Source organism: Suncus etruscus, chromosome 9 (assembly GCF_024139225.1).
Source record: "Suncus etruscus isolate mSunEtr1 chromosome 9, mSunEtr1.pri.cur, whole genome shotgun sequence".
In the NCBI taxonomy this organism is placed as follows: Eukaryota; Metazoa; Chordata; class Mammalia; order Eulipotyphla; family Soricidae; genus Suncus; species Suncus etruscus.
In genome coordinates this window covers 85,750,394-85,811,341 of record NC_064856.1, presented here as the reverse complement: position 1 = coordinate 85,811,341, position 60,948 = coordinate 85,750,394, and the positions used below count along the sequence as shown (strand labels likewise).

The 60,948-nt window shown below is 39.6% G+C and overlaps 1 protein-coding gene and 1 non-coding gene across 2 annotated transcripts; both read right to left on the bottom strand.

Annotated features, from left to right (window-relative positions):
* Positions 1 to 3,660: 3,660 nt before the first annotated feature.
* On the bottom strand, positions 3,661 to 5,933 carry FJX1 (four-jointed box kinase 1). Its single transcript, XM_049779694.1, has one exon. The coding sequence runs from the start codon at positions 5,884 to 5,886 to the stop codon at positions 4,597 to 4,599; it is 1,290 nt and encodes a 429-aa protein (XP_049635651.1). The 5' UTR covers positions 5,887 to 5,933; the 3' UTR covers positions 3,661 to 4,596.
* Positions 5,934 to 30,107: 24,174 nt separating this feature from the next.
* LOC126019819 (U6 spliceosomal RNA) lies at positions 30,108 to 30,214 on the bottom strand. Its single transcript, XR_007499440.1, has one exon. It is a non-coding gene; the product is annotated as a U6 spliceosomal RNA (small nuclear RNA).
* Between the last annotated feature and the right edge of the window lie 30,734 nt (positions 30,215 to 60,948).

Genomic DNA, 60,948 nt, shown 5'->3' with positions numbered 1-60,948 from the left:
CTTATGCAGCCAGCCCTGCCTCACCTTGACTTTGCCTCCTGCGGCCCCCAGGTAAATTGACTTTGAGACCCCTGATGTAAAGGAAGTGTCTTATGGTGAATTCTAGTCAGAATTTCTGGGTCTTTTTTTTTTTTTTGGTTTTTGTGTCACACCCGGCAGCACTCAGGAGCTACTCCTGGCTCTAAGCTCAGAAATCGCCCCTGGCAGGCACGGGGGACCATATGGGATGCCGGGATTCGAACCACCATCCTTTTGCATGCAAGGCAAATACCTTACCTCCATGCTATCTCTCCAGCCCTGAAAGTGGTCAATAGGTAAAACACCTGGGACAGGAAAAAGTAAATGATGTTCTCAAATTATGCATGAGTGTCTTGACATCCAATAAATAGCTTTCGAGTTTTACTGTTTAAAGCATGCTTAGCTATGGTTGCCAATTCCTGCCCTGAGGTTTCCACACCACTCCTAGTATTATACTCTTTTCTGCAGCAATTTCCCACCAACCCACCTTCCCCCCTGCAACTTTACACCACCAGGAACCAGTGATTCTGTAGAATGGGACAGGTGAATGGGAACAAATAAAGTCCAGGCTTGACTATTGGGTAGCTTAGAAGATGTAAAATTCTGTGGAACTTATGAGCCACATGAGAAGCAGAATAGCAGGCAATTTATGAAAAAGAGGATGCATGAAACCATTCTTACAGAGGGCATTCCCCCAGAGGAGACAACCAGTTTCCATAACTCTTCCCAGACTTATGCACTTTAGCTTCTGTTTCTGAGTTAAAATAGAAGCTTATAGAAAATACTGTATAACTGAGGCCAGAACAATAGTATAGTAGATAGAGTGCTTGCTTTGCCCACAGTCAACCTGTGTTCAATGCTCAGTATCCCATATGTATCCCATATCCATCTGGTCCCCCAAGCACCAAGAATAATTCTTGAGTGCAGAGACGGAATTTGATAGCAGGAATCATGTCTGGGACTCAAATGTCAAACACTTTCATTACATTTACTTTGTCATGCACTGTTTTGAGACTATTACAAATATCTACTCATTTAATCTACATAATCAACTTCTAGGTCATAGTGAACTCTCTTAGCCATGGATGAAGGCAAAGAGTTGAAAAGTGCTGAAAGGTGTTAAAATAATGTCTTTCCTCCTGATCTGAAGACAGCAGGGTGAGTCTTCTTAATAGAGTCTAGAACTATGTCATTGACAAAGCGAATTAATCAACAGTCAAATCCAGGGAGAAAAGGTCAACTTTCTACTTTCTCTTTGGCAGAAAGAGAGGATTGTTCTTCTTGCAAAGATTTATCATTATTTGATGCTTTCCAGAAGTGGTGATAGATTTGCCATGAGCCATTTATTTTTTTTTTAATTTCCCTCATATATTTGCTGTCTTGTTCTCTTGGTGCAGGGAGCCTCGTTTGATCCAGAAACCACCTATGTGGAGATCAAACTTGTGCCCCTTCCCTAATAATTTAGTATTTTGAATAGTGCTAGTAGGGTGTCCTTAAAATCTTGCTGCATTTATTATCATCCTCCATTCTGACCTTGGAAGAAACTAAGCTTTGGCTTTGATGTGGAAAAGTAGTAGTTTACCAAAGAGTGGGAGTATTTTTAAAAGATGAATCAGACACGAGGCTCTGAAGTACTGTTCATGTGCCCTTATGTTTCAGGTGTTAACACTTAAATCCCATAAAACTCTGATCGAATCACCATTTCCAAGAGGAGGGGATGAAGTGAAATGACTTGCTGAGAGCAAAGAGGTGAGGGATAGAATTCAAAATATAGTCTGCATGTAGAACCCATTACTCCTTCTACATCATGTTGCGGCTTGAAAGTCCTCCCCACCCCCTCTTAATCTGAAAAATGATTTGGCCCTAGAAGTATTCACTGACCTTGACAAAACTTTAATTGATCTTTCCATACCACCACCTACAGATTATCCACAAGGAATGACAACAGTTAAAACCCCTTCTCTGTAATTAAGTCTTGGTTCCCTTAACAACTCCACCATGTAATTAAACTTACTTCTCCAACAGTCAGATATGGTTCACTAAAGAATCTGAGAAGAGACATTTAAATTATGCTTAGTTTCTTGCTCCTAGTAACTATGGTCAAGTCTGGGCCTGGAAAGGAAGTTTAGGAGGAATGTGGAGAATGCTGTTGGCCCAGAATTCATTAGGACCGAAGCTATAAGGGAGATGTGGTGTATTTCCTGCACTGTGAAACTGTGAAAATTCTAACTGACCTCAGCTTATCGTTGTATTCCTGAAACACGTTGGGGAAAAAATGTAGGTTGCTGAATATTTAGCCTTTTCTTGGAGTAGCCTCTGCTGACTTCGGCACCAATTCCTTTAGTTATTAATCATCAGAAATGGAAAATGCTTCTTTTTGAAAGGTGTAATTATCAGAGGTCTCACATGAGCCATGCCTTGGGGAAAATAAAAGGCATATTTGCTATTATCAGTACATTCGGCGACTATACTCTAAAAAATCTTTGGCTTATACCACAAATCATTTATGAACTCTATTTTTTTTTAGTTGAGATAAAATGTGGCTTATCACAAGGTACTGAAGACATACACATGGTGTGAAATAGTTAACAACTGTGCTATAATGAAGTGGAAAGGGAGCTCACAGGGACTTAATATCTTCATGAGTTTATAAAACCCTAGGTTTACAAACGCAAGTCAATAAAAGATGATTAAAGTAACGAAGTTGCTCTGAGTAAAAGGTTATTAAATAAAAATAAAATAATAGACACGACGCTTGGCTTTAGGAAGCAAACAAAATGCCAAGATAAAAACATCAACAGGATGTCAAATAAAAGTAAACCCACTTTCTCTCCCATATCTCATTGGTCCAAAATGAGTTTAAGAAAACCCATAACCACTTTCTATATTGGACGTCTCCAAGAAGCAGACGTCCAAATACCATAGATAAAGAAAGTGCACATTTTCTTGGTCTCATAATTAAGCTGCTGAGATGACCATACAATTAGTAGCCAAGAAAAGTAAACAAATAACTAAGATCAAAACAGTAAAATCTGGAGAAAATTGCTACATGAGTCCAGATGTTGTAGATTATGATTTCCTGGATGCAGTGGAATTTATGTCAAGGAGATTAAAGGGTAGAATTAATTTATGAATCGCTCTACCTGTTTTCGAGATGTGCTCATTTTATTATCTGCACATCCCAGTGTTATAATGATGACGTGAAAATAGGGAACACGTGACCACTGTAGTGAAATTTAAAGGGGTGCATTTATCATATTTTACCCTGAACATCTGGTTTTATCATAGCTGCTAAATGATTAATATAGGAATATATAACAATGAAATTCTTTTATATCAAAGTTATATTTTCCAGGCAATACTTTTCCTTCTGTCTCTCCACCTTCCTCCACGTTTAATGCTGACCTCAGAAATTTCTAGCAATGTGTTTCTTTCAAGTGAGCAGAATAGGGAATCGTTTTTCTGGCCTTTGTTTGGATTCTGTAAGTCCCATAGTCAGAGCTCTGTGTGTGTGTGTGTGCGCCTATACACACACATGTGTGCCCTTTGTTTTAAAAGAACACCTGCAAGAGAGAAATCCTAGAGCTTATTTTAAAGCAGCTAGGGCATCTGAGACCTCAGTTAAAATCACAGGAATTAAAATTCTAAATTTTAAACTCCCTTTTATTGAAATATAAGTTTGTTTAGTATATTTACACCACACTTTATGCACATATATACATAAAAGGCAAATTTTGTCAAATAAAAAAAGTTTTCCTTAATACAAAATTAAAATAAAAACAAAGTAAAGTGCTTGAAACTTAATAATTTTTTTTTCTTCAGGTGCACATCATCACTGGCAACATTTTGGTCGATCTGGAGCGGGGAAGAAGAAATTCATTCTTTGATTCAGTGCACTGAGCCCGCCTTGCCATTGATACCTAATGGCAAGAGGGAAGGAACAAGTCAGACATAAATCCTCAAGGTCTGAGGGCTCCAGGGTTGCGGAGGTCCAGGGGGTTCATTGTCATATCGGGAGCCCTCCACCCCCCAGCTCTCTTTCACAGTGATCTCACCATCGCGGAGCTGGAACAAAGGGAGAACACAGAAAGAGGGTTCCACCAGCTTACTGTCACAATCCTGTTCCGGGGCCACCGGTGCTGCGATTGGAGCTCCAATAGAAGTTTTCCTTTTTCGGAAAGGAGCCTAAGGACGCCGTGAAAACGGGGGTGCATTTCCCACTGAGAAAGCCACCTGGGCGGGGGGGAGAGCAAACTCCGTTTTAGCCTGTTCCATCCATCCAAACTCAGTGCAGCAGGCACAGGGCAGAATCCTTTCATAGACTGGGTGGAGGGAATGTTAACACTTTCGCCTCGGAGGGTGTGGGAGAGACAGTCCTCCTAAGAAATCCCTCCCGTTTTGGGGCGGGGGGGGGGCGTTGCAGGAAGGGGGTGAAACTGAAGTTTCAGCAGCCTTCCACGTTCAGACTCCACTGGCTGGGCGTTGGCGCCTTGGTCCGGCCCATCCTCCACCGTGCAGTCCCTAACCTGAGTCTCTGTCTAAATTCTCTCTCTCCTTCCCATTTTTTGGGGAGGGAGGCTAAGTGCCGGGTCGGCGTCCGTACTTGGCCTTACAGTGCCAGATGTGCTTGGCGAGGAAGTCGAGGCGCCGCTGCAGCAGCTGAGCGTGGGGATCGGCCAGCGCGGCCAGCTCGGGGAAGCGCGGCTCGTGGCGCTCGTAGAGTCCCCGCAACCGAGCTGCCGCGTCCTGGCCCCGGTGCAATTCCAGCACGCGCCGCGCCGTCCGCTCCCGGAACACGCACACCGACTGCAACAGCGGCTCGTTGTACTTGTCCCACATGCCCGCCACCCGGTAGCCGTGCACCAAGCCGGCCTCGTTGTCGAGAAAAACCAGCGCCCCGCCGGGGCCCCGGTGCAGGTTGCTGGTGGCGCGTTGCATGACGCGCGGGTCCCACTGCAGGCTGAAGAGGTTGCTGACCAGCCGGTCGAAGTTGGCCGTCAGGTAGTCGAAGAGGATCAGGTCGCTCCATTGCACCAGGTCCACCAGCTCCGCCCGGCTCCGGTTGGCCAGCTCGCCCCCCGAGGCTCGCAGGGGGCGCAGGTGGCCGTCCTCGGAGCGCCAGGGCGCGGGCACCACCACGTCCGTGAGGTTGGGCAGCCAGCGGGTCAGGCTCACCGCGCTGCCCTCGGCCCAGTGCGCGGCGTGCAGCTCCTCCCGCACCCGCGCCCACTGCGCGCCGCGAGCGTCCACCCGGGCCAGCGCCAGGGGCGGCACGTGGCGCTGGAGGCCGAGCAGCCGCGCCAGGTAGTAGGACAGGGCCTCGCCCTGGATCTGCTCCGGGTTGATGCCGTAGCGCACGCAGGCGCGGGTGCCGTCGGCGAAGCGGGCCAGCCGGTTGGAACTGCGCCCGCAGCCCCCGCGCTCCAGGGCCACCACCCGGGCGCCGCGCACCGCCTCCAGCCACGCCGCCGCCTGCGCCTCGGTGAAGCCCCGGGGCACCTGCTCCTCCAAGTCGCGGCTCCAGAAGACGCCCCCGGGCACCGCCTCCGAGCCGGGCTGGCCCGCTGGCACGTGCCGCCGGTGCCCACCGGGGCGCTCCCGGGGCGGGCCGTCGGCGCTGGCCGCCAAGGTGAGCAGCGCCCGGAAAGTTTTTAGGGAGCCTGCTCCGGCGTCCCGTTCCCGGCGCGGCGGCCCAGGGAAGCGAGGCGCGGGCTCTGGGGCGCCGATCCCGGCTAGCAAACGCCGCCCCGGTGGGTGCTCGGTCCGCGGCGGCAGGAGTCCGCCCCAGAGCGCCAGCAGCGAGCTCAGCGCCAGCAGCCAGAGCCCCGCGGTGGTGATGGTGGCGGCGCCGCGCATCCTCCTGCCCATGCTGCTTCTCCTCCGGCCGCGCCCGCTGCCGGTGCCACCGCCGCCCGCCCGCCCTCCGCTGCTTTTCAAGCCGAGCCCGGGCTCCCGGGTCCCGGCGGCGGCGGCTGCGAGGCGGGCTCGGCTGCTGTGGCCCGTGCTAGTGGGCTCCGGTTGTCCCGGTGCTTCGGCCCCATAGCGTGGCCGCAGGGGCGCAGCGGGGCTCTCCGGCCCCGGCGCTGGGAACTCGCCTCGCCGCCGCTTCCCAGCTGCTTTTGTATTTCGCTGGTGAGACCCTCGGGCGGGCGCGATTCACAGGCGCCGGGACCACGTGGGAGCAACTGGGGGGACCCCCCCTCCCCGCCTCGCCGCCGCTCCCCGCCCCCCACTCCTCCGCCCCCTTCCCCTCCTCCTCTTCCCGTTAAAGCGGCGGCGGCGAAGGCGGCTCCTTCCGAGCGCGCGTGCGAGAGGCGGCTGGCTCCACGCTCGGTCCTTTTTTTCCTGGGCTCTGGGGGTGCCGGAGAAGCTCTCGGGGCGGCGCAGAGTTGGGGGGCCCCTGGGGTGGGAGGGGCGCGCCCCTGGCCCAGGCTGGTGCGGTTCCCGAGTCTCTCTCTTTTTTGCACCCCGGCAGTGCCCGGCAAACTTCAGACGAACCCCTGGAGCTCAGTGCGGGGGGTGCTGATGGCTGGCGAGGTGGAGGGCGGGTCCCTTTGCCCTCTCCCTTTCCGACAGCATGATTCATCCACCCGGGTTTATATAAATCGCCCCCGGCACCTCTCTTTGAGTCCAAGGGAAAAGGACACTTGTGTAGTAAAGCACTTTTCAGGACACCCTCTTTTCCCCTGCGCTCCCACTCCCCAAGCTCACTTTTATTTTTATTTATTTATTTTTTTTGAGGTGGGTCGCCTGCTGCCTGCCTGCCTTCTTCAGGAATTAAAGATCGCGGTGCCAGCAAAAGACAGAGGCCAGTTCCCAATCATTTCTTCATCTATTGTACAAAGCAGCTATCTTCTTTTGGTTCTGGTCACAGAGTAAGAAGTTCCAAAGAGCTGGGGCCCTCTCGGAGTTTTACAGCTCTAAAAAGGCGTCTGTTCGAGAACCAGTACCCCAAGGTCCATCTAGGGTCCACAGAGCTGTGTCAGGGACGAATTTGCTAAAGAAAAAAAAATGCGATTTACTCCTGAGGAAATGGAGCCACAGAGAAGAGATGGAGCATATGCACAAGACCCCACAGGTTGTAAGTGGGGAATCCAGGGCTCAAAGTGGCCTCCTGGCAGCATGCCCTCCCTTTCCCCTCCACCAAGAAAGTTCAAAATTAAAAACAAAAATAAAAACCCCAAAATGGCCTGCATTCTCTTTCTCTTTACTTGGTCATTTAGCCAATCACTTTACCCAAAATGTAATTTTCAAGCCAACAAAAGAAAGCAACAAAACCTGTATTTCAATACTGCATTGACTTTTGGTTTAAGAGAAAAAGAAATGGTTGGGGGAGAGGTGGAGGAGCAAACGAAACCCAATACAAACAAACTAAACCACAGCTTCCTTTTTTTAGGTTCACTAGGAAAGCTCTTGCATAAGAATGAATGCTTTGGTGGGGAGGCCCGAGAGACACAGCAGGTAATGGGTTTACATTGTGTTCAACTGGCCCTCAATTCTAGCACCAGGTGGGCTGATTCCAGAGCACAAAGCCAGGAGCATCAACTGAATGTACACTAAAACTAAAAAAAGAATTATCAGGGGCCAGAGCTATAGGACAGTGGGTAGGGGACTTGCTTTGCTCCTGGCTTACAGGGGTTTAATCTTGCTGTAACCCATATATAACCCTCCCCCCTGAGCCCTCCCAGAGTGACCCCTGAGCACAAAGCCAGCCAGGAGTAAGTCCTGAAAATCACTGAGTGTGGCCAAAACATAAAATAATAATAAGAAAAAAGGATACGTTCTTTTTTTCCTTCTCTGTATCCTCTATGTTCCAGGCCCAAACTCCCATTCCCAGGCCTTTGGGGCGTGATAGAGCCCATTCTCTGAAAGGCCTGAGTTTGATTTCTTTCCTTATATGGGCATTTTTTCTTTCATTCCCTCTTCGGTAATTAGCTCATCAACTGGCACTGATTATGTTTTATTCATGGAAGAAAGAGGGTTCTAGAGTTATGGGTGTACAGGTACCCTCATGTCTGTTGTTGAGTGGATGTGTTTGAAGATCTCATCTGGGAGATTCCAACACTCAGTCGGTCCTCAAACGTTTCCAGATTGGCCGCTGTGACGGTTCTTTGTTGCATCTGTTCCATACTACACGGTGGTTAGCCTGCCTTTTTAATAGATCTTATCTGATGATGAGATTACTACTGCTCCCATATGGATACATCAGAACCTATTAATTCATTAAAAGGCACTCTCTTTCAGCTCTGCAATGCCTAGCCCTCATTTCCCCCCTTCCCTTCAAAGGGGTGGGTTAGAATATGTCTTATAAACATTTGATTTATCTCACTACTTAGCATAGTAGATCTCACAAAATAGGTGCTCAATACATTGAATTTTTTTTTTTTTTGGTTCCCTGATTTAATTTTTGAGATTCTATGGGGCATGGAGGGTAAACTATAAGCAACATCGCCACCTTGTGGCAATAAGTGGAATACCATTTAATTAGAAGGGAAAAAATTAACAGGATGATTAATTGACTGTTAAATTCTGAGGCTATTACATAGCTACTACGACCCACACCATGTCCTAGGTGCAGTGGAAATCCTTCTAAAGTAGACTTTTGGACTGTTAACAAAGCCTGCAAAGAACTGGAGAGATCTTTCACTGTAAATTCCACCAGGAGATCTGTCTTTCCTGTTGGTTTATGACTGCCTGGCATAATAATGCCTTGTATTTAGTGGGCATTCAGTGAAAATGTGCTGAATAAGCCATTGGAATGCTAAAAAGGTCAAGCTCTGCAAGTCAAGTCGTTTGTATCAATTCACACACATCCCCAACACCTTATATTACTAAAGGCAGCATTTCCGTTCATTTTAAATGAAAAAAAAAAAAAGTGAAGATTCTGTACGAGGGAGGAGGAAGCACATGGTTTTCACTCTGGGACAGCCTCTGTCAAACTGTGACACCTCCAAATGCAAGAATCTTCCAGCTCTATCGCTGGTATTAATGAAGAAGCCAAGTGTTAAAGAAGTCAGCTGAGCCATTTCATTTCCAAAGCTCTTTCTTTCTCAAATTCCCTGGGAGCCTGAGCAGACCAGAGGCCAGAGCAGGATGCACTCACAGAAACTTGCACAGATTTTCTGAAATGCACAATTAGGGGGCTGAAGAGAGTTTAATGAGCCAAGTATGTGTAAAGCATGTGGAAAGACAAGGCTCAATTCCTGGAACCACACGGTCTTCTGAGCACTGTTCAGAGCACTCTTTGAGCACAGAGCCCGGAGTTACACAGGGTCTACCTCTCCCCCTGAAAAAGAAAAAGAAATGCAAAATTCTAGATAAGCACAGAAAAAAAAATGGACTCAAACGAGGGTGCAGCTTTAAAGTGATATTTGAAGCAAGAGAGTTAGTGCAGGGGTTGTTGGATGTAGGCTGACCCAGGTTCAATTCCCTGTAATGCATGATCCCCTATATGTCACCATCACTGACCAGAGAGCGCTATGAGGTGTGGCCCACTCCCACCAGCAAAAAATATTAATATGTGATTATATAAGGCAGTGTTTTAAGATGATCCTTGATTTTTCTGTTATATGAAACTGTTCCTAATCTCCTTGGAGAGGGGGTCCTGCTTCAATACCTCTTCTATGATAAAATATGATAGGATAGTTCATCGTTGTGTAATCTAAGTTTCTCCAGCCCTAGGACATGGAAGGGTCTGTTCATATATCCCTACATAGGAATCTATTTTCACCTTGAATATTTTTTATCTTTTGTGACTTCTTGTGAGAAAAATGTTTAAGTTACCCAGAATGTATTGGATACGTTCTGCATACAATTCCTCAGAGCTACCTGAGACTCAATTTTCAATTGCTTTAAACATTTTTCCACAACAGTGTTTGAAGAATCCTATAATAGGGCCACCTAGGAAGGAAAGAGGAGGTGGAGTTGAAATTAATGTTGCGGATAGATAAGTAGGGATGGGGAGGCTGGTAATATACTTTTGGGAAATAATAAAACATTAGCAGAGATTGCCTAGTCCTGAAGCAGCCCAAAGACCTGATGGCCACATCCCTTTGAAATATTAATACTAAACTCTTTGCCGAGGAGAAACTGAGGCACCACCCAGCTGATAAATCCAAGGCCCCACCCAGAAAAGGGTGGATCTCTCAGAATAGGTGAAGCTGCAAAAGAATCATCAGATTATGAAGAGACCATCAACTGTACAAGGGATATAGAGACAGACCATCAGTAGTCCTATGACACTGCCCACATTAATTCTGATGTATGTAAAATTTCAGGAAAAAAAAACACCTTTGGATGGATTGTAATCTGAGTGACCCCATAAATCACTGGGGCTTGCTCTTCAAGTGTAAGTGGATCTAGAACAAGTTTCTCTCTTGCTCATCTCTATTTTCTTTGCTTGCATATTTCTGCTCAGGAGAAGCCTGTTATTTTTTGAATACTTTTTCTTTCTTTCTCTTCTCTCACATCTTTCTAAGCAGTCTCTTTTGATTAAAACTACCTCATTTCACTATTTCTTTTTTATTTAATTGCTTTATTTAAACACCGTGGCTACAAATTGTTCATTGTTGGGTTTCAGTCATATAGTATACAGCATCTTTCACCAGGGCACCCTTCCCGTCATTGATATCTACCATTTCCCTCCCATCTTCCGTGCCCCCATCCCTGCCTTGTTGTAGGACAGGCAAATTGCTTCTCCCCAACCCCTCTTCCTTCTGGGTTACACGATTGTTAATGGAATAGTGACTTGCCTGTTAGTTTCTTCACTTTCAGCTCCAAATTTTTGTCTAGAGCAATCAGTTCCAACTATCATAGTCCTAGAAGACCTTTCTCAAGCTATACTCACTACTCTTGTGGCAAGCTTTCTACACTGGGCTGGACTTCCTGAACTTTGTCTGTATTATCTCTGGTTATCTTTTGTTTATCATGTTTGGTTTATCATGTTATCTTTTGTTTATCATGTTATCTTTTTTTTTCTTGTATCTCACAAATAAGTTGCTTTACTATTTATTCTCCTGAAATTCTTTTCTATGAGGGAAAGGCCATGGACTCAGAAAACTTGTGCTGAAGTTAGGGTTGACTTTCCTTTCTTGCAAAGATCAAGTCTTTAATCCAGTCTGAGTCCACAGCTTGAGAAATTGGGTGACAGAGATCATCTCTCATGCTGTTCACAACAGTGGACTTCAGGCACAGTTTGACTGTGGCCTCCTACCCTCATGTCCTAAGTGGACATGCTTCTACTTGCATGTAAGTCTAGTATATGTATGACTCATGGTAGACTTTATCAGTCCTGATCCAAGCCAGGCATTTATTTCCCTGAGTACTGTTGGCCAAGGTGTGTCAAGCAGAGAGGTGGGAGCATTCTTTTCTATCTCCCTTTCTCTCCGTTTTATTGATTCAGCAACAACAGTAGGGTCCAGGGCAGGGGGCTGGAATTTGACTATTCTATAAATCTGAAATTTTTAGTCATTGACTGTTTCTTTTATGGATAATTTCCCTTCTGTGACTTTTGATTTCTACATTAGAAAAAAAGAATCCTACCCTATAGGAGTTGTTGAGATGTTCATATGAGGGTTTGGATTAAGACACTCTCTTGCACCTCGTCTATCTTGTTTTGGTCCAGGAACCCCACATGGTCCCTTGAACACTGCCAGGAGTGATCTCTGAGCACAGAGCTAGAAGTAAGTCCTGCGCACCACCAAGTAGAGTCCCCAAATGAACAAAAAAGCAAACAACAAAACAAGGTTACCCAAAGTAGTAATGATCTTCATAACATTGTTGGCAGAACACACTATTTATTATGAACATGGCATGGAACTAAACCTAACATATGTATTCTCTATTTTAGTTCACCCCCAAAATATTGTCCCACTTTCAAGATGAGAAAACGAACCCTTAGACAGTACCTAATCTAAAATCATACAGCAACTGACAGAGTTAAGATTAGAAAATGATGGAAGCCAAAATGAGTTGCAATTTTGAAACTATTAGGAATGCATCAGATAGAAAAGTTATTGCCTCAAAGAAGACTGAGCTGAGATTATATTACAATTCTTGCTATGTTATATTTCATTTATGGTTGCTACTATGTGAAATGATGAAAGAGCATGAACCCTCAAGCCAGGTTGGTCATCTGGGTTTAAGCTTACTGGGTGTATGATCTTGAGTAAGTTATATGACTTCTTGGTGCTTTGGGGGAACCTAGCTGTAAAATGAAGTAGTAATAGCTATTAGCTACTATTAGTACTGCCCATACTAATTAAATAATATCAGATGATGAACTAATTAGTAGTAATGAATCTATACCAATTGTGATGATCAAATTAATCCCTATGCAGAATGCCTTCTCTGGTTTCACTATTTAATAGCTCAGATGGGAGCCTCTGACCTTTGCTGTTATTATCCTCCAGCAAGCCTCACTCTGATCTTCAGAGACTTAAACAGGCGAGGTTCTTGCCCTGTGAATTTTTTATTATGTCCCAGACTGACTAATTTTGGTCTTTTCTACTCCCCCAAAGAACTGGTTTACCTAATATTAGATTTCCATTTGCACTTACAGTGCAAATATTCCTGGAAGTCCAGGGTCTCCAGCTAACCTTGGGTAGCTGAATTCCTCTCACTAATCTGCCTCTTACAGGCTAAGCTTTTCTGGGTCTTCTGGGTTATAACCCCCTTTAATAGATATCAAATCCTCAAAACCCCCTTAAATGCTTCCAAAAAAAAAAAGAAGAAAAGGAAGATAGACCATGCTAGAAATACAATATTCATGGAAAGTGGGTCTGAGTCCAGATTCATCATCTTGAACTGTGTGCCCTTGGTAAGGGGGCAGTTTTATTATTAATACTTTTCTCTTTGCCAGAATTTTCTTTACTAAAAGATAAATTATTTTTGTACATATTTTTCTGTTAGAAGCTTATTTTCTTGATGTTTCTCTCTTTGACCGTGATTTGGGTCTTTTAAAATTTGCTTGAATGATCCCATTCTCCTATATATGGTTGTCTGGGGCAGGTATAAATACACCTGACACCGATTAAATTTTACCAGAAAGCTATGAAGCCGGGAAATGGAATTGTCTTTGCAATTAACCTGTCTGCATGAATGAGTCCCACTTTTAAGAACATACCGTGTTTCTAAGAACAAAGTCAAAGTTGACACGAACCTTTAATTTGTGCTGAGACTAACAATCTTATGATTCTCTTTATTCCCCGTAGTTCTCTTTTTGACCTGTTTTGAAAGACATTCTTGTTACCATTGAGGTCAGAAACTAAAATTGAAAAGCTGGAGCCTGGGTGAGTTAATTTGATACATTTCAGAACAGTAGCTGCCATTTCTCAGTCATCTCACATCCTGTGGCTATAGAATGTGATAATAAAAATTTGGGAGTAGGCATTTGGGAATATGAGAGTATTTTGTTGTGCTTTGTTTTTGTTTTTATTGTAATCTAGTTCCATCAGCACATATTGTTCTCATGTTCCAACATACACAGTGAGTCAGACAACTAAAAAATAACTAAGGGGCATCAGAGAATGTTGGGTGTAACTCCTTTAGATCCTTTACCTTCCCTTCCTTTTCAGTAGGTCTTTCCTCTTGTGCTTGGTGCTTGAAGGGAGGCTGAATCCTGATTGGGCTAACACATGCGTTATGTGCTTTCACCCTCTCCTTCCCTACTTGCCAATGATTGGTTTAGGCATTCATACATGACACCATTCTACCAGTGAGCTCTGAGGAGAAATTCTCATGGTAAAGTTTCTGGGAAAGATGTCTTTCCTGTTATAAAAAAAAAAAAAAGGCACCAAAGATTGCACCTTTTCTCTGTGATTTAAGTCCAGACTTTACTCTGGAAACAGAGTTTGTTACTGCATTATTGCTAAGTACACACATTAAGGATGGTGGGGCAGAAAGACTGAACTTGGGACTTACATGCTGGACAGTAAGAACCTGAAACAACTTGGGAGGTGTTCTCTGAACTTTTCTGATGGTTCAATCTACTTGAAATTAGGATTTCTATTTAATAGCCCAAATATATCCGAAAAGTATACCTTTAGTTTTGAAACAAAAAGGTAGCAGCTGTGTGAACAGAGTTCTTCCACACAGTGTGTCCAGGACCAAGTGTGGTAGCTTGCAACGTGTGCTCCGCAGCTAGGATGAGGCTTGCACTCAGTAGCTACTGAGTGCTACTCTAGACCTGCTTAACACATCTGAAAATGAAGATGATCACATCTGAAAATGAATGAACCTGCCATTCACATTAAGGGATGGGTGCAGTGCATATTAAGCAGTAGCAAATGCTCAATACATATAATTGCTTGCTTGAGCTATTATGAAAATATAAACTACACGAGAAACTCAGGAAGGAGCAACCAATTATACTAAGGAAGCCAAGAATGAGGCAGTGTGAAAATAAGGGCAAGTGGTGTATGCCGGTCAGGATTTTTATTGGGAGGGAACTTTGGGCAGGCAAAGGGTGCAGCATGTGAGATCCACCCCTTCATGCTTCATGAGCTCCACTGTTCATTTTTGAGAACACATGAGTATGTTGTGTTAGCTTAATTATTTTTGTATTAACAATAACCACATATCTCAGCGCCCCCCCTCCCCACACACACACAGTGGAGAAGCACCAAATCAGAGTCTCTTGAGCCCAACGTCAGATGGGCTCAAGCCTACCCTGAAGAAATTCAGCCAGCAAACATTTCCCCCTTGGGCTCTGTTGATTTCTTTGTTCATGGCGCCCAGAGCTTTCTCTGGTGCACAATTAGCCATGCTACGCTTCCCCAGCTTCCTGAGGCCCGCACTGCTCATCAGTCAGAGACACGCTGAAGCTTAATTAAGCTTGTAAAGCTTTCTGATTTCCGTAGATGAAAGGTGGCCCATAAGTACCAGGTTTTATTTTGGTGGCCCCCGCCAAGGGTTATTATAAATAGGACTGAGTGTGACGTGGTTGAGCTCTTAGGGTGATAATGTGTCAAAACCAATCGAGGCTGCTGAGAGGAGAGATATTATCATAATGGTTCCATCATATGTGGTGGGTGTTAATAGAAGTGACTGTGGAAAAAAAGAGAAAGAAAAAGAACGGCAGGCAGTGAAGCCGGGATAGAGGTGGCTGCAAATGAAATATGACCTGCTCCTGGAATCTCCATCATTATCATTAGCTATATTAGCCTTGGAGCCATTCTTCTGCCATCTCTTCTCGACTAGATTCAGACTCAAGTAAAAAATGGGTACGTTAGCTCCAAATGAAAATATATTTCTTTGCTGCCTTTTAAAATCCATTTACATTAAAATGATGGTCAACAGGTAAGTAATTTATAACTGGCAGTGCGCTGCAGTGCAGATGAAAGCTGTGAGAACAGTCAGCGGCCTGTGTGGTGCATGGAAGGAGTTCCAGAGCCGAGAAAAGTGATTGCTTTGGGGCTGAAAAGGCAAAGGAGTAACTTACCAACATTGTCAGCTCAAGAAGAGGGAATGGAGATACTTTGAATTTCCACAATGGAGGGTGATGAGGGCCTGCCTGAATATAGCCCTCATTACTTCCTAGGTTCTGGATTTCATAACCTAGATCTAGTTTTCTGCATCTCATAGGCAGTCAGTAACATCTGATAAAGCAGATGTGATGGATGATGTGGAGATAATGATGGTGATAAAGGCTGTGTCTTATTGTTGGTTGAATCCTTTCTATTTTTTTGGAGACGTAGTTAATCTTGATCCAAATTCAGACTCTGTGTCCTAGGAGGGTATATAAAGACTTTCCCTCTATTTCTGAAAGCCTCCCAAGTCTGCTTCTAAGCTTGCCTGTCTGCATCTCCTTCTTGCTTCTATGCTATTGCTTTGACTCCAGAATGTATTTCATGTTGGAGTGAAGTGTACTGCCTTAATCATTAGTTCCACCACCACCACTACTGAAGACTGGAGGACTCCTGGGGTGTATGTGAGTATGTATGTGTGAGACATTATTGGACTAAAGCCTTTGTCTAAGTATTCCCAATTCCTTCTCCCTCTTTTCCCCTTGGTGGAAAGACAGGTAGCATTTCCCACTTCATGTAACACAACACTCCTCCCATGCAGGCTTTCCCAAGCTCTCAGCTTCTATTGAAGGTCAATAGACTACATGGCTTACCTTGTCATTGAGCAAGAAAGAACTTGTGGCAGCCGATATACTTGAACACTTCTAAGATACTTTGTTCTGAAAACCATAAGCTAAGAGTCTTTTATCACTCCTTCACCACCCCTTTTTATTCAGAGAAAAAGTGAATCATCCTGAGAAGTAAAACTGGACCCAGAACTTCTGCTAAGTGACAGGGAGAAGTATTTAAGAAAGAATAGAATTAGTAAGTGGCCTATTCAGACAGAAAAACAGAGTGATGAATTAACAAAGAGACCTGTTTTTACTTTATTAAAGAAAATATATTACATAGTTGACCATAATACATTTGCTTTCAGATAAGTGAGAGCAAAGTTATTTAAAAAAGAATAGAAATAAAAAATTCAAAAAGAAAAAGAAGAAAGTTTAAAAAATGAAAAGAAAAAAGGAGTAGCAAGCACATTTGTGAAAATTATTGTATCTCTAGTGAAGTCATTAATACAATAGCAGGGGATTTAGTAAACATTTGTTATCTGTCCATTCTGTTATTGGAGGTGTTTCTTTAGGGATGACAGCATTGTACAAATAAAGTTGTTCAGAAATTAAAAGCACTATTACTGATACTGTGACTTTTAGGAGCATGTTCTCAGCTACCAGGCTTCTGGAAGAAGGAAGATAAGGGTGGGTATCTTTATAGCTATAGGCAACACTATGATTCTGGGTGATGGGTGCTGCAGGCATGGCTTCGGCAGAGTGATGCTTGGCCCACCCTCTCTTCTGGACATGGCCAGCTTTCTGCTGCATGGCTAGTATACCCATGATCTTTCATAGATTGGTTTATGTTTCATTTGAGAAGAGATTGAGTCTATGGAGCTGGCTCTATTCAAACATGAAAACTTCCCACTTCTGGTTTTGTCTGTTTGTTTGTTTTGGTTTGGAGGCCATACCTTGCAGCACTCAGAAACACACTTACTTCTGCTTCTTTGTTCAGAGATCACTCCTAGTAAGGCTTAAAGGACCAGAGGAGGTGAAAGGATTGAATCCTGGTCAGCCATGTCCAAAAGGCAAACGCTCTTCTCACTGTACTATCACTTCAGTCTGGTAAAGGCAGTTCTTTTGAAGATCATGTCTCTTCCTAAGATCCAGCATTTTTTTTACTAAACAGGTTTGAAATGGTACTTCCTTACATCTCTCTTCTTCTGTGTTACTGCTGGGAAATGTGCCACAGCTGCATGGGGGTTATTAACTTATGAAGCTGGATGTGAAAGGTTTGGGCTGGTTTGGGGTGGATAAGAGCAACCAGCACAACCACGGAGGGACTTGGATATGTTGTCAGTGATGGAACTGCAGTAACTTTGACTACTAAACTATAAACTTTAACACCATTGTAAACTTGGTGCCAGAGCGATAGCACTGGTAGAGCATTTGCCTTGCATGCAACTATCCAGACCGAACCTGGGTTTAATTCATAGCATACCATATGGTTCCCCAATCCTTCTGGGAGTGATTTTTGAATGCAGAGCCAGAAATAACCCCTGAGCACCTCTGGGTGTGGCCTCAAAATTAAAAAAACAAAAAGCACCACCACCATCACCACCACCACCAATAACAACAACAAAAACCCCACTGTGGTAAACCATATTCCCTTTTACATGATAAAATATAGACAATGACTTTCAAATTTTAAAAATTTGGGGAAAAATGGGTTGACTGGGGAGTCTTGGGGATGGGGAAGGGTAACAGAGCACAGACACCCATCCTAATTTTTCTTCTTGTTTCAGCCCCCATGGTAGCCCACTCTGCTTCAGGGAGCAGGGAAGGTAAATCTGTGGAGCTCAGCATTGGCTATACACCATGCAAAAATCTAGCTCTGGATTCTCTCTTGTTCATTTTCATTCTACTGGAGGGGGAAACAAAGAAGAAAGAAACTGCCAAGGACATTTTTTTCCTGCCTAAGTTTAAAGAATGGCAGCATTTTAGGGACAGTGTGGGCCTGAGGAATAGCAGAAGAAAGGCTGAAGAATAATGGCGGTGATATATTTATATAGCTTTTTGCAGTTTTGCCAAGAACTTTCACAAGCCTCTTTAGTTAGCTTTTTACAACCACCTGCCATGGAGGAGGAGCATAGCTTCCTGTTCAATGAAGGAGAAAGCTGAACTTCAGAGGGTCGTGAAAGGAGCCAGCCCAAGGTGTATAGCTCTTTTCTGACAGTGCTGGAACTTGAGTGCTCTGTATCTGACTTCTACATTAGGGTTCTTCTAGGCCCAGGATAATCATTCTTCTCATGGCTGTAGACTCTGTTGAGACCTCTGGCTTTTCACCAAGATACATGTCCCCAAATGGAACATACATGTTTTAGTTATCAGTCAGGCTCCAGTAATGAATGCATGAACATTTTCTACAAGCTGAGGATTTGAAATGTTCCTCTCCAATAAATGTTTTATTTCTCTTGTCATCAAAAATGACAGAAAGGAGAAGGGGGAAATGTGAAAGAAGGATTGGGGTTAAAGGAGATTATTTTGGAATAGTATTTTTTGCAAGTCTGTTTCTGTTGGTTAATCAATAGAGAATATAACCAACAGAACTAGAGAAAGAGAAGCAATTTTTTGTTTGTTTGTTTTTGGGCCACACCTGGTGACGCTCAGGGGTTCCTCCTGGCTATGTGCTCAGAAATCGCTCCTGGCTTGGGAGATCATATGCCAGGGGATCGAACCATGGTCTGTCCTAGGCTAGTGTGGTCTAGGCAGATGCCTTGCCACTTGTGCCACTGCTCTGATCCCAGGAGAAGCAATTCTTGATCATTGGTATATTTTCAAAATGCTTCATTTGTTGGGAGATGGGGTGGAGAAAGGCCATTAATTTTTTTCCTGAAATGCCTAAAATAAAATGACAATAGTAGCAAAAAGCTTCTTGTTGCTTTCTGCACCATGTCGGATAACCAGTTCACATAGGACAAAATAAGCCAACACACAAAGGTCTCTGTGATCATTGAGAGTGTTGTTGGGGTAGGGACAATGACAGATTGCAGGATTGTTTAGGATCAGAGTAGCTGCAATCCTCTCCCAGCTTGGTTTTCTCATTTGTAAAATGATATAGTAATGCTTACCTCACAAGAGGATTATGAGAATTAAGTGGAAATATGGGATTAGATAGAGTTGGAGGAAAGTGCCATCCAATTTTTGTCATATAGCAGGAATTCACACCCACACCCAGATAAATATTCTTGGGTGGATACATACTAAACTGCTTATAGTTATAGTGTTCTTCTTCAAGAAGATACCTATGTCTGTCTCATCATTCAAATTTTCATTTTATACTTTATACAGCATTTTGGGGAAAATATGTTGTATTTGGAGGAAAGTATTAATGGATGTATAGGGTGACTCAAGTGATGAGCAGATATAAAGTAATAAAGAATGTGACATTTTGTCTTACCCATCTTTATATGATAGTAAAACTCGCTCTGCTTGAATCACCTGAGGTACCTTTCATGACAAGCAGCAGAAACTGATTCACTAAGTAAAAAATCAAGACAAAGTTTAGTAGAAGGTTATTGGAGCAGTTCTGAACAGCAATGGAAGAGCTGCAAGGAGGGCATAGAGAGCACAGAACTAAGTAGCCTTGGGAGCATCAGCAGGAAGATCTATCAAAGGCTGGCATATGGAAGTCTCTGCTCCATCACTTTTCATTCAAATGTTCATATTTTAGAGAGAGAAAATTGATCCATCCAGATGTGGTCAGAAAATTTTAATTGTTGGTCCCTTTGCCTTTGTCATGTGATGGGGCAGATAAAGGAGCAGATCTGGGCTGTTGGATATTAAAAATTATATACTTGCTATTCTTTTTTCTTTTGAATTAGAAAGTTTTAGGGGAAAAGCCACACCCATAGATGCTCAGGGTAACTCTGAACTCAGGAATGATTCCTGTAGGTTTTTGGGGAACCATATGGGGTTATGAGTATTACACCTGTGCAAAGTAAGTACCACTTACTCTACCATCTCTCCAGGCCCTCATGGGACTTTTTAAATACTGATGAGTGGTGCTGCAGAGATATTACAGCAGATAGAGCACTTGCTTTACACATGGCTGACCTTGGTTTGAACCCTGGCTTTCTTTTTTTAATATAATTTTTATTTTGATCATAGTGGCTTACATATTGTTGGCAATAATATTTTAGGTAAATATTTACATAAAATCAGGGGGGATTCCCATCACCAAATTGTCCTCCCTACACCTCCGTTTTTGTCCTACTTCCCATATCCTCTTCCCTCACCCACAGGGCTGCTAGAATATGTTGTCCCCTATGTACCTATCCTACTACATAGTAGTCTTGCACCTGTTTGGTCTTGGTGCCTCCCTTATTTCCCCCTCTAACTGGGAGGCAGGACTAGCTAGTTCAAGTTGCATGGTTTTGTTTGAAGAAAAGTAATAAACTGGGGTAAAAGTCTAATACTCCGAAAATGGGCAGAATCCTTCTAGAGGCTCTCATCATCGATTTGAGAGACAAAGGAGAAAAAGAAGATGAAACACTCCATCAGTACAAAAAGAAGTGTCAAATATCCAGTGAGGACTCCAACAATAATGATAAGCACCACAAAAACAAAACAAAAACAAACAAAAAAAAAAAACAAATGCCATGGTCTTGAGATAAGAAACATGACATAGCACATAAAGAAAGAAAAGAAAAGCAGAGAAAAAAATAGGTATAACTGGGGACAACAAGTTCAATAACCACACTCAAACAGAGAAATCGACTAAAAATAGATAGGTAAATAAAAAAAATAATAATAATAAATGAAGATAAAAGATATATAAAAAATAAACAATGTTTTGTGCTGTTTGCTTTTTTGTTTTTTCCCTCCTGCCCTGGCACAGTAAATTTTGGGGTCATTTGAAAAGGAATTCACTTGGCCTAAGAGATATGGGGTTTCTCCGTCCTCAGAGTATATTGTCATGGGATTAACTATAGACTCTGTTCAGGATCATTTACTCTCCCGGTGGTGCTTTTGTGGTGTTTGGAAGACTTCTGTTCTGTCCTGGGTGATACAATCAGACCTCTGTGTCTAGAGATCTCAGTATCTGCACAGATCCAGGGGTAGGACTTATGATGAAGTCAGTCTTTGTGGTTCTAGAAGTTCTGTTCCCTCAGTGTCATTTTAATCCATCTTCTGTGGTTGGTGGTCTTGGTCTTTGCACTGAACCTAGGATGGCACCTAGGATAGCGTCTTTCTTTGTGCTTCCAGAAGCCCCATTCCGTTACAATTGTCTCTGCCAGACCTTTGGAACTGGGGATCATGGTTATTGTGCAGGTCGTAGTTCAAACCCTAGACTAGGGCTTTTTTATTGGTCCCAAGATGTATACAGTTTGGTCATGGTTCTAGCAGCCAGTCATCTGTAAATCGCGATCTTGGCTTTTGGACCTACCAAAGGGTGACAAGTCTTCTGATTTTGTCTTATTGTTAGCTGGTGAGGTAGGATAACCTGCTCTTAGGTCAAGTTGTTCCCATTTTCCTCATTGTCAGGATATCATATTAGAGCTGGCACTTGTTGGTGACCCCGCAGTATTAAGGCTGTCCCGGATGGGATTTGTTTCCTGCAGCTCTTGTGAAGAACTGTGCCATTTCTATGTCTGGGATCCAGGTGAACCCTGGCTTTCTATGTGGTCTCCTAATCATCACTAGGTTGGTCGCTAGGTGTACAGCCAGAAATAACCTCTGAGTATTCCTGAGTGTGTTCCCAAGCCAGTAATAATGATAATGGTGGTAATACTAATGATAATAATAATAATAATAATAAATACTAATGATAAAATTGACCATTGCTAAGTAGAAATATGCTGACAGATATCTACCTAGTATATTTTGTACATTTTTTTTATAAGGAACCAATGAAAACAGAACCCAAGCAGTAGCACTATTTGTCACTCACATGCTCTGTGATACCCCATGGAGCAACACATACATGTTGATCTGAAGACAAACACACCCACACTACAATAACAGTGCTTGTCTTTTTGACACTAGTATTTAGCAGATGTAGAATTTCCATGCACTTGATTAGGAAGCTTGGCACCTTTATGAGGATAAATTAAAAACTACAAGTCTCTTACTTTTCAACCATCAGTCTTTTTTTGGGGGGTGGGGTCACACCCGGCAGTGCTTAGGGGCTACTCCTGGCTCTATGCTCAGAAATCGGCCCTGGCAGGCTTGGGAACCATATGGGATGCCGGGATTCAAACCACCATCCTTCTCCATGCTATCTCTCCTGCCCTGTTAGTTTGTTTTTGTTTGGGGGCCACACCTGGCAGTGATCAGGGCTTACTCCTGCCTCTGTGCTCCTGCTGGGATCCCTGCCAGGGATTGAACCCACTTTGGCTGAGTGTAAGGCAAATATTTTCTACTTACTGTACTATTGATCTGGCCCCACTATTAGCTGTTATTTTATAGTTATTGGGATACAGATTGGTAAAGTAAAGTATACATGGTATGCTGACATATCTTGTTTGTATTTAGAGGTGTGTATATGTATGTGAGAGAGACAGACAAGCAGACAGACAAACAGCCAGAGACAGATAGAGAGATAGAGACCATTTCATTGTCCTGGAGCAGGATGATTCCACCGGGCCTGTGAAAGGAGGACTCAGATGCATCCCACATTTTCTATGCTGGCCATCTGTGTTGCCCAGGAAAGAGAAGACCAGCCAGACTCTGAGAGGTTGCAGAAAATGGGAGAAGCAGAGAGAGCAGCCAGTCAGGGAGGGGTTGGGGGGATGCTTTCTGTCCCTGTAGTGCCTCCCAGCAACATCAACACCATGGAGGCCTGGCTTGGCGGCCTCCCCGCCTGTCAGCGCCAGAAGCATCCTTTCCAGTGTCAATAAATCATCTCTTAGGCCTCCCAATCCTTCCTTGGGGCTTTTCCTCTTTTGCTCCCTGGCTAAGGATAGGTGTTGCTGGGGGAGATGGTTAGAAACTACTGTCTTGAATGCATAAAATTAATCTCTAACAGCCAGGGAAAGACATAGGACAGATACCATTTACTCAATCAGGCAAAGTGCCCGACACCTCACAAACCCTTGAGGGGCATTTGCATTTTTTCGTATTTTTTTTTTTCTCTTTTTTTCCTGGTTTTTGGGCCACATCTGGTGATGCTCAGGGGTTACTCCTGACTATGCGCTCAGAAGTCACTCCTGGCTTGGGGGACCATATGGGAAGCGGGGGAGGGGGATTGAACTGTGGTCCATCCTAGGCCAGCACGCACAAGGCAGACGCCTTATGCCCCGCGCCACCGCTCCGGCCCCTGAGGGGCATTTTCTAACATGGTTACAGGTCATGATTTATACCAACATTTCTCAACCCAGGGCTGAATGGCTCCTGTGAGTCTCCAGATATTCCAAAATAAAAAATCAAGTCAATAGTGAGGGAGCATGGGACTAGGGAGTTAACTGGGGTACTGGAAGAAGAGAAACAAGGAAGACCTAAGTTGGAAAGGGACACGTCAGAAAATGGCAGAGAAACACTAGTGTTGAGAACTCAGTTTTATTATTCAGGTTGACTGGGCTCTTCCTAGAACCAAGATTCACAGCCAGATCAGTATGTCTCCAGGTCAGTGGGTACTCATGGTTTCTCCATATTGAGAAGCCACCTTAGAAGGACCTGAGATCACTGTCCTGATTTCAGTCCCAGAACTGTCAGAAATATTCATCTTAATTGAGAAAAATTGGGAGTTCAGTTAGAACTTGGGTATCCCAAGCCAGTACTGGCATCCCAAGATTTTAAGCCAGGCTTTTTTGTCTAATGTGGGGTGATGGGTTAATTTGGAGACATAGCAACTTGTGTCCCCACAAGAAGAGCTCTTTTTCTCAGACATTCAGGATAAGTTTTTTTTTTTTTCCCCTTCTTGCAACTTCAGATTCTGGGTGTTCTAACTTATGAAGTCGCTGGAACAGGAACATTGACTGAATAATTTTATGGGAATTAAAAAATTGTGAATTTTGTGTTAACTGCCTCTGGCTGTAACTGGAATAAAAATGACATTGCTTCAGACAATACAGTGCACTAATTAAACCAGTGGAGAATGAAACAACAGAAATACAACAGCAACAAAAATGAGAGTTGTGGGCTTCAGAACACTCCCCAGCAGAATAGTTGAATTTAAATTTCCATTATTTTGACTGAATGTGGCCCTAAGGAATAATGCAGACTAGGTTTTTTTTTTAAATGTGATTTCAGGGTAGTATAGTAACTTTTATAAAGCTGTACTATGCCTGGTTGAAAAGAAAAGGTATAAAATATATGTATAGTTAGGAAAGACTAGGAGAATACCTGCCGTTAGCAGTAGGTTACCTTGGGGAAAGGAAACTTGAAGATAAAGGGCATTTCTCTTTTCCTTTAAAATCTCAAAAACATATTCGTTGTGTGCTTGTATTTATTATACTCAGCACATATTTTTGAGCAGACTAAAATGATCCAGGGGGTGTTTTCAGATGAATGATTCATAGCTCATGGCATTAGATTACCAAAGGCCATTTCATATAGTGATCATTAAGAAGTTGCCTCAGTTGATCAGGATTTAATATGGGAATGTATCTGTGCTTAGGTGGTAATAGTGAAGAGAGAAAAGAAGACAGAAGAACAGGAGTGTCATCAAAAGACTGGAGCTAGGTTTGAGAATTAATATTATGTGTTAGTTCAAGGATATGTATTTTATTAAAAAATTTTCTTATTTTAAACACTGTGGTTTACAGAGTTGCTTATAGTACAGTTACTTCTGGCATTCAATGTTCTAACATCAATCCCACCACCAACTATTGCCCCAATTTTCCAACCTCCACCAAGAATGCCCCTTGGTAGACATGAATAATTTACTTAATATTGCTTGTTACCAGAGTGGGAGAAAGTATTCACTCAATACATATCTGATAAAGGGTTAATAATTAAGATATATTAGGCACCTACAGAGCTTAACAAGGGAAAAACATCTAACCCCATTCAAAAAATGGGAAAAATAGATGAACAAAGATTTCCCTAAATAAGAAATATATTTCTTATATGTATAGCCAAAAATGAAAAAAAATTCTCACACTGTTAATCATCAGGGAGATGCAAATCAAAACAACAGAGACTACTGACATAAAAAAAAGAACAAGAACCTAGTTCTTGTCCAAAGTATCAAGTGAAAAGAGATAAGTGATATCTCTTCAGTAACAATATTAAAAACCAGTGTCTAAAAGAATAGTGAAAAAAGGAAGGTTGGAAGATAGAGACATGATAGAGAGATGAAAGACAGACAGACAGACAGATAGAGATAGATAGATAGATGATAGATAGATAGATAGATGGATGGATAGATAGATAGATAGATAGATAGATAGATAGATAGATAGATAGATAGATAGATAGATAGAAGGAAAATATCTGAGAGAAAAATATCTGTCACAGAGGCAGGCATGGGGGAGTACATGGGAAGGGTGGGAGGGAAACTAGAGGCATTGGTAGCAGAAAATGTGCACTGGTGAAGGGTGTTTGACATTAATGACTGAAACTCAAGCATGAACAACATTGTAACAGTATCACATGCTGATTCAATAAAAATGTATTAAAAAAAGCTATTAATATTTTTACAAAGAACAATAGCAACCAGTGTTGGCATGGATGCAGGGGAAAAGGGTTGCTGAGGCTAGGCCATTAACATAGCAGCATTTAGTTGAATGTGTCTGTGAGTGAAGCTGCCTAGGGTTGAGTAGGGCTGAGGATTTGCTCTGTCCTACTTCTGAGGGGTCCAATTACTATTAGCTATGAGACCTGTATGTTCAGGAGTTTTTGAGGCTAAGTTTGATTATCTTTAGAGAATTAGTATGGGATTGTTTATCTTATAGTTTTTACCCCCATGTGTACCAGTAGTATCATGTGGCATCATTCCTTTTTGCATAGGCACATTAAAAGGGAGAAATCTTACATATAGAATGAAGTTCTTATCTAATATCAATAAGAACTAATAAATTTTATATTGCAGGGGACTTTTCACCCTGAACATTTGTCATAATGCCTTGATTTATGCTTCAGTCAATTGGACATTGGCCATTCACCCCCAAACCTTGGATCCCATCTTTGAAACTGGCATGATTTTCTGTACCAGCACCAGGAATCAAATTTCTACTGGGGAAGGCCCTAAAGCTGCCCTGGCACTGACTTGCTCCATAATAGGTTCATATGACACCCTGATGACTTAGAAACAGCAATCACTTGCTCTCATGGCAGGTTTCCCTGCCTTGCTACCTAATGGTGAGATGAAACCAGAAGACACTCATGACACCCTGACTTTGACATAGGATTGTGCAAAAATCAAGATCACTAATTATAGAAGACTGACTGTGACAATTGTGATTGAGGAGAAATTTTCTTGGGACCATGAAGAAAGTCTTTGGGGTTAGACAACTTAGTAAGCCCAGAGCCTATAGTTGATCTTTTGGCAGGATGCTTCTTGGGTAGGGATATCCTGTTTTCAGGTCAAAGTTTTTCCTTTCTATTTTCCCCAACTTTTGTTGTGCCTATGCAAAAATATGCCACCCCATTCTTCTTCTTCTTCTTCTTCTTCTTCTTCTTCTTCTTCTTCTTCTTCTTCTTCTTCTTCTTCTTCTTCTTCTTCTTCTTCTTCTTTTCTTCTTCTTCTTCTTCTTCTTCTTCTTTTCTTCTCTTCTTCTTCTTCTTCTTCTTCTTCTTCTTCTTCTTCTTCTTCTTCTTCTTCTTCTTCTTCTTCTTCTTCTTCTTCTTCTTCTTCTTCTTCTTCTTCTTCTTCTTCTTCTTCTTCTTCTTCTTCTTCTTCTTCTTCTTCTTCTTTTTTGAGTCACACCCGGCAGCACTCAGGGGTTACTCCTGGAGTTTACACTCAGAAATCGCTCCTGGCAGGCTCGGGGGACCATATGGGATGCTGGAATTCAAACCACTGTGTTACCCCCCCCCCACTTAGGGGGGCACGCACCAGATATGGCTTTTTGCCTTCCTGGGGCAGTGCCTTCCTCCCAAAGAATTATTTGCCAAAAGGCCCGCTCAGCGAAGTCAATCATTTGACCCATTGCGTGGATTATTGGCGGTAATTCCAACATGGTTGTAACATTACATTTTCTCTTTATTTGGACACTATAGAAATCCAGCCTCAGCTTTCCTACAGACAAAGAAATGTCAGTACCAAAAAACCCGCCAAAAGTTCCCTGCTGGCTAGTTTATTTGTGACTCATGTTTCTAGTATAACCTGGTGCCAGCAGCTTGTTTTTCTGAGTCTAGCTTTATGATGGTAAACAATTATTTCCATCCCCCCTAAAATCTATTTTCCGGCAACTACATAAACATCATAAATATCTCTGTCTCTCTCTTCCTGGTTTCTTGAAAAACCTGCTTTTTGCTAAACCAAAAACATCTCTAGCTCTTGTTTCACTGCCCTCCAACAGGGGTCTTTCTCACCTATAGGATAGTCGTTTTGATATGTAGATTCTAGGCCTGTTTTCCCATTGTACTGCTCTCCTGCTCTTTGTTCTCCCTGAGGACACCATGCATACCAGAGTTTGTGCTTATAAATGTCATCAGCTGAAAAGTAAATTTGTCTTTCATCCCTTGGACATGGGTCCCCATACAATTTATTTTGTGTGGTCTCATTTATTTCATTTTTGTATTTCATATTCATCCGCCTTGTACTCCTGCTCTCTCCCCGTAAAAGGTTCTCAGACCCTACAAAGGTTCTGCTTAGGGACACTAACACCTCTGCAGCACCACTGACCTTCTGCATGCAAGTAGAAGTCTTTCCAAGATTTAGGTCAGGCTGGAGTGATAATAGTACATAGTACATAGTGCATTTTCTTTGCATTTGGATGATCTAGGTTTGATCCCTAGTGCCCCTGAGTCCTCTAGGAGTGATAGATGAGTACAAAGACAGGAGTAAATCCTGAGCTCCTCTTCCCCCAAACCCCCAAGATTTGGGCATTTCTGAATGTCTTACTGGGTCACTTGGGTCCTTTAGTTCTAACTATGAAACACTCAGCCCAAAATGTCATATTTTATGAAGATTGATTTAAGGAACAAATAATTGGAAGGTCTTTTGAGATGACTTAATTTGAGCTCTTATGCTATCAAATGCCAAGTATCATTCTATATCTGCCTTTCATATAACATTCATCTTCTTGACAAAATGATAAAAAATTGGGTGTAAAAGTCCAAACTTTAATTCAACATCATTTAGGAAGACAGTTTTTATCACCCCATCAAAAGATTCTAGAAAAATATTTCTTCAACTCTCACTGGCTCAAATTTTGTCTCCCAAATTGAATCCTGGTTGACTAAGTGGCTTAGGCCAAACACAGTTATAAAGGTGCAGTGTCACTTTTTTTCTCAATCTATGTGACAACTTCACAGTACAGATACAGATTGGGGCAAGGTATATAGAGAACCATGAATCTCTACTTTAGAATAAAGACTATGAGTGCTTTATGTTTGTGGGTGTGAGAGTGGTAGATTGAGTTAAAGAGAAAAATGGACCTAGGAGGGTAGTGAAGTTCTCAATCTAAGGAGTCAGACAGTGAATGTGGGCTTACTTCTCAAGGACTCTTGGTTCCACTTGAGCAGCCCCACTGAAACTAGGGACTAAAAACTGGAGAGGAGAATGATACTGAAGGTGACAGAAAGAACTTGTGACATGGTTAATTGAGATCCTGGAAAGATAGACAAAGATCCTCTAGGGTGTTGTCACTGAGTAAGTAAGAAAACCAAGGATATGTCCACTTTTTAAGTCTATTGTGGCATTTTCTGTGAGTATTGGGCAGTGTCCCCAGAAGTAATGTGGAAGGCTATAGTCCTAATGCTTCTTTGGGCCCATTGAACAAGGTCATTTATACAGAGCATTTGGAGAAACAGATATGGAACACTTGCTTGATCAATATTGTTGAATGGTTTTACTTTCAATTATTTGAGGTAGTAAAGAGTAGTAGAGTATCATCAGTGGAAACAGGAGTTTAATAATTTAGATCTTATCCTTCATAGTGACAGTTTGGTGGCCCTCTGTTTTGAACCCTATAGTCTTGGGGAAAGAAGGTATCAAAACTGTGAAGTTTGGGAGTACTTCCAATAAGGCTGTGGAAGCTTCATCAGGATCCAATTGACTTGAGCAATCAAGACTCCAGCCATTACTTGTGTCATACAAGCATGGAACAGTTCAAGTATCAAGAATTATAAGATTGCTTTACTTTCAAGCCTCACATGACTCTACATAACAGCCACTGTTTTTGTTTGACAAACAAGAAATCTGTTTGACAAGGAAATAGGGTTGAAGTTTATGTCCTATGTTTAGAGCTAGAATATTAGAAATCTGATCTTTAAGCTGTATCAACACCTCAATTCATACTCCACTTCATATTTCATTCCATCTTCTTTTTTTGGGGGGGGGGTCACACCCAGCAGTGCTCAGGGGTTACTCCTGGCTCTACACTCAGCAATCACTCCTGGCAGGCTCGGCGACCATATGTGATGCCGAGACTCGAACTACCATCCTTCTTCATTTAAGGCAAACGTCCTACCTCTATGTTATCTCTCCGACCCCACATTTCATCTTCTTAACAGATTCAAAATTTGGATATATAGTAATGAAGTCATGTGTTTCAGAGGTATGTGCTTCATCTCTGGGAGAGACTATTATTCTCCTTTGACCTAGTTCTGACTATCAAAATATGACAATGGAAGTTTGAGTTTTTTTTTTATCTAAGAAAGAGCAATGGGAGTGGTTTCTTTATTAATTCTCATAATATTTGTATAAAACACATATACTTTTTACAGTTATCTGATACCAATTGGATGAAGCCAATATACAATGTGATAAAGCCAAGATAAAGAGAATCTTGATGGTGGGGTTGATACCGTAGATATCATAGATTTAAGCTCACAGCAGCAGAAATTTCTTGTTGATTTTAGTGTCCATTCTCCAATTATTTTTATTTTTTGGCAGCACTAGGGTTTATTTAATTGTTCCTAAAATATTGAACGCTTCACAAATTTGCGTGTCATCCTTGCTCAGGGGCCATGCTAATCTTCTCTGTATTGTTCCTATTTTAGTATATGGGCTGCTGAAGCTAACACCATTCTTCAATTATTAACAAGTGAAAATTCTAGATTGATGTATCCTTATATTATATCCAGATGTAAAACTATATGTTTTAGGCTCACTAACAATGTAGGCAGTGAATGAAATGTTTGGTATTCTTGGTCCTTGCCCCTCTTTACCTTCTTTTTTCCTGGAAAGTGGACATGATGGTTAGTGCTATAGTAGTGCTTATGTGACCAGGAAACTAAGATGAGGATGAAAACTATGCCAGTAAAAAAAGTATAGGTCGTTGCTGTCTGGGATGTGCTATATTAGCTTTTCAATGTTTACTACTGAGGTTCATTCATGTGAAATAAATATAAATCTTTGTCTTCTATAACCCACTGCCATTGTGTTTTATATATAGCTAACTTTAATTCCAACTGAGAATCCTATATATTTCTGAATTTCCTGTTGGGTGAGAATTAACTCTCTTTATGTATAAACCATTTGTAGTTGGGGTTGCTTTTATGTACAATCAATAGACTCATAATGGTTTCCTTTTCAAAACCCATCCTGTCAACATCTGTACTAAGTACATCAACCTCAACATGGGCTGAATCAGTCAATTCACCCTTATTCTTGGTGTAAGAACTCTTTTTGTTAGGATCCCTACCACTCTTCAGATACCTTTATTGTGTCTATGGCTCATTTTTGGGCCAAAAAATAACTTTCAGAAAACCCAAACACAGAGCAAATCTTCTGGCTGTCTGATCCAGGAGTGGTACAGAGTTGGTGGAGGAATCCAAGTGGTTTCTTTGGTACCCCGAGTAATGGTCATACCTTGAACTTTCATTGGAGAAAGATCAGACCTTGAACCCCCTCCTGATTACTCCTTCACTTTTTACCCACTGCCTATTTTTTGTCAGTTCTTCTGCCTCAACCATGTGGTTGGCCTCCCACACAAGTCTTCAGGGAGAAAAGCTTTTAATAACTGGTGAGGAAACTATTGACTCAGGTTTTGTTTGTTTGCCACCAAGTTAGCATTTAATAAATGCAAGATTCTTGGCTTAATAGGTTGGTTATTGTGTGTGTGCTCAAAATGGTAAATTAATTATTAAAAGCTGCACTTGAAACAAACCAGAGATGAAACTGAGGTGGCCTATTTTATTCCTAATTCACAGTAAACATTGCATTTCTGACCAGTCAGTATTTATTTAATGTATAATAGCTATCTTGTTAAACCCAAGTCTATTAAATCTAAGTGAAAGTCAGGAATTAGAACTGGTGGATAGGGGAGGGCTTAGTTCATCTTTATTGAAAGCATCTCAAATTACTAGCCTCATTACTCCCATTTTACCCTGATGATGCCAAAACAGCTCATAAAGCCAGACTGACTCTATAATGTTCCTCAATCAGACACGGGCTCAGTCTTGGCCCAGGAAATATCCCTTGGAAGTGAATCAGTCTTATCAAGATAATAGTGACACTAATACTCACCAGTGTCTGATAGGTGCCAAGTGCTTTGACCAATAATATCCCTTTCTTACAGATACCCTAGACAAGAAAACAAAGACCTACAGGAGTTAAAACACCTGACAAGTGTCACACACAAATGGAAACTGACAGAACTGGCATTCTATCAAGACATTGGTTTGGAATGACCATCCCAAGGCTGCAGAGATTCTGAGACTATGAGCATGTATTTCTGTGTTCCCACAGAAGGGTCTTAGGATTCCTTCTGTGGGGGACACTGAAGTCTTATCTTTTTAGCTTTGGGTTCAAACTCAATGATCTGAGCAGTCTGTGTCCCTACCTCTTCTGTTCCTCAATGAAGCTGAAGACTTGCCACTCCTTTGCTTAGGCACACAAATATGTCTTCTTTTTTTCTTACAATACTTTCTTGCAGCTAATATAAAAATGCCTCTCACCTCCCTTCCTTGGGTATCACTCTCTTTTCCACCCCTGCCTGAAAGATTGCAGTTTGTCATCAAACTCAAATGAGAAGGGAAAAAATGCCCAAAGGAAAAAAAATCTCATGTGTCTGAGCCAGTTGTCTATATTCTGTTTGGGGTTTTTTCTATGTCCTGCTTTGTGAATCCATCTGAGCTCTTTCAATTTTGGTCTTTGGCTTACAGCTCAGACTCAGCAGCCTTACAGTGGAGGGAACATAAGGCATGAACGGCTGACTGCCTGGGGACTTTATTATAGCTCACAGTGAAGAAGCCTAGGATGTTCAATTGGACTCATAACATTGTATTGCTGAACAGCTAAGCCATATTATTATCACCATAATCTAATTCAGGGATATTCTCTTTGACTTATTATTAGTGAATCTTTGACATTCGTTTCACTCATTTATTATCTCAACACATATTTTCATTATGTCTCAACATATGTTTGTGATTTTGTCCAACACTGATATAAAACATGAGGTATTTTAGTTAACATGAGATCTTCTGGAATTTCTGGAACAGGACAAAGGAAGGACAATTAATTGAACAGTCAGATCTGGCTTGTTAGAGTGACCAAATTCTCCTGGTTTTCCTAGGGTTTTTCTGAAAGTCCTGAATTCTGAGAAAACCCTCATCATCTCTGGGACAGTTAGTGTCTTTAATCTGAGCACCATTTCTGCCATCTATTATACAGTCATTTATGCATATTAAAGACAGGGCAGTGCCTTAATGCTCTTAAGAGTAATATGATAAGATGAAACCAGAAGACACATCATCCTTTGATCTGTGCAAAAGCAAAAATTGCTAAATACAGAAGACTGACTGTGACCACCATGACTGGGCAGAACATATGACCCACCATGACTGGGCAGATCTTTATCCCGGAGGTCTGACTGAGACACCTGCAACTGAGCAGAACTTCTGGAAACATAATCAAAGACTCTATCCTAGGCTTTATCCTAGGATCGGTGCAAAAACCAAGACCACCAACTGCGGAAGACTGATTAAAACAACAGTGATGTAACAGAACAAAACTCCAGGAACTGTAAAGAAAGACTCCATCCTAGGCTCCATCCTATGACATGTGCAAATACTAAGGTCACTAGCTATATAGGCCTGATTTTATCATCCATGACAGAGCGGAAAGCTTCCATACATCACAAAAGGACCTAGGGGAGACTAAAAGAGCATGTACATAGCCTGTAGTTATACCCATGACAGTATACTTCAAGGGTGGAGAAACCGTGTATCTTTTAGGCCAGGGTGGAAGGAAGGAGGATCAAAGATGAAAGATACTGGACTTTTTACCAGACATGTGCCATGGGAGAAATCACTTTTAGATAAAGAATCTCTAAGAAGTCAGGTGGCACTTAAAAATATACTTCATAGAATTGAGGTAAAGTTTCCTTCAAACCTCTTCCTATCTTAGATTTTTGATTCTGGTGAGAATGTCATCATCTACAGACTAGAACCTCAGTGACATTGTATTGTCTATTATCTATTGTATTTTCTATTATCCATATTTCCTGATTCAATTAATTTTTAATTTTACTTTTTTAGAAAGTTTCTAAACTCATCTTTTTTGCCCTTCACTTCTCCTGCACATTCATGTGTTACTAAAATTTCTATTTAAATTACAGTTAATTCATGTCATATTCTTCTTTAAGCCAGTAGCACCTTGTTTATTTTATTAAATTGAACTTCTCCAAAGCAGATTCTGAGATGGAGATTTGTATGCAGGAAGTTTATTGTGGAGGAAGAGGTGCTCTAGGTTTTGATATGATGACTTTACTCATTTTCTAGTGTTGAACTAACCTTGCATTTCTATAATTTATAAGCACTTGTCTATGATGCATTATACTTATATAGCGCTAGATTCTATTTGGTAATGTTTTGTTAAAGAAATTTGCATTATTTTCATGCAAAATGAGAAGTTGGCTAAGGGAGTGGGCATGGTAGATCAAATAAAACCTTATGTTTTATTTAGTATTTTTATCACTATATAATCTTTAAAAAATTTCTAGGACATAAAAAAATCAAATTTTAAAAGCACTTAAAAAACAAATCTTTCTATGACTGTTTTGTTTTAGGACAAGTTTTGAATTAGGACTTAGCCATTTGCAGTTGGGTTAGGGTAACAGATGAACGGAAGAATTCAATAAGCTGATTCTAATTATGTGTGGAACACTGTGTCAGGATCTGGTCACTATCTGCATTTAATCTTTAAAAGGGCCTTTATCAGTTGACTATTGCTTCATAACAAATCATCTCCAAGTTTAGTGGTTTAAAAATAAAACAACATGTTTTTGGCACACCTACTGGTGCTCAGGGGTTACTCCTGACTCTGAACTTGGAATTACTCTTGGCAAGCTTGGGGCTCCTCTGGGATTCTGGGATTAAATTTTTGTCTTTCACATGAGAGCAAGTGCCCTCCTCACTGTACTATTTTCCAGCCATTTAAAAATAAACACAACTATTTGTTATGTAAGTAACATAGTAATATAATAGGCTTCCTTGACAGAATTCAGAGAAGGAGATAGACTAAAGATAATATAACTCTGCCTGCTTGGCCATTCTCTTTTCAATTGAATACCAAAAGAATGATTGAAGGGAAGACAATGTGTACCAAGTTCATTCATAAACCATTCGCATCTATGTAATGGTATAAGAGGAAATGATTCATCTGTAAGAATGTGATGGGGAGTCTGTACTTTGGGTTCCTTGGGTCTTTAATTTTGCTTGGAGTCCTTTAACTAGAGTAATCTGCTCATATGGCTCAACTAGTTAGAATGGTCCCAGATGGCAACCATCTGGTAACATATCTGGTGATTAGCTAAGGTATTTATGTTTTCTTCATGTGGATTCTCCAGCAAGATGGTGGTGGAAATATTCCAATAGAACAGATAACAGTATGCAAACATGTGGTGGTATCACATTTGGTTATTCTCCTTCAGTGGATGCTAGGACATAGGCTGCAAGCAAGGAAATTTATTAGAACTTTTAATGTAACAATGTGCCAATAAGGATACTATAAGATATTTATCAATATATTAATTTTATAAAATGGGCTATCAGTTTTCCCAAATTCTTCAATATACAGTCTATACTGTATATTGATGGAGTGGGATGAGTCTCACATTCTCTTTTAAGTCTGACTTTAAAGTTCATATTTTAACAGGTTGAAGGTCTCTGGCACCATGACTTGATACTGGTTTGTTTTGTGAAGTTCATTGTCAAATTATCCTGAATAGATATTGAGAATCAATACAGTATTAAGTCACTTCTTTTTTTCTCTATAGATGTTCTCTTGTGTATCAGCCCTCAATAATACTTCTCACACATTCACATATGCAACACACACACACACACACACACACACAACAAGGTTAGTATACTTTCTTCCTTTGCACATATTTCCCTAGAGGCACTGCAGGGTTCTTCTTATTCTCATATCTCTTACTTATGAGGCCCCAAGTGAATGACCATTTATCATATTTGTAGAGATGACTCCTATATCTTAAACTATTCAACGGATGAGTTGAATTCATACACACACTTGGTACAAAGTGTCCTCTTTCTAATCATCTTTTTAGCACTCAATTATAAGAAGAAAATGGCAAGGCAGGCAGTAAAGTTCTATTGTTTTTAAAATCTATCCATCCATCTTCTCTTGCTTCTGGCAAGGGAGCTGTGATATTTCTCTCCCAATATTCAGTAGACTGATGTAAACAGGGAAGTTGAGTGCTTTCCCCATCTTTGCCTTCTGAAATCTTGTAGCATCTGACAGACTGAAACAGATTGCCTCTTACTCAGTGATGTCCACCCCATATTGTTGACAGAGGTCCAGCCAGAAGGCCCTGAGCACCATTTCAATGTTGTTATTGGCAACATGATTGAGAGAGACACTGGGCAGTTTGTCAAGTTGGCCTTCACAAGACTATTAGAGTGAAGCAAGAGATAAAATGTATTTTGTTTTCAACAAGGTTCCATTTTTGTCCTACATGATTAACTCCAAAACATGCCATAAAAAATATGTCCTCTTCTTATCCCAACTTTTAGGACACTTTGAAATATTTAGAAGAGGTACTAAAAAGAGGATTTGGAGCTAATCTTTGTTGAGACATTCACAATATTCTTAAGATGTTTCTTGTGATATAGGCTAGTCTTCACTTTATTTCATCCACTTCTCAAAAATGCGCATGTCCAAATCCTATAATCTATGATTATGTTATTATTAAGCAAGGGAAAAAAAGGATACACATAATTTTAAGTTACTAATCAACTGATTTAAAAATAGAAATGATGTTATGTTATCTAGGTGGGCCCAATGTAATGCAAGAGATTACATTGTGATAGAGGGAAGTTGAAGAAATAGTTACTGAGCAAAACTCAACTGTTGTTAATTTTTGAAGATGGAAGGAGGCCATAATTCAGGGAACGTGGGCAGCTTTTAACAAGGGGGAAACATGGAAAAAATTTTCTTTTAAGTATCCAAAAAGGAATGAAGCCTTCTTACATCTTACTTTTAATTCAGTGAGAGACCTCTTTCTTTTTTTTTTTGATGACAAGTATCTTTTATTTTATTTGTTAATCTCTTGAAGTATATGGTTATTAATATGTGTCATTTAATTCCAAACTTGTATTAGTTTGTTGCAACCGCAATATACTTTTCAACAGTTTCTTTAATAATAGTCAATGTTTAAAAAGTCCCATGTGTTAATGGAGAGAGTTGGCATACACTGTAACATTTGAATTATTAATGTGGGTGGGAATATTATCCTCACCTAGAACCCTTCCATATTTGTATATGAAACAATACAAAATTAACGTTGTTTGGTTACCAGAGAAATTTATCTGATTGGAGAGGCTGAATAGCAATTACTGAACATGCTCTTTATTGGTTTATTTGATCAAGATTTTATTGACTGGCAACATAGGCAGGAGTTGGCTGACACTGAATGTTCATTTCTCTTTTGCATGTAATGTAGTTGGGTTCCCTCATGTATTTATGGGCAGTTGGTATTTGCTTGTTTTTACTGATCCAGGATGATGTATTCACAGGCCTAGTAATTAACTGATGGTTTTTGGTTTACCCATGTGGCCTTTCCACTGGCAAAGCTAACCTGTACTTTCTCACATGATGGGCTGAATTTCATTGGAAACAGAATAAAGGGATGGGGGGGGTCTTGACTTAGAAATTATATCACTTTCTATTGGCAAAATTAAATGACAGGGGCATCTCAGATCTAAAAGTGGTGGACTTTATGCACCATGAGGGGAATAGAGGCAACCCCATTTTGAAAAGATGCATGCCTACAATGTTGTAAGGTATTTATAGCTGCATTTTTTCAACTTGTACACTCACAGCGATTTCTTTGAAAGCTTGACGCTTGTTTACTTTTTTTTTTTTTCTTTTTGCTCCTGCATATTATGTGCAGTGAGCTCACCAGTCATGTTTTTTTTTCTTGAATGAAAAGATCTGAGGTTTTCCAGCTGATCTGACACTAAATAGTGGCTAAGTGCAATTCAGACAGGGAGGCATTGAAGGCTCAGTAAGGCCTTAGTTCACTCCTGGTTGGTAGCAGTACAATTGTACTCAGCCAAATCTTGCCTCCCTCTTACAGGACCTCTCTCTCTCTCTCTCTCTCTCTCTCTCTCTCTCTCTCTCTCTCTCTCTCTCTCTCTCTCTCTCTGTCTGTCTGTCTCTGACTCCTTGGCACATTCCTCACTTGCTTACAAATTTGGAGGGAAAAATAAATCATTAATAATGAATTAGTAATTTAATAAATACCTGAAAAGAGAAATAAAACACCAGTGACTAGCAGGGAAAAGTTCATTCTGAATCATCACACCCGAACTTTACTGTAAAAGACAAGGCACAAACTCTACCAAATAAATGAGGAATTTGGTTTCCAGTAGAGAGAGCTTTCATTCTCCTTGTAGACTAACATTTCTAAATGTCCAACATTTAGGATGTTCAAAAAATGCTGACAACATTCTGGAAAGCAATTTCTGCTTTTGCATGTACATTCTGGTTAAGTCATTTTGTGAATGATAGTTGATATTTGAACAGCTCTCCTGTGACAGCAATAGTCTGTAATATAAAATGGTATGTCAGCATTTAGACATTTCACTTGTCTCTAGTTCACCATTTTTATAGACAAGTCAAAGGAGCTTACACTAAGAATATGCATACAAGGGTTCATTTTCACTAGTATATCGATATAGCTGATAATAAGACACAAGGAGTAAAAGGTCTCTGGAAAAAGGTCAGCTTCTTTTAGTTAGCACTTAATCTAAAAGCTCTGTCCCCCTACACAAAAAAAATCAGACGCCGAGAAAAGCCTGTAATGTAAACTTAATTTTCTATAAAAACGTATCAGGGAGGAGAGAATTCATTGCTATATGGTCACAGTATGCCTTGAATGTAGAACAAAGTTAGGCTAGAGGTCTTCAATTGAAATTTATTTATTCTGGATTTGCCAACTATCCCACTAAAGCTTTTCAACTTTCTCTTTCTTTTTTCTTTCTTTCTCTTTCTTTTCTTTCTTCTTTCTTTCTTTCTTTCTTCTTTCTTTCTTTCTTTCTTTCTTTTCTTTCTTTCTTTCTTTCTTTCTTTCTTTCTTTCTTTCTCTTGCTTTCTTTCTTTCTTTCTTATTTCTTCTTTCTTTCTTTCTTTCTTTCTTTCTTCCTTCCTTCGTTCCTCCTTCCTTCTTTCTCTCCTTCCTTTCTTTCTTTCTTTCTTTCTTTCTTTCTTTCTTTTCTTTTCTTTCTTTTTTCTTTCTTTCTTCTTTCTTTTCTTTCTTTCTTTCTTTCTTTCTTTCTTTCTTTCTTTCTTTCTTCCTTCCTTTCCTTTCCTTCCTTCCTTCCTTCCTTCTTTCCCTCCTTCCCTCCTTCCCTTCCTTCCTTCTTTCTTTCTTTCTTTCTTTCTTTCTTTCTTTCTTTCTTCTTTCTTTCTTTCTCTTTTCTTTCTTTCTTTCTTCTTCTTTCTTTCCTTTCTTTCTTTCTTTCTTTCTTTCTTTCTTTCTTTCTTTCTTTCTTTCTTCTCTTGCTTTTATTTTCTCCCTTCCTTTCTTCCTTTCTTTCACTCTTTCTCTCTTCTTTATTCCTTCCTTTCATTCATTCTTATCCTTCCTTACTTTCTCTCTTGGCATGGATCTGTATAGTAGATGGTAAGAATAGACATGCCCAGGCATGGTACAGATATGTTAAAACAACAAGTTCTAGGCTTTAAGGAACACATATCTAGTAATGAGAGAGGATGTCATAGTGTTAAAACTGACATATCAGTTTTAGAAATCACTCAAAGAAATAGCAAGTCTGTTCCAAAAAATCATGAAACTTTGTATAGGCCTAAGGGAAAGCGAGGTTGATGTAGACTAATATTACAACAGATTAAACAGAGTTATTCTTGATGACACCACTCCCCAGGCTGACTTTCAGCTCCTCCATGCCCACTGCAGAGGCAGTTTTTCTTCCCACTGGATACCCTCCATTATTTCCTCTAATTGACTGAACCAGCCTGTTTTTTGTTTGGAAAAACTCAGCACTAACACCACTTGTAGTAAGCAAGGTAAGCAAGCTGACAAAACTAACAACCCAGTGAGCCCTCCAATAGACCTCTCATAAGCTGGTGAAGACAATTTTATCCTCAAATTGTATTTCATCCTCTTCTCCCAACTCTTCTTACAGATTGCTAGTAGGCAAAGGAGAGAATAGTAGGCAAAGGAAATATTCAAAGCATCTTATTAAAAACCTTATTTTGGGCTGTTGTGTTATTATAGTGATGATAATGATGACTTTGGGGGCAGTAAATAACATACTAAATGTAACTGGCCCATTTGGGTTGTCTCTGAGTTTTTTAAATTTCCTGTTGAGGAGTACTGAGAGAATAGTAGGAGAAACACCTCTTGTAAGCCATGGAGACAAGGCTTTTCTCCTTTGTTTCTCCTTTGATTCCTTTGTTGTAACTTTAGTGGGATCCAACTATAGTACAATAGCTCAGCTGTGCAGACCAAAAAGGACCTTTATTTACTTTAATCCATGATCTTCAACACCAAATCATTCGTCCCCATCCCCATCATCATCTCCTGTCTCTTCCTCTTTCTTCCTCACTCCTCTCCCCTTCCTCCTCCTCCTCCTTCTCCTCTTCTTCTTTTCTTCCTCCTTTTATTCTTCTTCCTCTTCATCTTCTTCTTTTCTTCCTCTTTCTCTTCTTCTCTTCTTCCTCCTCCTCCTCTTCTTCTTCTTCTTCTTCTTCCTTCCTTCCTTCCTTCCTTCCTTCCTTCCTTCCTTCCTTCCTTCCTTCCTTCCTTCCTTCCTTCCTTCCTTCCTTCCTTCTTCTATCCTTCTTCATTTCCTTTTTGTTCTTCTTTTAAAAATATAGGCCACATCTGGAGTCTGGAGAAACCAGGACTATTCCTGGTGATTCGTGATCTGACAGTGCATTACTGAAGGAAAGCTTAAGGAAATGAATATGCTATGCATACGCTCTCCTTTCTATCCTTTTTGACTCATGCTGTGACTGAAACATGCCCTTTGTATGTAAGTCCAATCATTCAAATTCATATTCTCTTTTTCTTGATTTCATCTTAAATTTCAAAAGGAACCCTGATCAACTATACTTGGGTGAGTTGCCAACCTCTGGTTCAATCAATCATGGCAGAGAATTGAGACAATTCTTTAGAACATTACTTCCAGAAGCTCAGTGTTGTGGAGGAGGAGGCAATGAAGAGTTTCAATGTGAACTTGGCAGCTACTGTCCTAAATGACTCTCCACTTCATTGCTTAAAAATTTCATGGATTTGCAGATCTGCAGATCATATTTTGGAGAACTGGGATGGAACTCCTCTCTCTCCCTGGCACTATACTCATTCTCCTTTTAGAGGGTGCTGGCCCCTTTGATAGTTTCTGGTATGAATAGTAACCAATGGAGACTATAAGAAATGCAGCTACCTTGGGGCCGGAGAGATAGCATGGAGGTAAAGCGTTTGCCTTTCATGCAGGAGGTCATCGGTTCGAATCCCGGCGTCCCATATGGTCCCCCGTGCCTGCCAGGAGCAATTTCTGAGCCTGGAGCCAGGAATAACCCCTGAGCACTGCCTGGTGTGACCCAAAAACCAAAAAAAAAAAAAAAAAAAGAAATGCAGCTACCATCAGCTGATGGTATACTCAGGCTGGTAGCTGCTAATAGCTGCAGGGAACAGAGGTTATGCCTTTGCATTGCCTGAAGTAGAATCTCATTTACAATTCAGTTCATGGTCCAAGAAACAAAAATAATATTTAATGAGAAAAATCTTCTTTGTTTAATTATTGTAAATGTCAAGGTTGAATCCAAGTGCTTCACTTAAGGTCAAATGCTCAAAACTATCAAAAAGTGTTTAAAGCAGAGCTGATGGGCCATTAAAACCAAGACTGGTTAAAATGAGGCACTGTCCTCTTTCAGTGATTTATTTCCCCCCAGTTGGAAGTAGTAATGTTGGAGCTGGAACAATTCACCAGCAGCTTGTTTTTTGCTCTTCTCTGATGTTCTCTAATGTTCTCTTTAGGCTAATGGGAACTCCCTAATGAAACCAACACCCAATATCCCACAGCTCTTTACAAGTTCCCTCCACAACTTAGGAATAACATTTTCTTAAAATTGGTGTTCTAGAGTGACACTGATACCCAAACCTTTCTCCCAAATATGATTCAATTGGTCTAAGATAAGACCCATGCATAGGTATTTTCATAAAACTTCCAAGTGAATTATTTCTAATAGGTTGCAGACTGAATATGTTAAATGCTTTAAGTACTGAAACCTCATCTCTTGGTATGTCCTAAATTTCCCTTCATATTACACTGTCCCACTTATAGTTTCCATTCAATTTAAATTGATATTCTTCTCTACAGCCTTTTATTCTCAGAGCCCAGAGCTTCCTTCCAATAGAAAGCATGTGCTTCAGGCAACCTAAAAAGTCAAATTACAATGCCATATCCTCCTGGCACTTAGCAGTGGGTGGGATGGAAACTATTCCTAAAACTTTCACTGTTCCCTATGATGGTTTGGAAAAGAGATGAGAGTTCAAATGATGGTATAAACTCTTTCACATAGTGTGAAAAGAATGGATGGCAGAACCTTGCTGAGCAGCGAAGAAATCTTTCTCATGTTATTTATGCACATAGCTTTTCTGTTCCTTCTTTCTTTCTTGTCATACAAAAGAAATAATGATCTTGGTACTGGACCCTTTGCTGCACCAGGACAATTAATCACCCACCAAGTCATTTATTTCCTCATACTCTCGTCCTCCAGGACCATTATCCTGTAGGTAAACAGAGGTGTCAGTAAATCACAGACAGAACACAAGTCGGTGGGAGAATAGTTGATTAAGCGTCTCCATAACTTACAGTTATATAGCACCTCTCATCCCAAAGGATCTCCAAGCACCAGATAGACTGATGTATGTGCCACGATGCAGCTTAGTTTCCACACCATTGCTTCCAGGGTTGGGGGGGAGCGGTAGAATGTTTATTACCCTTGTCATATAGTTACCCTCAAAACTGCAGTCATAGGTTAGACAGAAGGCAAAGGAAGAACTTTTCACTTCTTTGTCCTTTCAGGCATCAGAAATCAATTACCTGCCAGCAACTTGGCAGCAGTTGAAGTTAGCTATTCACCTTCTTGGGAAGCATTTCTTGGGTTCATGCATGTGGCAAATATTAGAGAATTCATTGTATATTGGTCTAAAGCCAGTAGCAACAGAGTAGGCATCAAAGTTGAGTGATCCAGTAATATAAGATCTAAGGGAAGTTTTTATCATAGCAGCTGCTAGAATCCAAATCTAGTGGCCAATTACTCTAAAAATAAACTAGATACTCCTGGTCCTTAGAACTATTAATGGTAACCTTTACCAGTCTGTAGATCCTTGGAAAAAAAGAATCCAATTTTCATTTTCCTTCCAGTTTTTATTGCAATTGTTTGATGAGAATACTACATTCAAACTGATTCTTACAACTCTGATAGAAGTATGAAACCAGATTAAATTGACACAAGTTCAACTCAGTGCTTCAACACAACTTAAATTCTGACAAAACTATGAAGCCAATGTGATTTGACTTAACAACATTAATTTAATGGGAAGGATGATGCTGTTTTGTTGAAACCAAATTACCTCTCAAATGGGAACATGGTATTACTGCTGCCTCATTAGTTCTTTTAAGTCTGGCCAGCTTTTCCTACAGAATACCATGAGTGACCCCATTTCCAATAATTTCTCTCTATTTGAACTGCTTTGGAAACTCCCTTTGTGCCATTCAATATTAATTTATTTGGCCTTCATTTGCGGAGAACTTAACATTTCTATGTAAGTCTGCATCTGTGCCATTGGAACAAATAAGGCCTCTGGGATCCCATGGTTTGATTTGATTACGTGAGGACATTAGAATAGTACAGAGAAGATGGTAAAATTCAGTTTTAATACTGTGATTGAAAGGACATCTCACCACCACCAATAAAAAAATGCCTCAAAGAAATGTTAACATTCTCCCAGGGATTAGAATGTGTCCAGCTGGGAATTTAGCACCACAACAGAGCACTTGCCTTGTATTTGTGAGGCCATAGGTTTTTATCTTTGGCACTATAAAACCAAAACCAATTACCAGAAATCCCCCCACCAACCCACATGTCCAAACTAATTATGATTTGGAAAATAGTGGGTTAAGAAGCTATGAGTCAATGAAAATTAGAAAAGCAGCTCTGCAAATGAAACAAAGAAAGAGCATTAAAAGAAAATGTATTTCTTCCTTGTTGTAGGCATGCCAGAGGCTGTAGTATGTTCAAGTGTGTCAGTTCTGTCTGCCACATCATTGATACCATCAAGAATCTCGGCTGATTAGCTATAGCCACACTATCCAGTATACCTAGCTATGTGTAGCCAAGCTTATTGCTTAGGAAATAAGAGAATATGTGTGACCTATAAGTCATCACCATAAAAGATAATTGTTTTTTTTCTAGGTGAGTGTTAGAGTGCATGTTTGCATGCATGGTTCCCTGAGCATGGAATAACTCCCAACACTGCCTGTGTGGCCCACAAACAATAAGAATAAAAGAATGATCTGCTTTCTACTCTGTTTCTCCCTTTCCTCTGACTGGGACTTGGATATAATACTATAGGGACCAGATTCAACTATGTACCATCACCATAAAAGGTTGTAGATGAAGATAATAGATGGAATTTTGGTTTTAGGATACCTCAAGAACAGCACCACCATTATTCTCTGCTTTCCATTATTTGGTTATGTCAGAGAGATATAGAACTCTCTGCTGTTTAAAGTGTCCTCAATCAGGAATATTTCAAGGGGAGAGAGGGAACAGGTGAAAATTGTGTCAATAAAAGGACTATGGCAAGAGACCAGGGCCCAAGTAGTATATGATGGCAGGACCACAGGTTAATTGAGCCATGATCAGAAGGCAGATAAATGAGGTTTCAACCAATGGATTTGGGGTAGGGGGTGTCTTTTTGTTACAGCTCCCTAATCTATATGCTCTAGATAATAGAGAAAGGAAAAGCATCAGAGTCAATTCCACAATACATCATGTGCCCATCATATGCTTGGAGGAGGAGATTTAGTTGAGGCAAATGTAAACCAGTTAATAGGAAAACTGGAGCCAAGAACAGGTCTTGTGACTTCCAGCCCCATTCTCTTGCCACTTTATGTTACCTCCTTCTCCAGCTGTGTGGCTAATAATTCAACTATTTTGCTGAACAAGGGCAGATATTTGTGTTCCCAGAAACTGATGTGACCTGGTAGACCCTACTCTCACATGGTTTGTTTGACTCTTATTTGTATGCATGTGTTTAAAGGGAAAATGAGGATAGCATAAAACAAATGAAAAGAGTTACTAACACAGAAGAAATGTTTATTCATCACTCCAGGACCAGCCCTTTCCCCTGTGGATAGAGGCATGTACAGAAATCTTGTAGCATCTTGTAGGGATGTGACCTACCAGAGATAGCATTTTAAGTTGGAATAAACATACTAAGCCAATATTTGTGCTTGGCAAGTAAACCAAATGAAGTGAGAATGAATGCCCACTTTCTTATTTCAAAATAGAATCTGAAGTACAAGTAAAGAAAGTGGCAGAATGCAAGGTTAAAGCCAATGAATCCTTTCTTCATTCTGTTCTAACCCCAACACACAAGTTTTTCTTATTGAATCATATTCTTTGAGTTTCCTTATGGTATTTTCATGACCAGAATTTTTTTGTCTTCATTTTAAACTCCGATTTCATCTTCCCTAAAATATCATTTTCATGGCTGACTTGTTTACCATTAATTCACTAGTGACCAGAACATTTAGGATCTCAAAAGTGTTGCTGAGTGGATAAAAGAAAAAATAAACAAATGGCTAGGAAATGTGACAACAAAGAAAATGAGCTACATAAATCATGAAACAGGGTACAGCTCTGCTTTTTTGATGACTGGATAAAGATTAGTTTTTTCAATAAAGATAAACTATGAGTATCATCACTTAGAGAGGAGCTATCAGTCCAGGGTCACATCCCTCTTGCCCCATGACTCCTGGAATTTTCACTGTACTGTAGTGGCCATCACAATGGTTCTTGTGTTTTCTACAACAGGGAGTATGATTGAGCAAAGGCTCCAGCTTTGAAACCTATTGCCACTTACAACTCCTAGTCAACACTGAATGGCAGGGACAGTAAGACGATCTGCTCATATGTAGCCTAGGATTCTTCTGACATCTGACTTCTGCTTGAAGAATCCCTGACAGCTGAAAATATTCTCCTAAGACTATATGGTGATTTTAGGATAATATTATCCTGTCATCATTCATTTCTCCTCTATGCAGAACTTGGCTATCTGATAACCCTTCCAGCCTTCTCTACTTACCTATTTTCCCTCAAAAGTGTTCTACCAAATTCTCCCACATTTATCTTTCTACTTGGCCTTGAACCTACACAGCACCTAAGAACAGTTCTAAGACTTTATTGGTTGGAAAGTTGGCAACCTTTAGGCACCATCAAGTTTGATGTCTGATTTTTACAGACCACGATCCTGTCATAATCCAATCCAGCATCAATGTGGAGGCCATAGTGGAAAAGCAGAAGCACACTTCATCCATCCTCCAGAGATATAGACACTGACAGTAAGAGTAAATATCAGGAGAAGGATAAGAAAAACAAAGATATAAAAATCTTTTTGAGTTCAGATCCTTCTTTACCAAGGGGGAAATATTGGCTTTGACAAGTGATAGCCTGTGTGTTGACTTTTTCTGTAAGGCACAAAACAAGAGGAGATTAGGTGGGTAGCAGCTGTTGGAATGGAGGCATTTAATCAAAGAACTTTGCTGACTTTTATGGTGATCACAGAAGGTGGGAAGTAATTTGGACAAAACATGTTGAAAACAAAATTTTTGTTGTATGCCGTAAAAAACAACAATGGCCATGAGCACTTGTTCTGTGAGGACTGTGTTTCTCAGTCTTGTCTGCCTACCTCCAGGGCACTCTCAGCCTGGCAAAAACACATCATATTTTTCTCTCTCTTTCTTTTTTTCTTAAAGTGAAGATAATTTTATCAACTGTGACATAACAAAAGAAAGATGTATTAGTTTCTATGGTAATGACAAATAACTGAACTGTAGTGGCTTAAAATAACATTTTATCAACTCTCCTTTACTCTGTGGGTCAGGAATCTTGTACAGTTTACCTAGTCTTCGAGCTCACAGTTTCTCATAGATGTTAATCAAGGTATTACTTGGACTGCGGCCACTGCAAAACACAACTAGGGAAAGATCCAATTCCATGTAGTTATTGGCTAGATTCAGTTGCTGTGAGCTGTTGTGCTGTGGGCTTTGGTTTTCCAGTGCAGTGGCTGAGGGCTCACGACGGGAAGGCTCACAGTGGGTAGCACTGGATTTTATCAGCATGAGTGAGTTAGTGGGTCAGAGATGTGAACAAAAGGAAATCTAGAGCCTCATTCCTTAGAAGAAACATTCCATCCCTACTACATTTTCCATACTCATTTTCGTATAAGCAAATTACTGGATACAGCTCACATTCAAAGAAAGGTGATTATAGGAAAGATCATTAATCATTTCAGAAACTGCCTACTATCCATGACACAACTGAAATATAAAAAAGTTCAACTTGATTGAAGGGCAGAATGGAAGAATGACATGGAAGAAGCAGAAGATAAAACTATTTTTCAGGAAGAAAATAAGTGATTGCAATTCAAAGAAGTGCTAGGCAATCTTCTCAACCTAAGCTTATAAAGATATTCAGGAAGTTCCAAAATAATAGCAACAAAGAAAAAATATCCTCAAGTATTATACTTTTTATCAGTTCACATAAATTTTGATTCCTAGGGTATATAGCATAAATATGCTTAAATATAAAAGTAGTAAACAACCTACATGATGTTGATTTTCCAGGAAGAGATATCATATGGGCTTAGTTTTAAAAACTTGATTTAGGATCCCATAACAAATCCCTTTCAGTAGATCATATTAGCTGAGTCACCCCATGCCCTTTCCACTATGACATTAAGTTAATTACCTATCATCTGCTACGAGGATGCACTGAGAAATTTTGCAATGTTTTCTTTTGCTGGTTTTCTTCCTTCCTTCCTTCCTTCCTTCCTTCCTTCCTTCCTTCCTTCCTTCCTTTCCTTCCTTCCTTACCTTCCTTCCTTCCTTCCCTTCCTTCCTTCCTTCCTTGCCTTCCTTCCTTCCTTCCCTCCCTCCCTCCTCCTTCCTTCCTTCTTCCTTCCTTCCTTCCTTCCTTCCTTCCTTCCTTCCTTCTTCTTCCTTCCTTCCTTCCTTCCTTCCTTCCTTCCTTCCTTCCTTCCTTCCTTCCTTCCTTCCTTCTTCCCTCCTTCCTTCTTCCTTTTCCTTCCTTCCCTTCTTTCTTTCCCTTCCTTCTTTTCCTTCCTCCCTTCCTTTCCTTTCTTCTCTCCATTCCTTCCCCCATCTACTTTCTGCACTTGCTAATTCTTTTATGATCAATCATGTTAAATACCCACTTGCTGTTCCTTAAACATAGCAGTTCTTTCCCACCTTGAGTTATATATACACACACATAACTCTCTAAATATGAACTGCCTATTCCTAGCTGTTTCACTCTGTGATCTCTTCTGATGTCTTTACATTTCTGTTAAGGAGCCAGAGAGAGTTTTGTAGAAACTGGTTCCAAAACAGTTAGAGCTGCACAGGCTCTCAGGAGGTGTTCTCAAAAGCACCTTTGTGAATTTTACCTGAGGGGTCAGGCACATACATCTATAGAGTCTAATGTTTCCATTTCTCTTTTTCATGTGAGCTGCTTTAAAAATTCTCCTTTATATCCCAGCTATGTGAATAAAGTTTCCATTGCTGAGCAATATCTAATGTTCAAAAAAAATGACTAAATCAGTGGTTTTCAAACTTTTTGATCTAGATTTCATTTATGGTTAAAGTTTTTAAGAACTCAGAAGGGCATCTGTTTAACTTATTATCTACAATAGTAATCCTGTTTAGCTTGTAAAAATTAAATTAAAATATCTTATTAGCAATTTAATTAATTTAAAAGAAAAATGCATTACATGTTAACTAAATGCTTCAGAAACTATTTTTGGATATTATTAGCATGCTATCTATTTTTACATCCACACAAATGAATGCAGTCATTCTGTCTATCCCTCTCCCTTGACTCATTTCAGCCAAACCTAATACTCTACTTGTTTATCTGTGTATAAGCAAATTTTACGACTTCATTTTTTTCTAAACAGCTGTATAGTATTCCATTTTTTGTAGACGTATCACCAGTTTCTCTAAGTTGGAAATTATCACACTGGATAAGAACTGGTTTATGAAAGGAGATAAAATGATGTGTGTGACATTCCTTCAGTAACAAATTGAAAACCACAGTGTTTAAAAGAAAAATAAAGGAGAAAGAATAAAAGCAAATGAGAGAGAGTGAGAGAGAGAGAAGAAAAATGTCACAGAGGGCAAAGTATGGGATAGGAAAGGAGGGAAAGAGAAATGTACACTGGTGAAGGGTATTGTACATTGTATGACTGAAATTCAGTCATGAACAACTTTGTAATTGTGTAACTATGGCGATTAACTAACTTATTTATAAATAAAAATATTTTTTCAAAACAAATAATCAGTATAGTCAAAAGAATGGTATGTATTTATATTTTTGCAATTATATTTAATAGCTGAATGGACAGAAGATGAATTATTTAATATAATTTTTATTTTGATCATAGTGGCTTACATATTGTTGACAATAATATTTTAGGTACATACTAACATAATATCAGGGGGATTCCCATCACCGAATTATCTTCCCTACACCTCCGTTCTTATCCTACCTCCCATATCCTCCTCCCTCACCCCCAGGGCTGCTAGAATACGTGGTCCCCTCTGAGCCTAGCTTACTACTTAGTGGTCCTACACCTGTTTTGGTCTTGGTACCTCCCTTGTTTCCTCCTCTAACTGGGAGGCACTACTAGATAGTTCCAGTTATGTGGTATTGTTTGAAGAAGAGGAAAGTGATAAACTGGGGTAAAAATAAAATACGTCAAAAAATGGGCCAGAGTCCTTCTAGAGGCTCTCATCATCGGTTTTGAGAGATGAAGGGGAAAAAGAAGGTGAAACACCTCAACAGTACAAAAACGAAGTGTCAAATAAATATCCAGTGAGCACTCCAACAATAAAGATAGGCATCACATAAAAGCCATGGTCTTGAGATAAAAAAAACATGGCATAGCACCCTAAAGAAAAAAAAAGAAGAAAATAAATAAATAAATATAAATGGAGACAACAACTTGAGTAACCATACCAAAACGAAGAAATCGACAAAACCTAAATAGAATAAAAAAAAATTGTTTTGTGCTTTTTTTTTTCTTTTCCCCAGAAGATGAATTTTATAACTGATTCTACATTTAACTTATTGTGACATATTGATTTAATAAAGTCCATAAAAAATAAACCTACCTCACAGAGATATATAACCAGAGAGGAGAAAGCATTTTTACTAGTCTGTTAGGTAACTGTACATTATTCCTGTTTGTTTCTATTTTAAAATTTTCTATAGCATTAAGTTTTTATGAAATCTAAAACTATATTGTTTTCATACCTGTTATGATAAAATTATTTGAAAGTTAAATATATTTTTGCTAGGCATGATTTTATAACACCATCAAAAATATTGTCTTACTAAGGTTGCACATTATTTTTCCAAATATTGACAAATTGTATTATATAATATGAAAAAAATCACATGTGTCAAAATCTCCACTGCTACTATTCGAAAAGTTTGTAAGAATAGAAAACTCTGAAGATCATAGTAGTGAGTATAATGTTCCTCCAAATTCTAATTTTTAATGTAAAACCTTGAATTTTATCTTTGTGACATACACTGTTTCTTATCTTGAAGTAACATAGCTCCTTTCATTTATTTTAATAAAATGTCAAATCTCAAATCAATAGATCACTGATGTATAGAAAATTATAGTAAAAAGATATGAATCAATAATTTGATGGAAAGATACATAGGACTAATTGTCAAACAAATGATATAAAAAGAATATCTGCTCCTAGGTCAAGGAAAATCCCTCTACAAATATCCCCAATAGTTACTGTGCCTATGCAGGGGGATAAAGAAAAGGAGAAAAAAAAAAAAGCACAAATAATCATTTTTCCACATGTTTATTTATTGATTGATCAAATTTTTTTGACGTCTTTATTTTGGATGTGAGACTATGGTTGATGTCTCCCAATATTATTTTATTTTTATTTTGTCTTGTCTTTCTCTTTCTTTTTGCACTCGAGCGTGATTTGATTTCAGAACCGAGACTATTGTGTGGTGCCTGTCTTTATTGCTGCAGTGCTCACCGGTTATTTAATTCGATATTTTTTTGTATTGTTGTGGTATCTCAATTACCTTTTTCACGTCCTCTCTCAAACTGAGATTGGAAGCCTCTAGAGGGGACTCTAACCCTTTTCAGCGTATTTGACTTTGACTTCTTTTTTTTTTCCCTCTTATTTTGTACCCCCAATCTATGGCTTTTCTTTACTTCAAACAAACCACATACCTCAATTTTTCTAGCTCTGCCTCTTAAATAGAGGGGGAAACAAGGGAGGTTTCCAGGACCAAACAGATATGTGATCACTAATAGTAAGCCAGACAAAGAGGGGTCCACCTACTCTAGCAGCCTGGGGGGTGATGGTGGGGTATATGGGTTGTAGAAAGGGAACTGGAATGGGGGTGAGGGACATAGTTGGTGATGGGTATTCCCCTGATTCAATGTTAATATGTAACTAAAATACTACTTGTGAAAGATATGTAAGCCATTATGAAAAAAATTGTGTTTTTAATCAGAAACTTTCTTTGACTTACATGTATTATTATTATATCAATTAATTATATGTTATGTATGATATTATATATTATGTTTTGTTAGTTTACCTCATTATGTTAATCAATTTTGTCTCTTGAATAAATTCTTTTTTTTTTTTTTTTTTTTTTTTGGTTTTTTGGGTCACACCCGTTTGATGCTCAGGGGTTATTTCTGGCTACAAGCTCAGAAATTGCCCCTGGCTTGGGCGGACCATATGGGACACCGGGGGATCCAACCGTGGTCCTTTCCTTGGCTAGCGCTTACAAGGCAGACACCTTGCCTCTAGCGCCACCTCGCCGGCCCCTTGAATAAATTCTTACAATAAAAAAAGACAAAATTGAATAAATATTTTTGAAAGATAAAAAAAAAAAGAGTATTTGTCTCCTTGGAGTGTGGTGCTTGGAATGTGGTCAACACTCTGGATTCCCAGTTGGAAAACTTTCTGGCATTGAGTGTTCATAGAGGGATCACTTTAAAAACACAAATGATAAAAATCATTGACTCTTGGTGACTTATTCACCCTGTTGCACTTCCATAGTCTCTTGTAACTAGAAGGTAGGATTGTCTCTATCTTCTCTCTTGGGAATATTTTTAGGTGCTTTTTAAAAGTCACTTCATTAATATAAACCCTTCTTTATGGTAGAAAGGACTTGGTAGAGTGACTAGTTGCTACTTTGACTTTTATGACTGAACATTTTAAGGAACTGAAGACAAAAAGACCAAATATTATAAACGATTCTCCTATTGCTATTATTGCCTCAAGGAAATTCTTAGGGTGTTGAGAGTTATTATCCAGGAGCTATTAGCTGTGATTGAAGATCAAATATATTAGCGTCATCTAAAGCACAGTATTGCAATCTCATTTTATATTTCCCCTAACAGTTAATAAGCATTCCCTTAATTCCACATACTCATCAATATTTATTTTCTCCCTTCTCTTTTATTTGCATTAGCCATCATAATGAACATAATGTGGTGTCTTATTGTGGTTTGGATTTTCTTTTTTCTAATATGGATAATGTCGAACATCTGCTCATATGTTGTTGACCATTTGCTCTTCTCTGGAGGAATGTCTATTCAAGTTCTTTGCATATTTTGAATTATGGTTTTGATTGTTAAGTTTTAGTAGTTCTCTATATGTTCAGGAAATAATACCTTACCAGATATAGAGCAGATTTGCAAATATATTTGACAGTATGTTTATGTGTATGTATAGGAGACACACCGTACGTTGCTATTCCTGGCTCTGTGCTCAGGAATGACACCCCGAAAGTGCTTGGGGAAACTATATGTAATGCTGGGGTTTGAACCCAGGGTTCTCTGGATGCAAGGCAAGTATCTTAACCCCTATCATTTCTCTCCCTAAAACCAGAGTGATTTTTGATATGCAAAGTTTTTTAATTTCATGGTTGCTTTGTATTTGTTCTCATTTTGTGTCATATTGATGAAGATAATGCAAAGTCTAATATTGTGAAATTTTGTTCTGTGTTTTCTTCCAAGAGTTCTCTATTTTGAAGTCCTATTTTAGTCTTTGATTCATTTTAAGTTCATTGATGTATATTCAAAGTTAATTTTAAATATTTTTTCACTAAAATAACTAATTGTTTAATTATTTTAAAGTACTGCTGATTTACCTGTGGGTTATGAAATCTGGGTTGAAACTGCTGAGATAGATGGTATCTATTAAGTGGCATTTGGCAACTCAGCTTTTTTGATTTAGATAGTTACACAGTCTCTGAATCTCACTTTTATCTATTATTCAATTCAGGTTATAGTCAGATTTAGCTGACTATTAGCATACCAAAAAATGAAACTATTCCTCACAGGAACACTCTGATTCCTGTGTTTCCCCCAACCCACAAAATTGGAATCATAAAGAAGTAGTTCAATTAGGCTCCCTTTGAGTCTCTGAACTGAATTACCTTACTCCAGAATTCATGTCTTGAAAACCTTAATCCCCACTGTGATGGTAATTGGAGATGGAGCCTTTGGAGATAAATTGAGGTGAGCTCATGACAGTAGAGCTCTCATGTTGGCTCTTATGTATTTGAATTGGAGGAGGAGTAGAAGGGGAGGAAGACGAGAAAATGAAGCGGAGGGATACCTGAGAAAGAGGAGGAGAAGAAGGAAAGAGGAGGAGGAAGGTAAGTATTAGAGAGGTATTGAGATAGTTAATATCTGGGAACCAAGAAAGAGACCAGAATAAATCTACTCTTGCTACCTGCTGGCATCTCAATCTATCTTTCAGAACTCTCAGAAATAGTGAGCTACTATTGAAACCTACTCTCTATGGGATTTTGTTACGGTAGTTTGTGGTGGTGGAGACACTTGAGTCTGAAATTTATGCAGGCTTGGGAGCCTGATCTAGCCCAGGAATAAATAACCTGGAAAGTTCTGCCATACTGATTGAAAAGGACTTTGAATCCTCAATGGAAATAGGTATTCCGGTTAAAAGTGATGTTTGCCAAAGATGGCAGGGTGAGAGTATGTCAGGGTGAGCAGTGGGGTGAGGGGGCTAATGGACGACAGTGTTTGCCAAAAGTTTCATGTGTTTGCTAACCTATTCTTCAAAGATCTAATAGCTTCTGTTCTTATTTCCTTGAGTTCTCTTTTCTTTTCTGTCATTGCAATTTGGGTAACTGTTTAGCAAATCCTCAAAGAATCTCACACCCCTTCCTTTCCTTTGACTCATTCCTGCAACTTGGATTTCAAAACAGATGTGGAATAGCCAAGAGTCACTGTCTGCATTTACCCATTGGGCTTTTCCTTTTGGCTTATCTTGTTTTCCCCCTTTCTTCTCTTTAGAGTTTTGGAACTAGCTATGGAGTGATTCATTACTCATATGTTCTAACTTTAAAATAAAGGAATATCTGGCATTAAAATAAAAGAAGGCCATTAAAACTCAATATTAACTTCCCTTGCCATTTATTTAGGTATTTTCTAGAACCTTCTTGAAATTAGTTCTTATGTTGTTTGGTCTTTGGAAGACAAAAGTAACTAGTAGAGAAAATTACTACATGTGGAAGCTTCATGCCAAACATGGAGTCAGATTTCATATAATAAAATATATATAATATATAAATATATAATATATAAATAATATAACACAACATATTAGGTGCTGTAATGGAGGTAGGTGCTAACTAGTACAAAATAGATTCCTCTTTTTTTCAGAAGAGGATAATTGAGAATTTTCTTGCTGTACTAATCAGTCTTGATTCTTTCATGAATTTATTAACTCATTGAACTAATAAATACAAAATACCTTCTATGTTTCAGGTTTGGATCCAGGCATTTGGGATACATCAAGTGAACGGAAACCAAGATCTTCCCAGTCTAAGGATCTATTCACCTTTAGAAGGAAACACATAACCCTGACTCAGAAGTGCTAACAGAAGAAAAGAAGAAATAAATTACATTAAACCTAAAATTAACTTAATGTTCTTGGCAGATTCAAAATCTCATAAAAAAAATACCTCACACTAAGGAAGGTATGTAGAATTGGTTGGTAGTTTCTGATGAAAAGGATAGTTTCCTACTTTGGAGAACTGCAGGAAGGAAAGGAGAGAGGAAAGAAAGCCTATATTACTCTAGATCTAGAAAAGTACAGCCCATAGATAAAAGAAGGATGATGAGAAATTTTCTACCAGGCTAAAAAAGGAAAGGGGTATTTCATTTCAAGCTAAACCATAGGTACTACAATAAAACCCCTTGTTGGGCATTTTGGAAGTTCCCCTTATATGGAGTAGGAAACAACAACTTTGGACATCTCTTGTACTTAACCACACCTCCTTTTGGGCCCACAAGTTATTCTAGTCACTATTTCAACAGCAAGCTGATATAGGTGTTAGCTACTGACTACACCTAATATAGGCTGCTGCTTACTTTTCTTGTGTCTTTTATTTTGGGGGACACAAAATTTATACTCTCTTCCTTTAGTTTCTTTGTTAGGAGCCTGAAATTAATGGACAAAAACCCAAATAAAACTGATTAACTGGGGGACAAGACTTATTTGCCATGTGGAAGCTATAAAAGAAATAGCATCTTTTGAAATGGTTAAAGTTCAAGAATTATCTATTTAATTTAGGGAAAACAGAAGAGGAGAAAAGACTTCTATGAAACAATAGATTTCTTCAGGAAGAGTAAATGAGTTTTTAGAACAATGGCGAGATGAGAAAGCATGAGAAACGTTTATTTATACAGGGATGATGTGGTCTTTCCATCTTCTTTATGGTCATGAAATTCCCCGAGAGGGGTTTTATGGAGCCTGATTTCCCAGTTGGCGTTGATTTTTCCTTTAAAGAAGGGAAAACTTAGAGAAGGTTTCTTTCCGCATTTATTGATTCTCAATTGCTTTCAACTTAAGAATAATCCTTAAACCAAAGTTGTATATCTGAGGATGGAATGCTCCCAATTCCGTTCATTTATTGCCTTGCGACTTCTCTAGCACCCTCTGCATAAACACACCTGACCTCAGGCAGGGAAGGTCTAGGACGTAAACAAGCGAACTCATGAACCCATTGGAAACAGCACCCCTTTATGTTGCCTGGGCATTCAAATAAATCCCGAGAGTCTTACACTATTGGGTCTAGTTGCCCACATGGTAGCCAATAGCCGAATGAATTCTGAAGTTGTAATGGCTTTTCCCTTTCCTCAATGTTACTATTTTCAGCTCGCAATCTTTTTCCAAAAGTCATCTCCAAAGTAGTTGCAGGAAAACATTCTGGCCAAGTTCTTTTCTTTTTTGTTTTTTCTGGGGCATCCCCACTCTAAGACAGAAGCTGCTGTTCCAATGGGCTGGTACTTGGTGTCATGATGCTACTAGAAGAGCGAGTATGGTAGAAAAGAAAATCAGAAATGCATTTGAAAAACCTCTCCTTGTTTCCTGCTGTGTTTGCCTCTGCATGTTTTTTACTCCTAAATACTTTACACTCACTATTTGGGCCTTTTTGGCCAAAGCTAACATGATTGGAATAAAAAAAAAATTTATAAAAGTCTTAAAACAAGGAACACATCTGGTTTCTTAGGAATTTTGCAAGAATTTCCATCAATGGTTAAATCTAAAATATTTTGGAATGGGTTTCCTTAGCATTATTTGATTTGGAATCCATTTCATGTTGTTTTTATAATATGTAAGTGATTTCTTTTTCTAAGACAGTGCATGTCTGTTCTGGTTTCAACCGTTTTCCTTTTTAAACAGACCACTTAAGCAAAATATTTTTGTAACATTTTTATGCTATTTGATAACTTAAAGAATTTAAATCCAAACAATTTAAACCTCTTCAGAAACCTATTTATCTGAGTACCATTGTATCTGGATATGTTTCACACTATTTAACTTCAAAACATTTAGTCAAAATAGCTTGAATCTGAGACAGATTTCAAAGTTGTGTTCTTTCAAAATGGCTCAGTAGATAACATGTAATAATATATGGACCATTTTAATTGTCTCAAAACATTGGCTTCCCATCACATTAAAATATGGGTCTAGGCAATAACTTCACATTATTGCAAAATCAGTACATATTTTTAATTAAAAACTCTGTGCACATGTGCAAATGGATTGAAATGTTTTTTTTTTTTATCAGTAACGGAAACAATTTTACGATCCTCTCAACCTGCCCCCCACCCGGGTTTCACTTCCCATTAGTATTATGACTGCATAGGTTGTGAACCGATTATAAGAATCAGCACGTGGAGTATCTGCTGAATATTTTGCTTAGTAATTATTGCTTGTAATTATCACACAGTAACATAGTGTGGCTCTATGCTATGATTCTTTTTAAGAAAAGAACACTGGGATTCAAAAACTGGTTTTAAGTAATGAACCTAAAGTCTTAGGGTCACTAAAAAGGTCACCAGAAACGAAGCGTCCTGCTTCCTCTGTTCATTTTATCTGGGCTTCTTAACCTGTACTTTCTGTACATGGCTCAACTTCATAGTTATTACATCGGCACCTCTCTTTCCTTTCATCGTTTCTGTGTCCTATTCTGTTTCAATAGTTCTTAACCAAATAATTGCCGAGTACCTGAAATTAGTTCCCAGCTATATTACAAGTAATTTACTATCAATATTCACATCCTGATATGAGCTAATGATTTATTTTGTGACAATAGAGTAGGTTCAGGACTCTCTGAAAGTAATATCACTCTCATAATTTCTATTTGTAAATGATTCTTGAATAAAGACAAATGGTGAAGATACTGTTAGAAAATAAACAAGTATATATAATCCAAATGTAAACATGCATCTTTAGCAGCCTCTCATGTGAGACTAGCCCTTGATCAAGAATTAAATATTTCAAAAAAAAAAACAAGAATTAAATATTTCCTTAAAATAGTTACTCTAGATTCAGGTCAGAGCTAAAAGGAGGATGTAATCTAAAGGTGTATGGCTTAGCAATGTCAGTTACCTAGAAAAGGGATTTAAAATGGGGAAAAAAAATAAGGAATAGGAGATTAGGATTAGGGTTTGGGGTGAAGTGACACTTCTGCATAATAACAAAAAAAATACTTCTTTCTAAGTAATAAAGAAAGACATCTTCATTCTCTGAGCATCTACAGGGGGGAAAATGTTAAATGTTTCTCTTTCTCCTTATATAGGAAGACTGTACTGACTCTGAAATTGATGTTTGCCTTTGGAAATGTGAGTAGGCGAGTGAGTTGAATTTTAACAGGTAAACTCTGGACTATCGGGAGAATTATGAGGCGTGTCTCTAAACCACATTTGTAGACAAATTTGAAAAGCATATAAAATACATTCCAAGATATTCTGTGGGTTTTCCTAATGCCAATAGGCTAGGCTCAATGCTGTTGGAGTGTTTCTCGGCCCCCACCCAGGTAACATGAACTTGACTTGGACATATTGACTGTTGGTGGAGTGATGGTGATGGATCCTGGAACAAGACCACTTTCTTTGCTTGAGCCAAGGATTGTTGGAGAAATTTAGTGGGAGCTGAAAAAAATAGCCTGAAAAATAGAAAGCAGACTAAAAGTAATGCTCACAAGGCATCTCCAGAAAAGCTTAGAAATAGGCTATTCAGAAATCATTTGTTTCCTTATGATTCCATCACTTTGTTCTTTGTACATGACTATAAAACCAGTTATGACTTCCAAATTGGGCTAGAATTAAAAGAAAAAAAAACTATCATGGGCATAAACATCTTAACTGCTATTTCAGGCTTATCTACCAGAATTAAATCATTTTTCTTTTTCTTGGCATAAATCTGTTAAATTAAATGAGGCATTATTATAATTATACAAATAATTTAGTCTTCAAGAATAGTTTCTCCTAAAAATAACTCTAATAAAGGCAAAGGTTTGTTTTGTTATTTGACTTTTACCCAAATGGCTCTGAGATTATGTTAGTAAAACCCTTGGTTGTGGGAAAAATAAGGGTGGGATGAGGTGGGGAGATTTCTGGGCAATGGAAAAAAATACTCTAACAAAGAAGACTAATTCATTTTCTTTTTAAGTTAATGACATTTCTATTTAATTTCATATTATAAGTGGTTTTCTCTTGTGGAGGTAATCATCTTGATTGTAATATTTGAAGGACCTTTGGGATAAAAGAACCCATGACTGAATTCAGATAGGTAACTTACTCTGCATATAAGTCATAAGAATTAGAGTTTGGAAATTGACATCTGGAGCATAATGGAGATGTGGGGTGTGTGTGTGTGTGTGTGTGTGTGTGTGTGTGTGTGTGAGTGATTCCCCAGATATAAAGTGAAAATGTTATTGGTTCTTTGCTCATATAACTGTTGAAGGAAATAACTGAGTTAACATTAGTAAAGGACAAAGAACAGTACTTGGTCTCTACAAGGACTTAGCAAACACATTATCTGTTAGTCTATTTCCTTGTTTTGTCCATAAGCCATAGATGAGTAGGATCAGCTGGTATTTATCCTTCTTCCTCTCACTTATTTTACATAACATGAAGCCCTTCAGTTCCATCTGAAGAGGTAATGGTAACTGTATATAATGGAATTATACACAACTATAAAAAAGGAAGTCAGGAGCTGGTGTGATAGCATGATGGGGAGGGTGTTTGCCTTATGTGCAACCTACTTGGATTAGATCCCCAACATCCCATATGGTACCCTGAACTTGCCAGGTGTAATTTCTGAGTACAGAGCCAAGGGACCTGAGAATTCTTGGATATGGTCCCTAAACCAAAAACAAGAAAGGAGAAAGAAAAAAAGACAGAAAGAAAGAAAGACAGAAAGAAAAAAGAAAGAAGGAAAGAAAGAAAGAAAGAGAGTAAGAAAGAAAAAGAAAGAAAGAAAAGAAAGAAAAGAAAGAAAGAAAGAAAGAAAGAAAGAAAGAAAGAAAGAAAAAAGAAAGAAAGAAAGAAAAAAGAAAGAAGAAGAAAGAAAGAAAGAAAGAAAGGAAGGAAGGAAGGAAGGAAGGAAGGAAGGAAGGAAGAAAGAAAGAAAGAATGAAAGAAAGAAAGAAAGAAAGAAAGAAAGAAACGAAAAGAAAAAGAAAAGAAAGAAAGAAAGAAAAAAAAAAAAGAAAGAAAGAAAGAAAGAAAGGAAGGAAGGAAGGAAGGAAGGAAGGAAGAAAGAAAGGAAGGAAGGAAGGAAGGAAGGAAGGAAGGAAGGAAGAAAGAAAGAAAGAAAGAAAGGAAGGAAGGAAGGAAGGAAGGGGAGGGAGGGAGGGAGGAAGGAAGGGGGGAGGAAAGAAAGAAAAAAGAAAGAAAGAAGAAATAGAAAAAAAGAAAGAAAGAAAAAAGAAAGAAAAAGAAAGAAGAAAAAAAGAAAGAAAGAAAGAAAAAAGAAGAAAGAAAGAAAGAAAATGAGGGGCCCGGAGAGATAGCACAACGGCGTTTGCCTTGCAAGCAGCCGATCCAGGACCAAAGGTGGTTGGTTCGAATCCCGGTGTCCCATATGGTCCCCTGTGCCTGCCAGGACTGAGCAGATAGCCAGGAGTAACCCCTGAGCACCGCCGGGTGTGGCCCAAAAACCAAAAACCAAAAAAAAACAAACAAAAAAAACAAAAAAACAACAAAGGTCAATCTTCTGAATCTCATTTTTCTTTCTCACCCACTATGCTTTTGCCTTAGTCTCCACATTGTGCCTCTCCTCCTTGCCCCTGTTTTTTTGGTTCTGGACATGACTCTCCAGGTCCCCACCTCCCCTCACCACGCATGGCTTTCCAGAGTCTCACAACTCCCTTCCTCGCCTCATGTCTTCTAGACTCTAACCAGACCTTCTGAGTGAGACCTTATGCAGAGATTTAAAACTGTGAGGCTTTCATTTCTATACTCAGCCTTCCTGTCCCTGCTCTCTCTCTCTCTCTCTCTCTCTCTCTCTCTCTCTCTCTCTCTCTCTCTCTCTCTCTCTCTCTCTCTCTCTCTCTCTCTCTTCTCTCTCTCTCTCTCTCTCTCTCTCTCCCTCCCCCCACACCCAGTGATGCTCAGGGGTTACTTCTGGCTATGCTTTCAGAAATT

Excerpts from the sequence above, each read along its gene's own strand:
- FJX1 (XM_049779694.1), bottom strand. The coding sequence starts at position 5,886 with ATGGGCAGGAGGATGCGCGGCGCCGCCACCATCACCACCGCGGGGCTC.